This window comes from Triticum aestivum, chromosome 6B, assembly GCF_018294505.1.
Source record: "Triticum aestivum cultivar Chinese Spring chromosome 6B, IWGSC CS RefSeq v2.1, whole genome shotgun sequence".
In the NCBI taxonomy this organism is placed as follows: Eukaryota; Viridiplantae; Streptophyta; class Magnoliopsida; order Poales; family Poaceae; genus Triticum; species Triticum aestivum.
The window spans coordinates 550,708,886-550,780,974 of NC_057810.1; the positions used below are offsets into that span (position 1 = coordinate 550,708,886).

Here is a 72,089-nt window from a genome sequence, read left to right on the forward strand (position 1 = left end):
TGGCGGGAGTATGCTAGAACATTATTGGTACATATTTTTTCTCAACTTCTTTGAAGAAAGAATAAACGAGTGTCTAAATAGCTCCTTGATTACACTGATCCCCAAAAGGATTGAATCTAAGGCACTTTCATTCAATCTCACTTCTTAATTGTTATCTTAAAGTTTGAATCAAGGTCTCTTTGATTCAGAGGATTTCGTAGGAATTTGATGGATTGGAATCCTTAGAATTCGTTCTTATGTCGGTTGTTTGATTCGTAGGATTGAATCCAATAGGAATTCCTATGGATTTCTTTGTGCTATATTCCATAGACACTTTAGCATCCACTTGAACCTCTTGGAAAGAATTACCTAGTTTTCTTGTGATGCCACTGTTGGCAAACATAGTAGAAAACAAAAAAATTGACCTACGAATCTAGTTCCGATGATCACTATGAAGATTATGCATACAAGGTTAGATATGAACTCAGCAACAAACAAGTTGCACCGAAAAAAGAGTTGATGAAGATCATGTTCTTGATGTCCCTCGGATCTTCCCACGACTAGTTCCCTCGAACAAGAATCAAACATACAATTCCTCTGTCGAATTGCACACATACGAATCCTTTGATCCAGCAGGGGTACGCCGTCCAGAGCTATGTTGTGCCAGAGTAGAAGTAGAGAGTAGCCCTATGGGGAGGGTGATGGTGGAGAACTACACAGAGAGGGAGAGTGCAACCACGAGCACGAAGAACTTGTATGTTTGGGGCTACCCTCTCTCCCTCTATTTATAATAGGCCGGGGAGGGGCCAGCTTGTAGAAGAGGGCAGCAACCCCAAGGGGGTGCCCATCTAGGGCTCCAAGTGATGCCCCTCCCCAAACCCTAGGGCGCCACCAGGTGGCTTGCCCGCCAAGGCTAAGGGGGCGCCCCACTATTGGGCCCCTAGGGCCCATGCGGCTGCCCCCACCTTGGACCTTGCCATGGGACAAGCCCATGGCACCCCTATGACTGTTCTAGGGGGTTCTGATAAATCCCAGATCCTCCCATATCCTCTGGTGGACTTTCTACGATCTGAACTTTTCCGACTCACCAAAACTTCTCTGGTTTTCCTCTGAAAACCTATAGTTTTCCCGAACGATTCTGATTCTGCTTCGAAACAATTTTTTTTGTCCTTGAAACTTTTCTGGTGACATTCTCCAGTACTCCTAACTCAGTTACTACCCAACATATCACATTCATCTTAAGTGTTTGACCCTGCAGGTTTGGTGAAATGTAGAATGGACAAAACTTCCTTGAGTTCAGTGATCAACAGCGAAACTATGGACATTCGTGTTGATCCCTATACTCACAAAAAATGATATTCGAGTGAACCTATGGTTATCTTATGTTTCTGACACTGGTGCAGTGTAAAAATGCTCTTATATTATGGGACGGAGGGAGTACAATACTACTACCTCGGTATGAGTTTATTAGTCCTCATCGTATTTTAGGTCTAAGTTTGACCATATATTTGACCAGCAAAGTATTAATGCATGTCACCAAACATTATATTGTTGAATTCGTATTTGAATGCAGTTTCTAACAATATTATTTTTGCTACATGCCAGTAATACTTTATTAGTTAAAATTATGGTCAAAATATGACCCAAAATATGATGGGACTAGTAAATCCGGACGGAGTAACAGTGATCATTCATGTGCTTAATTTTTTTTGCGATGGCATTCATGTGCTTAATTAATTATAGTAACAATTTTTTAAAACTTAATAATAGTATCATTTGATGTGGTGCTAGTGTAAACGTCTAAACGGTACTAGTTGAAGATTGGTGCCCCTGCAATTCACCGTTTGCTATTCTATCTAGATCTAATGGTAGGTTAACTCGCCGCCATTATGCATACACACTTCAGTTTTTGCACTAATCATATTGGACACGCGCACACCGTACGTGCATGCAAGTGTTGCTTTCGAGAGTCGAAACTGTACAACGAAGCAGTCCAGTTGGTAGGATGCATCCTATTATTGTGATCGCAGCTTTGGGGAAGTTTATTCTTGAAAAATATAGCTGCCAATAAAATTATAAACCAAAGAACCTAACGCATGCATGGGACCTTTGATAAGTGATAAGTTGATTCCCATTCGTGAATCATGATTAATATTATTCTCTCTTCTTTATCTTTGTCATCATTATATTCATCCTCAAGAGCCAAAGTGCATCGCCTAAATGATTAATCTTTCACGACCCAAGTTATAACAATGACCAACGAGATCGATAAAAATATTACCAGATCGCCAAGCCATGCAGATATAAAAGGTTTTTAAATGATAATAAATAATTAACTTATTAAGGCTATGAGGGCATTGAGCTGTAGGTTGTTTGTTAGTTTTATACGAAAAATCATTATCTTCTAAAAGAATAATACAAGGCAAACCGGAGTATATTATTCACTTTTTTCTAAAAGAAGGTTGAAAGCCTCGGTCCCTGCATCATTGCGACGCACACAACCATTGTTATTCGTTATTAGGCAGAGTACAGGACCAAGGCAGCTACAACAAACCATTACAGGAAAAATGAACAAAACACCTATGACTAAGCCAACCTATTCTGCACCAGCGCCTTCAAGAAGGGTACACGTCCTTGCGCCGTCATCATCATGTCCGACATTGTCAAGACAAGGGTTTTCATCCTAGTTGCCGAGACCAATCACTAAAGGAGACACCGTCTTCAACAAAGTAACGACACAAGTTCATCATTGTTGAGCCTAACCAATAAAGGCCAGAACAACAGTTTTCACCAGGACGTGAAGCGGTGTTCCAACCATCATCTTAAGGACGGGTCATTTGATAGTCACCCCTACCAGTACTCCGCCGCATTACATAGTTGCGCTAGCGGATGGGTGAGATTTCTTCCCACCAAAATTGAAGGCCCCAGCTGTCAGGGGCCCGCCCATGTTGCGGCACTAATCTGACTATTGTCACTCCACACCATTGCGAGCCGACATGCAATAGCCACCACATTTTCAGGACCGTTGCCCCGGCTTCATCCGCATGCACGGAGGCAGATGCCGCCGAGCATGATGTTAGGCTGGTCATAGTGGAGAATAACTTAGACTAGTAACATGCATATGTTACTAGTCTATGTTACTACCTTCATAGTGGGTAGTATCATATATGTGGTAACATAGATGTCTTCATTTATTATTTTGTAGACTTATTTTGCATTGGGAAGCGCTATGTGATGGTAACATATTATGTTACTCTATTTGCCTCTCTCCTTATTAACTACTTGCCACCTCATCATTTTTGCTTATGTGGCATCTAAGTTACTATCTATGTTACTCCCACTATGACCAGCCTTAAGGCTGGTCATAGTGGGGAGTAACTTAGACTAGTGTCATATGCATGACACTAGTCTAAGTTACTACCTTCATAATGCAAAGTAACATAACAGTAGTATCATGAATGGTTTCATTTATTAACTTGTAGACTCATCTTGTCTCAGAAAGCGCTATGTTACAGTAACATATTATGTTACCACCTCTCATTAACTACTTGCCACGTAAGCAAAATTTTCTTGAAATGCGCTATGTTACTACCTAAGTTACTCCCACTATGACTAGTCTAATGGGGTAGCGTCGTTGCGCTCCGGCCCCATCAATAGACAAAAACCTTCCCAAGCGTTGACTGCTGCCTGCGCAGCAGACGACAAACGTCCGCCCTCGACAGCTGAACGTCCATCCCGAGGATGCTGACGCACCATCATTTAAAGGCCACCAACAATGGTATCGGACACCTCTCTACTCAACACCGACGAAGCATCCTTTGCCAATGTCATCGCGGCGTCGCATGCCGCCGGCACGGGCGCATATATGCGAGCTAGTAATCAACTTGAAGCTCTGCCGGACGCATCGCACCACCACCCTCCTTGCCGGGGCCATAGCCCCGGTGTCCCTGTTGTGTATCCCAGCCGTAATGCCACGCCCAGACGGCCGTCCGAGGAGCAAACATTAAAAATAACAATCCAAGCAGGGCTAAGAGCATCTCTAGCAGTCCCCTTAAAAACCAACCCTTAAAACACATTTAAAGAGACCTTTAAACCATTTTTAAGGTGCGAAACTAAAGCCTAAAGAAAAACAGATATCGTATTATGAATTGTATCCGTAACAATACAACAAGCAATCGTCCCGCTCCGGCCAAACCCATTCCACTCCGGCCGCGTCGCGCCTCAGCCATGCCCGCCCCGGTCGCCACCCGTCCCCCGCCCGTCCAGCCTGGGCCATGCACGCCCTGGCCCAACCATACCCGCCCCCACCGCGCTTCGCCAGGGCCATGCCCGCCGTTGTCCTGGCCGCGCCTCTCTCGCCCTTCTCCGCCCCGTCCCGCCTTGATTCGGGTCGCCGGCGGCCTGCTCCACCTCGCGGCCTCGCCTTGGTGATGAAGGTCGAGCCGACCACAATTTGGACCGACAACGACAAATTCCGACGTGTAGCGACCTTTTCCGATGTGTGGTGACGGATTTCGACGAGTTTCGGGTTGATTCCAGCCAGTTTCGCGGCGTCACATCTGCTCCGACGAGGTTTGACCGTTTACGGGCTGAACTATATACTGCCTTCCAACCTGTACACATGAGGTTCTCGCGGATGGATTCTCGGTGGCCCTTAAATATTTTAAGGATCGATCGGACTTTATGGGATTTGCTGGGGGCCGTTTTATCGACTAAAAGTGTAAAAGCCTTATTTTTTACGGGTTTGGCCACTTTTAAGGGGTTTGCTGGAGATGCTTTAAAGCATTCTTTTGAGCTTTTTTATCGAGGCATCCATGAATATAGAATATTCACAATTCACTTTTTAATATAGAATATTCGCTCCAAAAGCTGGAACAAGGACCTCAACATTTTCATATTCGCAACTGATAAACCCACTTAGCTCGTCATCATTAGACATTTTTTTAGATGATCATCATTAGACATTTAGGGGTGAAGAGTGGACCATGGACTTTTTTTTAGGAGCGAGTGGATCATGGATCTTTTTTTTTTGAGAAGACGAGTGGACCATGGATCTTTTCCGTTCTTCTTTATGCGTGGACCAGGTGGGCCACACTAGGTGAATAGAGCGGGCCATGTACAGCTAGGTGCGCGCATGGCATTTGGATGGTCCAATTTGTCTCAAAAAAATTGTATGGTCCAATGAGGGCGATGAGGTTGTTTGTTGGGCCATAGGATCGTAAAGTTGCTGCAACCTTAAGCCCAGACTGGCCAGGCGCCAACTAACAGGGCCGAGATGTTCGCTCGCCCGATTGCATCATTGCCGCGCTTAAAGCTGTGTCGCCGGCTTGTTGGCTGTCTGGGTTGACAGAACGTCGTGATACTTCAGGACTAGAGAGGGACAGATACTGTCGTGGCCGACCACTCTAGTGATAATCAACAGTGTTATGAGAGGAGTGGGCGTCGCGTCGAGGCTTAGCCTACTCACAAGTCACAACTCGTCCAGGACAATGTGCTGAGTGTAAGCTAGTGGAAGAAGGCTTTTCGTAAGATAAAAATTATATCGCGCCGTCTAATCTTGGCCTCGAGATTTCACGTCAAAAATATGAAAACACTTATCTATAGTGTGATCCGAGGAAGGGATTAGCTGCTTTGTGATTTATGAATACCATGTGTCATCCATCAGATCGGGTCTCACCTACTAATCGTGAGACCTGGTCTCATATAATTTTTTTTCCATGTCAGACTACTCGACTGGCGTTGATCCGATTAGAATCTCAGGTCCTTGCTTCACGAAAAAGGGGCCGCGTCCACCAAGGTGCTAATCTCCTGCACCACCCACCGTAATTCCCTCCCTAATCACTCGCTCGTATCCTATCTCTCGGTGCTTCGCCGTGTTACCCATCGGATGGCTGCCGGAGTTGGACCTAACGCTCGGAGACATGCAACGGCTTCTGGCACTCCCGACTTCTCATTGGCATTTATGTTCTTTGTCTGCATGCTAGTATTCTCTCCATACGAAAATACTTGTCATTAAAATGGATAAAAAGAGATATATCTAGAACTAAAATACATCTAGATACATCTTCTTTTATTTGTTTTGATGACAAGTATTTCGGAGGGACTACTGTCTTGGTCATGTATTAGGGGTTATGAATCATCAAACAATTTTGTAGCTGGACGATTTACATAATTCAATCACCCTTATATATGTAGGCAGGCAATCATGTTTATTCCCTAGTTTCAAACATTAGTGCTTCAAATTAAGATGTGAATTGTTGACAAAACAATCTTTTATTGCTGCATGCATATAGAGTTTTCACAAATATGATCCGCCGTTGGCTGTAGATTCTTCTTGTAAAATTGCATGCTTCCAACTAACAATTATAATGCACCCACTGTACTTTTTTCCTGCTTCTTACCTGGGTGCTTATACATTGTAATTATTTTGTTTTGGCAGAGTAGAAAAATGCTTCCATGTATCAATAGCAACTCGATTCTGTTTTGAAAGTTAGCGACACAGAATATGCATCCTTATCTTGCTACTAGGCTAAGGTTTTTATCCATTCTCAATTTCCTATGTTTCATACCAACATTGACATGTTAATTTTCCATGTTTTCATGCTTCCTCTAATTTTATCAGAAACAACCCGTCCCATTTGGCGACACTTTTTGGTATCATTTCATTTTTAAATTTGCATGTTTCCAAGTAATGCGCCCTATGAACCCAGTGCAAGTTTTCATGTTTCTCACCGGGGTGCTTCTACTTAGTAAACATATGATTTTGTTCATCTACGAAATTGCATCCATCCATCAAGTGATAATCGTTCAATTTGTACGTTACCGACACAACAGATGCATCATCATGAGGGTGCCGATCTCACTTTCTTATCTACTAACATTGATATATTCGGCATACAAGTTTCCTAATGTTGAGTTCCCATATTTTCATACTTACTACATTCTTGTTGTATTTTGTTCATACTTACTACATTCTTATTGTATACTCAGTTCATACTTACTAAATTGTGTGCTTCCTTCTTTCTCATCAAATGCTTTAGTTGTACAGATTCCCAATAATGAGCAATGTGTTGAGTACTAGACCAACCGGGTTCTAAGTTTTCGGTTCTACGACGAGCGACGCAGAGCTCATGGCACACGCGGATCTTGTCATGGTCAGATTAGCTTGCCGCTATGTTGACTACGACGCGATGAAAATAGTGTTGTAATAGTATTTTATTTTGGTTGTAAAGTGAATTTGTAAATTTGTGTTACATCATATTAGTTTGTATCAATGCATCATCATACATGTCTTGCTTCAACGTGATTTCTTTGTGAAGCAAAAATAATAATTCTTTTCACGAATAAGATTGTTTCGTTTGCAATTTTATTACTACTTCGGTTGGAAGCAATTTTGTAGTTGATGGAAGCAAGAGGTTGATGCTTTTGAAACTAGTGTAATTATTTTTCTATTTGATGGAGACAACTCACTGTTTGGTTGGACAAATTCTCTACCCAATGGAACAATGCTTCTGACACAAAATATTTGTTACTGGGAGATAGTTTCAGATGGAAGCAAATATTACAAACGAAGCTGGAAAGAAATATTGGTGTGTGGAAGATACTCAATGTCATACATAATGTTCCTTGAGAGAGGCAAATCCGGTATATGCACTAGCAGCAAATTTTCCAAGTATCTAGAAAAAAGTTGAATAAGTTTCCAATATAAGTAAGTATACAAAGCATTATAAAACTATGTATGAAGAAACTAAATTTATAGTAATTAAATAAAAAATGCCCACAAAACATAGTTTTTGCTAGGTACTACCTCCGTCCGGGTTTTTAGGTCCGGCCGACTGAAACACCAGGACCAAGGCAACTGCATGCATGTGTTTAAGGCAGTAATTAAGTGCGCCGATTTATGTGACTGCATGAACGTGTTTAACTGTAATTGGCCGGACACCCTGTCGGCCATAACTGCCTCGCGCATGCACGGGCTGGCCTCAGGCGCGCATGCAGGCATCCTTCCCCGTGCATGGATTGCGGCTGCCTGGCCAATGGGATAGATGAATGCGCCATTGATTGTGCATGGGAAATTCAAGCGGCCTTCAGTTAACGGACGTGCTTTCGTTGCTCAGGGGACTAAAAATCCTGGACGGAGGTGTAGTAAACAATTGTTTGGATTGAATCAAATTTCTATCACAAAGAAGCAAATTATTCTTTACATGGAAGCATAATTTTTGGGGGATCCACGGGGAACGTGCATGATGCATGGAACATACTTTGTTGTGCTGTAAGCAAAATAACGATGTAGGAAGCATGGACATAGCTAGATGACGGGGAATGCAATATATCAACGTGATTGATTTTTTGCTGTTGAGGATTTATCTCTCAGTGTAACAGTTACAAGGATTACAGTAGGACTATATGTGGCCCCCTCATATGAGTGCACCAACCAAAGGTGGCGACCCTGATCAAGCAAAAGGACATGTCTAGCTAGTTTATGCTACTCAACATTAGATAACCTAGACTCATGAACGCAAAAATTGAAAATAGTTTTCAGGACCTAATTTCTTTCACCACTCCTCCATAGTTTCCTCCCGACGCCTCCTTGATATGGGAGCGACTACAATAGAAAAACAGCCTAGGATAGAAAAATAGAAAAAATGAATCTGTACCATCAGAAGGAAGATTGATGGCCCAGATTCATGTGGAGCGAACTGGGCGCACAATTTACAAAAAGCTCCATCGCTGCTGGTTCATTTGTTACCGATCTCCTTTTCTCGCCTAAACAGAGTACCCATATGCAGTAGCAGGCTAGCAGACCTAAATCCTCCCCACAGCGGCGGCAGCGGCGGCGGCGACAGGCCAGATCCGTCAACTAAGTTGGGCGAGTATGCACAGATGAGGTGATATTCTATCTCTCCGACGGCTCCTGCCCGATGTGTCGCCGGCAACCCAGTTTGAAGCCGACCAGATCGGAGCTCGCGGAGTACTAAGATCGGCGCCGCTGTGTGCTTGTTGCAGCCTCCCATGTCAGGCTCCGGCAACGTCTGGTTCGTCGCCTCCTCTCTATCTCAGGAGATCGGAGCTCGCGTTCTCCTCCACCTCGTCGGCTGTAAGCCCGTGGTCGACTCCTCGGCTCCTTCACGACCGGACCGTGTGGCGTGGTGCGAACCTACAAGGCGTCACCACCTCAGGTAGTTAATTTACCCGGTAAATACTACTTTTCTTGTACTTGTTCATGTTAATTCTGCTCATGCGTGAATGATGCATTTTTTTAACTTCGATTTGATGATGTGTTGCTACTGTTCTTGGTGCCTTAGCAGTCTATTTTCGACATTTTGTTTCACTGTTACTTAATCCAGAGAATCAGGTTGGTTGATGGGTAGATTCTTCGATTTAAAATTTAGCACAATTCACTGAAAATATTAGTATCCACGGTTGTTCTGTTTATCGTCTTAATATGCATTCATTGAGTGAAAAGTTGATGGGACAGTGAGCTCTATCTAACTGTGAAGATTACAACTACCAATTCATATAATAAATGTATTGTACTGCTACAATTTACCAGTTCTAGACACACTATTCTGTGCTCTGGCCATTAGTTTTGACACATGGATGGATCATGGACGGAGCTCATGTGTTTTTGTCCTGGTCATTGATAGGTCAATGATGGACCAGCATCCAGGAGGAGAAAACGACTGCAGGGACTGGATTCATGCAAAAAACTCATATGCCTTGACAAGAGATGTGGTGGGCTATTCAAGGTATATAATTGTAAATGTGCTGTCAGAAAAGAATGGTACTCCCTCCGTTTGTTTTTATAAGACGTTCAGACAACTTTGTGCTGTTTTTTAGCAGTGTCTGAAAGTCTAAAACGTCTTATAAAAATAAACAGAGGTAGTACATTCGATGATATCATACTTACATTCCTATTATTTTTGTGTGCCAGACAAAGCCTATGAACTCTACCTGGAGAACGTAAGGAAGTTTGGCATCCAATGGTGAAAGGCCCTCGTGGTGAAAGCCCTGAAAAAGGTAGAAACATGATTCATATGTGTGGTTGCATTGACAGATCATGCTGGTGTGGTGCCTTCGACTGCACATACTGATGTTGCCGGTGGTGCCGATTTGCCTATGGCTGTTGTGCCTATATGCGAGCAGGACACACACATCCCAGAAATGGTCAGGCAGAGGTACAAGGGTAAAGCTGTGGCAGATGATAGCTCGGACACATCAAGCAGCGACAGCGACGGTGACTTTGCTGACCGGCATGAGATGCTCGCTTGCCGGCGTCAGATTGCCGAGTTACGAGGTACATTGCAGCCACTGGTTGGCAAATATGCATTCTTTTCATATATGGCAGACAGTGATGGTTTCTGAATCTTATGTAGTGAAAACCCTAGATGGAAATCAGGTCAATGACGTTGGAAGACAAGTGCCAGTCAGAATTGGAGATGGCGTTGAGAATGGGAACAATGCTGGTTTGTGGATTGATACATTCATGGTTTTCAGTTACCTGTAGTTTATAACAAAACGTATTCAAATGATGTTTGCCCCGTGGATCCTAGTTGCTGCAAGATTAGACGTTTTAGATTTGTGAAACTCTGCCTGGAAGGTATTCCAAGATTCATCTGAGCCGCGGCGGACTGCAAACATGGCCCTTGTATATATGTTGCTTGCATGCCGCTCAATCGCTAGGTTTGTTCTCTGCCAAGACATATGCTGTTCTGTCAGCATCAATTACATATGGGGTTCTCAGACGATTGGTCAAATGATTCTGCATTTGCATGTTAGCTCAAGTTTATTTGAACTTTATGTATGTAAGTATTTATATTGCCTAATTTTGCCGGTGGTTGCCAATCTCACTATATGACTAGAATGCACTAGTGTCTTTTCACAAGATAAATAATGTTTTATAATCTGTTTCAGTATGAGTAAGTTAGGATGATCCACAAAATAGCTGGCTTCTCTGCTAGTTCTAGCATAGAAGCATACTTTAGGTTGTGTTTTGGGATCAATTCGATTCATCTATATTTTTCCTTGCATGTGGTATGTGCAGCACACTGTGAGATGGCATTGTTGATGCATATTCATTCGATTAGATCATGGGTAATATGATTAAGTATTAATGTATGACACTTGTACTGACCTGTGCTAACTTAATCTTATTTTTCATTAGGTACGATCTCTTCTGCCACAAGAAGCTCGATGAGCAATAAGCACTGGGATCCCATAAGCACTAGTAACGGAGGCAAAGGCTATAACTTTTGTGTTGTATACCATCAAGTAGCAAAAGTTGATGCTGTTTGGCAATGCTTGTTGAACAATGATTATTTTAGTCCATATTTAGCCTGGCATCTGATGTACCAAAAATGATCCTCTCAAGCTATGTAGCACTTGATATGTACATGTATGTTCTGCTGCGTTCGGTCTGGGATCGTGCAGTTTGAAATGTACGTATGTTCGGTTATGATTTGAAGTGGATGGATTAATGTTTCGTGTACTGTAATATCTTTGATGATGTTCACATACTTTTGGTGACCAACATGTTCAGACTTCTTGGATGAATCGTGATGCAGCAGATGCTACAAATGAAATCAAGTATACATGAAATTTCGCACAGTACATATGCATGTGCAGTTTTTGTAAACATAAGGGGAGATGGGCATACATACAGGTCTGAAAATTTGTCTTATTTATGGACATAATGATGATACATAGTCATTTGAGGTGGTTACTGCAAAAGTTTTGTTCTATATGTAACTAGTAGTAGGGGGTTTTCGAGAAATGTACACTGAGAGCCCTCCACCTAAATCTGTGCCACTCAACTTCCATCCAATGACCCAGGATTGTTTTTCTATTGTAGTCGCTCCCCCTTGATATGCTTCACCACGGTCGACCAGTCGGATGCACTAACTAAATCCTGGAGTCCGAAGTTTTCCGTAAGAGATAAAGCTTCGCGACAAGTGATCACCTCCAAGCTCGCCGGATCAGTTAGTCCCCTGATAACAAATGTCGAAGAGCCAATATATTCGTCATTGTGGTTCCTGCACACAACTATTGCAGTGCCCCGGCCACGTGATACCGCCGCATCAACATTTATTTTGTATTGTCCCGCTGGCGGAGCTATCCACTTCTTCACGTGTTGGATCCGTTGTTGGGGTGGCGCTCCTCCTCCCCGAACTTTGCCATTGCTTTGAATCTCATCCAACTCTGAAATAAATTGAGAGATGAACAAATGTGTGGAAAGCGGGTTCGATTGATACCTTCATGAATTAGTTTCCTCCCTGTTGTCCAAATAGCCCACATCGTGACTGATACTTTAACGAACTTTTCATGCGACAGTCTCTCAATCATTGCAAATAGCCAAATCTTAGGGTAATTGATGGAAGCAGAGATCCATGCATCATGAATACTGCCAGGCCCATGTTACCTTAAACCCATGTACTAAGTACGATGGACACGGGGACAGTTATGACGGAGCACTCAATTAATTAACAAAACAAATTAGCAAAACTAATAGGCCTAACTACTACTTACATCGGACGTTGATACGTTCATTTTGTATCATATTTTCCTACTGTTATTTTTACTATTTTGAAGTTATATTCCACTTTATGATGTAATTCTAATGCCTTTTCTCTCTTAATATGCAAGATACACCAAAAGAAGGAGATTACTAGTACCTAAATTTCTGACCTAAAAAAGTTACAGCGGAGATAGCTATTCTCCGCAGCTCCAGATGAACCAAAAATTTACGGAGAATTAATTTGGAATACATCAAAAAATATTGAAAGAAATAAGTACCAGATAAGACCCTCGGTGGGGCCACAAGTCAGGGGGCGCGCCCTACCCCCAGGACATGTTTCTCGCATACGGAGAAAGTGAAGATGTCGATGTAAAGAGTTACGTCCACACAAGACCCGTTGTAAGTAGTTACATCGATGAAATCTTCATCGGTGCTCCAAGCAATTTTTGATTTCAATTAAAGGATATGTGTAATACATTAAATTGGCGGCGCGGTAAGTTGGAATTGGTCCAAGAAGGTTACTGTGGCGAATTCTATGATGAAAGCTAAGTATGTTGTCGCTTTAGAAGCAACAATGGAGGGTGATGAATCAAATAGTTCATTTATGAACTTGGTATGATTCCATAGCTCAGACTAAGGAATCAAAGATCCTACGAGTGATTCAAGACATACAAAGCTAGGTCCATGCTAATTATGATTTTTTGTGGAAGCGTGAAGGTTCATGGGAATGCAAAGATACACTCGGATATGAGCTTGTCATATTTGAGAAGATGAAGGCTATAACACAAGCAAAATATGAACTAACACCAAATTGCATGCCATTGGTGTAAAAAGAAGATGTGCTAACTAGATTATTGACTCTAGTGTAAGTGGGAGTCTGTTAAAAATAGGACCTAGAGACAATAATGTTGTATTATTTATTTCCACGTTTATAATTAAGAGTTTGTATTATATGCTATAATTGTTATGATCTTGGAATAAGCGATTCAGTGGAAAACTCATAAGCATGTGTGGAATGATAAACGGTAAAAATTAGATTCCTAGTCTTGCCTCAAGGACTAGCTCAAGTGTTGTTTATGATCATGTTTTTCGGATCTTGGGATATCGTTAAGTGTAACGATAGTCCCAAAACAAATTTGAGAGTATGACGTTAGAAAAACGATCATATTGAATTGACCCAACTTGTCGGTTATACTCTAAGATACTATCATCACAAGTCAATCATTATAACACAGAGAGTTAACGTATGCTTTAGTTCCTTAGACCATGAGAGTGTCTCAGCCACTTCTCACCGTACGATGGACTTTGGGGTTGCTCAAATGTCATATGTAACATGGTGATCATAACAACAACTTACAAATTCATCAAAAAGTTTGACAAGGGGCTGGATAGCTCAAGAGTGGGATTTGCTCCTCCGACGATGGAGAGATATTCTTAGGGCCCTCTCGTTGTGATGACATCCATCATCGTCTCGCCAGACACAGGTGCAAGAAGAACAAAGCCGGTAACGAGGAGACCGGTATAGTGACCATGAGAATGACTCAAGAGGATACCGATACATCTCACCTCGGATTTTGTAACGTATCACGAAACAAATGGAATGGCACATGATAACCAAAGGTTCACTCAAATATCCTTCGTGTATTCATAGGGATCAATATGGATGTCCATGGTTCCCTAATTGGTCATTGAACGAAAGGAGTTTTGTTAATGTCTATGTTTTACCGAACCTATAGGGTCACAAGATTAAGGGGATCATGATCTGTTGAGTGTTAGTGGGGTGAGATTTATGAGAAAATATTCTCAAAATAATTTTGAGAATATAAGAAATAGTTTCGAGAGAAACCAGAAGCATTTCGGGGTTATCGAAATTGTTTCGGGGAATACCAGGTAATGTGAAAAATGTTATATAGGCAGAAATAGTTTCCGGGGACTTAATATAAATAATAGAGGGCTCTAATATAGATTGAGAGGCTCCTAGGATTTATTTAGAGCGAATGGGATAAGGAAAATATCAATTGGCCTATTAGTGTAGAGCTAATGAGCCTTGAAGGCCCATGTGAGGATGGCGGCCCCTTTTAGCTTATTGGAGAAGCTAAGGGGGTGTAGGGGAGTTGAAGGAGGACTCCTCCACCTTGGTCAAGACCCAAGGAAGGGTTTTCCCTCCTCCAAGTCGTCCTAGCCCCTCCCTCCACCTATATACATGTGAGGGGCCGCCCCATTTGAGATACACAAGTTCTCCCTTACCTCAGTTGTGCCCTCTCTCTCTCTAGTTCTAATTTTTTTATCTAGACTTGATCTATATTATAGCTAGTTCTAGTTCTCGCTAATCCTCATAATAGGGAAGCCCCGTGAGGTTCTCTTCTCCCTCCTCTAATTCTTCGACAACGATTAGCTCTGGACGACGAAGTGCTACCGGATCATGAAGTCAGTACGCTTGCAATCTGTAGAGAGATCGTGCTTTTGGTCTTCTGTTCGGGGGATAACTCGTGAATGGTTCAAGGGACTTCATCAACGATCTACATTGCAACTTGAAGTTGGTAACGATCCGATCCAAACTTCTATTTGCATCACTATAGTGTTATTGGACCGTGATCGTAGGACAATTTTTTTTGTTTTCTACTAGGTTTCCAACAGGTGCGTCTCGCTGGGTGCCGCTGCTCGAGGTCAAGATTGCGACACGGGCACCTCCCATTGAAGTCAAGATCGGGAAGGGGCGCTGCCGCTTGAGTTCGCATCCGGCCATTGGCAGTTTCAGGAGGACTAGTTCGGCGGAACGAGAGGTCAGGGAGGGGACAATGCACTATGAGAGTATGGGCTGCTAGGCATAACACTGAGAACATGCTGGAGTTGTCTATGCACCATAGGTTGGGCCTCTGTGCACCTTGGAGATACATGGGGTCTTTCGGCCCAATCAACCATATGGCTCGAATTTTTCTACCAGAGTAGCAGTTCATCAGACAGCTCAGTTTGACACATACATAATTACACATATAATGGACGGCCAGAAATGCCTAAGCCCAACACATCCGATCGAACGACCAAAAGTGTTAATTACGTGAGAGGGATGGAAATTAGTTTGTTTTTACTGTTCTAAATTGAACGATGAGTTATATGTTTTGTATATCTCAAGCTCCCATACTTTATCGTTGACCCCCCTCTGAAACCGACCAAACACATTGCTATCGACCGAGCATTTGATCTTTTTCCTGCATTACTCGACCATTTGATCATTTGCCTCACACTACATTGGCTTTGATAATCTGACACATATTATTTTGACTTATTAACGATATTTCATTCTCACTGCTGGAGCCCAAAGGCGCTTTCACACTCTTCCTTGGACACATCGGGTCATTCCCCAACTTGTTTTGCCCTTCTTCCTCGCGTGGATTGTGTCGTCCTGTGTTCTTTCCAAGATCTGTCAAGCACAATCCCACAAGAAAGCACGAAGGGTGGTGACACACGCCTTTGACTGCACCTTCTTGCCCATGTATTGTATGGTGCCCTCAACATTGCAAACTCAATAGAAAATTAATCAATGCAGACGCAAAATCAAGGAAATTGACGAATAATATTATGTCTCCAAGTTTAACTGTACACCCGCGTATTCATTTGATCCATCAATTTATATAAAAAATCAAAGCTAAAATTAGATTTGGGGTAAAGAACTTGAAGCCATGGAAGCTTCACTGCGACCGGCCAGCATTTACCATTGTGTGCTGAGCTGCAGGGTCATGCCACAAGGCTGAGCCTCATTGGCCAAGTCCACCCTCGTTGCTCATGCGACCAAAATGTGACCCCTCGCCGAGTTCCTCCTTGCTCAACGCGGTCATCCTCATCGTCAAAGTGCCTCCTGGAGCCCCACCCCATGGCCTTTACGTCACCCATCCTGAAAGCAACATCATGTTGTAGGGTGGAACCCTAAGTGTAGATCTTTCATGAATTGGAGGGGGAATCCCCAAGAACAAGATGAACACAAGAGAGAAAACAAGAGGAACACTCAAGAACAAGTCCAAATCACACATCCACTAGACTAACAATCACACAAGATCTACAAGGTACATGAACAATCAAAGGGAAATAAGATACATGGTAGAGTTCATCCCAAATCCTATGAAGGAGATGAGGGCTTGATGATCCTATGATGGGGATCCTTCCCCAAGGAGGAGGTCTTGATGTTTGGTCACTCCAAGAGGAGGTCTTGATCTCCTAGTGGAGTGGATCCATGGAGCAGAGCTCACAAATGTCTATCAAATACTTTTCTATCCTCTAAATGAGCTAGGAGATGCCCTTATATAGTTTAGGGACGAAATAAGAGAGGAGGGGGGATACAAGGGCAAAAAGCCCAAAAGGCACGCAGGCCTCGGAGTGGTGCGGGCACCCGGGGGACTCAGGCCCGGGCACCCGGGGTCGGTGCAGGGGGCTGGGCGGCTTCGGCCGGGCACCCGGGGGCGTGCTGGGCCAGCGCGGGAGGTGGCCCGGGCACCCGGAGTGGGCTGGGCTAGCTCGGGGGAGGGGCCGAGCACCCGGGGTTGGTGGCCCGGGCACCCGGGCAGGCTAGGCTGCTCCCAGCAGTGGGGCCGAGCACCCGGGGCCATTTGGCTGGGCACCCGGGCGGCCACCGCCAGTGCCAGCAAGGGGCCGGGCACCCGGGGCCTTCCTGGCCGGGCACTCGGGAGGCTCAGGGCTTCTCCCTCTTCACCCTTCTTCTTCGTAGCTTCGCGCTTCCCTCGCTCTTCTCCCTCCTTCTTCTCTTCATGCGCTTGTGCCTCCGTCCTCGCCTCTTCACGGTCTTGTTCTTGGTACCTACGAGTGCATAGAGTTTCCATATGAGGTAGAATCCGACTCTCCAGTGAATCCGAATGAAACTCGAAGCGGAATGAGTTAACCTCGGGTTTGACGGTGCGTGCACGTGCTCTTGTCATCGGTTCTCGAGGTGCTTGACGAGTTGTAGTAGAGTCCATGGGGATGAGCGAGGGATGCTCCGCATCATCTCCCCCCCCCTTGGGAGAGATCCGCCCACGGATTGTGATCTTCATCACCATGGGAAAGAAATGGCGTCTCCGTGTAAAAGTGGACAACCACCAAGCACGTATCATGTTGAAGCTCGAAATGGTCACTCTCCAATGCCGCACCGTCTTGTAATTCCTTCAAAAGGAGCAAAGATAACAAGCACATGGAAAAACAAATGTGGTTGGCATTAAAGCAAAACCAAGCATTCAATAGGTGATTCACCCAACAAGTGTTGTCATCAAGCATAGCATATGGTTTGACAAAGAAGTGTGGCATGGAATGTAAGCATCTAAATTGAGCACATGGAAAAGCATCATGGAAACAATCACGCAAAGGTGAGGAGAAGGTGCTAATAGGTTGGACATGAGAATAAGCATCTAACTCAATGTCATAGCAAGCATGCATAAGACTCTCAATGGACGGTCTATGGTAGACATAAGAGTCATTCACAACACCCAAGAAGATGATATGACTAAACACATGCAAGTGCAAGACAATCCAAGCATAATGTGCATAGGGTGTAGTGAAAAACGAGTGGCACTCAACACAATAGAAAGAGCAATTGTTCATCATGTGTGAGGCAATCAAGGCAAGCATGTAGCAATCAATGGGACATGACATATGTGAAGGAATGACATTGTTGCAACCAAACATGTGATAGGAGCAAGTAATCCAAGAAGTGGATGCAACATGAGAAAGCATAGAAATCAAGTCGTGCAAACTAGTGGAGAGAAGATGCAACACACTAGAGGAAATCATGGCAATCATGTCATGTGTGCAAGTAGTAGGCATAGGCAATGCACATGACATATCGCAAGCACGATTGCAAAGCAAGATATCATCATAGGAATGGAGCACATAGCAAACATGGCAATAACAAGCAATATCTCCACCAAGCTTGCAAATACACATGCACGTAGTAGAATCAATCATCATGTGTAATTCAAAGCATGGGTCACAAATGCATGGCAAAGGCATAGGAATGAGCATATCATGCAAAGTGAACATGGCAATATGGGCATAAAGTGAGAAGTGGTAAATAACCCATAACCAAGTGAGAGCCATGTAGAAGAAATGCACGAAGTCCTTGCGCAAAGAGAGCGGTGGGAAAGACAATCCAAGGGACCCCAAGTCGTCATTGCTCTCTAGAGCTCGTTTTGTCAACTCATGGGATTGCGAGGTTGACAAGTATTCATGGGTGCCTACACAAAAGAAACACAAACCAAAGAAATTGTGTGCGTGATAAATGTACACATCATCCATCATGATGTGTATGTGCACATGTGAGTTAGCACAAGAATAGCATCGCTCAAAGAAATTGGATGCATGGTATAAGAACATGTCATCCATCATGAAAGAATAGTTGTTATGTATGACACAATGGGGATGCAAATTTAGCATAGAAGTATATGGCACATCAATAGCATGTTTATTCATGGGAAGCATATTGTGCAAACAAGTAGTGGGATCATGCAATGTATAGGATGAATCAAAATCTCCTAAAATGTCTTAGGAAACTATGGGGGTCTCCTCATGAGCAATAGTGTAAACATCATATGGAGAAAATGGAGAACATCCAAAACAATGCATATCCGAAGCTAGGTGGTCATGGCATGGCATATGAGATAAATGATGCAAAGGGAGCATATCAATATCATCACAAGAAAAACAAATGTCAATAACCATGGGCTTGTCATCTATGCCATATGTGCACATTGGGTTAATTTTAACGGCATATGCATAGTCACTACGATGAGATTGCAAATATGACATATTGTTGATCTCATGCATAGCATATGACAAGTCAAGCGGATTGGCAAACATGATGTGACCTAGAGAATTGTCACAAGAAATCCTATGTAACATGGCATCACAACTAATAGACTCCACATGAGAATCATCATACTCATCATAAATGGGCAAATCATCGCATGGGGTAATCGCACTAGCATGAAGCATGGAAATAGGTGGATCAACATCATGCAAGCAATCAATGTCAAGAATGTCCACTAGTGGGACTAGAGCATCACCTTCACCTATATTACCTTTTTCATTCCACTAAGTGGTGTAGTTGAGGTGGCAAAGACCAAATGGTGGTCATCATCTTCATCTTGATGGAACCATGTGGGGGGTGCATCATATTCCACCATGGACATCGTCTTGTCCATAGGAAGGACGAAGTCGTCGCAGATCGGCGCATCATCATATATGGGACCTAGCACCAAATGAGAAGACACAATAGAGGTAGAGGTTAAGTTGTTAAAAATCAAAATGGCCTCACATGCTGTATCAACTACCTCACTCTCTCTATGTGGTGGTGGCTCACTCCCTCCCTCAAGGTAGGTGCACTCAATGTCACATATGGTGGAGTCACTCAAATCACTCAAGTGGTGGTGTTGGTGGCTCTCCTCACATGGTAATCGTGGCAACTCGTCATATATGGGGCTAGTGGTGAAGTCACTCTCACTCTCAATATGGTGGCACAAGTCACTCAAGTCATAATACCTCGCCGTGGTCAAAGGGAAAATCCCATGCTCAACCATCTCGTCGTCGTCGCCGTGGATGAAGGCCAAAGATGGCACATCATCGCTCTCCTCCATGACCGAAGGAAAATCCCATTCTCGATCATCTCGTCATCATCGCCGTGGAGGAAGGCCAAAGTAGGCATACTCGTCGGAGGTAGGCGAAGATGCCATACGTCCAAAGGCGAAGATGCCTTGATGACACTTGACAAAGATGCCGAAGTGGTCGTAGTAGTCATAGCTCCGTCTTGGTGGTGCTTGTCTCGCGGTATTCTCTTGTGCTCATGAAGTTTGGCCGTAGCTTGATGTAGAGCTTTTTGGGACTTGTAGGTGTACGCATCGCGAGCATCTTCATCTTGATGGTGTTGTAGTGCTTGAGCTCGATGATGTTCCGAAGATTGGCCACTTGAGTATCGCCGCCTTGAAGATGACGAAGGGGAAGAAGACTTGTAGTTGGCCATCATGTCTCGTACTTGATCCCTTTGTTCGGCCAACTTGGTATCGAGGTAGTCTCTTGTCCGTGCTTCAAGTTGATGAATGTTGGCGATGAGTCGCTCAATGCCTCGCGTTGCTCGTTGTAGTCCGGAGATGGGTATTTTGGTGATGTAGTTGTTCATGCCGTCGTTGTCGTGGAAGACCGGAGATGAAATGCCTTGCCTATCCATCACAAGACTCGAGTAGAGGTGAGTAGGAAATGAGATAAACAATACCAAGTTACCTTTTCCCAAAGTTGAGGATGTATCCCGTTTCACTCAATGTGAGATGAAAGAATAGTGGAATTGGTACCGGACTTGTTCACTCACACCTATCAAGTAAAGCTTATAGTGGAGCTCGGTGAGGATAGTGGCACAAAAATTTGATGCAAAATGTTAGCAAGAGTCAATAATGTTGGAAAAGATTCACAAATTCGCAAGTGAAACAAGTAGACCAATAGCAATATGTGGCACACGGAAACACACACACGGATAGATAAATGGGGTCGTGCAACCAAGGAATGAGCACAAAATGTGGAATCCACAGAAAACACTCATGTTGCACAACTCAAGAGAGACGCTAGCATGATTGCTCAATAGGCGGATACGACACTTGTGCACAACCTATAAGATGCAAATGTATGAGCTTTCGATCCCAAGTATGTTATGTGTATGATGTTCCCGAGGCTCTTCTCAAGATGATCCAAGATGATAGGATATGACAATCTTATGTGCAATGTAGTATGATGCTATGGCTCTTGCTCACAAGCTCTTTGCTCTCTTTTTTTTGCTTAAAAGCTTTTTCTTTTTTTTTTCTTTTTTTTGATATGGCCACTTATGCGAAATGCACAAGCCAAAATAGCAATTGTTTATATGCGGGAACGATCTTGTGACACAAGGGATGATATGATGATACCAAGATGACACTAATATGATATGGTAGGTATGCAATAGAAGGTACGGATCACTAATGTGCACAAGTAACGTTGCCGACAATACTCAAATGGCTAGTCTCGATAGGAAAGTGACGCAAAAAGGGCTATGGGTTAACAATGTAATGGCAAGAATGTACAATGAAGGGATACCATGATACCAAGGTGATAAGGAGGTTACCGTTCTTGCTTACGGTTAGGTTGTCAAAATGGTGAACTGGTCGATGTTGATGACGACCTCGTGGCGATGATGAGTGGCGGTGTTCTTGATGTAGATACCAAGATGATGTAGACCCGTCCCTAAGTAGCCTAAACACCTTAGGAAACGGTAAAAAACCGCAAACTCAAAATCTCAAGGAAAATGTCAAATGGTGGTAGCGGAATGCGATGGTGGTTCCGGAGTTAGCGATGTGGAAGTGGTGGTGGTGGTTGATGACTAAGCGACTGTCCCTAAGTAGCCTAAACACCTTAGGAGACTCAAGTCACCACTCAAGCAACCACAAATGCTATATGGATAAAAACGGGTTAGGTTGCGGAAAGCGATGGTGGGTTTGCATATGATATGGTGGATGGCCTATGCAAAGATGCAAAAATGCTAATTTTTTGATGGAGTCAAATGGTGATGGAACCTATCTAGATGGATGGGGGATGTCAATAGATACTCAACAAGTTAAAGAACGCGAAAAGACTCTGGGAGTGAAAGTTATGGCCGAAACAGGAAAGTGCACGCGACTGATTCTGGGGGGGTGCGGGTGCCCGGGGTGGGAAGGGGCAAACAGCCCGGGAGTGCGGGCACCCGGGGTGGTCAGCGGGGGGGGGGGGGGGGGGGGTGCACGGTGGTCCGGGTGCCCGGGGGTGTCGGGTTTGGGCGGAAATTCGTGGCAAAATGGAAGAAATTGGTGGATTTTGTAGGGGGGAAAGGTGGAGATGGATGGGGGAATGCTAGATCCACTTGAAACCAAGCAAATCCATGGATCAAATCCAACAAAATCTCAACAAACCAACAAATCACAAAAAAAATTGGGGCTATTTTTGGTGGGGAATTTTCGAAATTGGGGAAGAACACACACAATTAGGCTAGAAAACAAGATGGGGGGCTCCAATTTCGTGAGAAACCATGGCTCATGATACCAAGATGTTGTAGGGTGGAACCCTAAGTGAAGATCTTTCACGAATTGGAGGGGGAATCCCCAAGAACAAGATGAACACAAGAGAGAAAGCAAGAGGAACACTCAAGAACAAGTCCAAATCACACATCCACTAGACTAACAATCACACAAGATCCACAAGGTACATGAACAATCAAAGGGAAATAAGATACATGGTAGAGTTCATCCCAAATCCTATGAAGGAGATGAGGGCTTGATGATCCTATGATGGGGATCCTCCCCAAGGAGGAGGTCTTGATGTTTGGTCACTCTAAGAGGAGGTCTTGATCTCCTAGTGGAGTGGATCCATGGAGCAAAGCTCACAAATGTCTATCAAATACTTTGCTATCCTCTAAATGAGCTAGGAGATGCCCTTATATAGTTTAGGGACGAAATAAGAGAGGAGGGGGGATACAAGGGCAAAAAGCCCAAAAGGCACGCAGGCCTCGGAGTGGTGCAGGCACCCGGGGGAGTTAGGCCCGGGCACCAGGGGTCGGTGCAGGGGGCTGGGCGGCTTCGGTCGGGCACCCGGGGCCTCAAAGCCCGGGCACCCGGGGGCGTGCTGGGCCGGCGCGGGAGGTGGCCCGGGACCCGGAGTGGGCTGGGCTGGCGCGGGGGAGGGGCCGGGCACCCGGGGTTGGTGGCCCGGGCACCCGAGCAGGCTGGGCTGCTCCCAGCAGCAGGGCCGGGCACCCGGGGCCATTTGGCCGGGCACCCTGGCGGCCACCGCCAGCGCCAGCAAGGGGCCGGGCACCCGGGGCCTTCCTGGCCTGGCACCCGGGAGGCTCAAGGCTTCTCCCTCTTCACCCTTCTTCTTCGTAGCTTCGCGCTTCCCTCGCTCTTCTCCCTCCTTCTTCTCTTCATGTGCTTGTGCCTCCGTCCTCGCCTCTTCACGGTCTTGTTCTTGGTACCTACGAGTGCATAGAGTTTCCATATGAGGTAGAATCCGGCTCTTGAGTGAATCCGAATGAAACTCGAAGCGGAATGAGTTAACCTCGGGTTTGACGGTGCGTGCACGTGCTCTTGTCATCGGTCCTCGAGGTGCTTGACGAGTTGTAGTAGAGTCCATGGGGATGAGCGAGGGATGCTCCGCATCACATCACTTGGTGGTATTTGGAGTAGAGGGAGCAACCGCGACGCCCTTGTTTGGTTGAGTGTGAGGGGAAATGATGAAATGACAAAGTAATGCGGGGGAAATGATAAAATGACGGAGTAATGCATTAATGCCTTGGTATTGCACACCTCACCCATCATAACAAATCGGAAAACCCATATACCGATAAAAAATGAATCCATCCTGAATTTACAGTTACTAGCAAAAGAGCCCGTGCGTTCAACGGGATAACAAAATCGTGGTGTTCAAAGCAAGTTTCAAATATTCACACTTCATGTATATACACGTATTTGAATATTTGTGCACCACCGGCACGCATGCGAACATAAAACACGTGCATTCTAACATGCTCAAAATGGATTCATGTTGAACTTGATCTTTGAGGTGTGTGTTTTTAGTACGTCCTTGATGCGTGTTTAAGAAGGAAAAGAAAAGGTCAATCTCATGATATATGAAAAACCAGAGGGCCCTATGACATACGAATAATTCGGAGGAACACTCGCTTGTTCACGGGGTGGGTAATTTACTTCAACTTTAGGGGGGCAGTTTCGATGAGAGACGAAGAATTTAAAGAAACAATTAACAAAGTTTTTTTTATTTATGGATGGTGGGGTGGGTAATTTATTTATTTATGACAAGTAAAAGACTTTATTTCTCATAGAATGGTCATATCATTTACTAGGAGAAGAGAAATAAAATCTTGGGTAGAATTCTCCCACAGTCCAGACAATCGGCTATCAAATGAATATCTAACTAAACTATCAGCAACTTGATTCACTTCCCGGAAACAATGTTTATAACAATTTTTTGTGAAATCCATAGCCTAGAACCACAGCCACATCATCTCCAAGATAGTCATCCATTGATTGCATTGCTTCCATCGTGAGCATGCAATCAGACTCAATTCCAACACTATTGCAACCAATGTTTGCTATGAGATATAGTCCATTCCTGATGGCCTGAACCTCTGCTGATTCAACATCACGAATGTGTGTTAGAAACCAGTTTGCCACTGCAACAAAGTCACCATGGTCCTCGCGCACAACAACGCCATATGCGCCTGATACAATATTTTCATTGAAAGTTGAATCGACATTTATCTTGACCAAACCGTGACTAAGTTTTGCCCACATATGATCACGCTTCCAAACCGGTACCTGAGAAGTCATTGACTATGAAATTTATAGCTAGAACTCGAATAGATACTGTTGTTTTCTCCATTGTTGGACTCAAACTCCCTTAACCATCTGCCGATGTTGCCACCAGATGTACCACACCGCTACAAGGGTCAGTTCCGCCGCTGGGAGATCATTCGAAACATCAACAGTTTTGGAGAGAATTTAAGTGTTATCGATCCCGGTCGATCATCCAATATAGCTCTATTAATAACTTCTAGCAGACCAAGTGCATCACATATTTCTTTGCGCTGATTGCACTGAAACAAACAATGTTTAATATCTTCAGCTCCAATTGCACAAGTAGGACACTGGGTAATTTACTTCAACTTCGGAGGCAGTTACAATGATAGATGAAAAATTAGAGAAACAATTAACGAAGATTTTTTTTTCACTTACGGGTGGCACGGTGGGTAATTTATTTCAACTTTAGGGACAATTTCAATGACATGCGAAAAAATCAGAGAAATATTAACGAAGAGTTTTTTTCACTTAGGGGTGGCATGGTGGGTAATTTACTTCAACTTTATGGGCAGCTTAGGGTAGGTGGACGGACCAAAAATCGGAGAAATGTGTCGTCCTTTATTATTATGAATAATTTAGGGGAATGCTCGTTTTTTTCATTTTTACAGATGGTGGGGTGGGTAATTTACTTCAACTCTAGGGGCAGTTTCAATGAGAGACAAAAAAATTTAAATAAACAATTGAAAAAGAGTTTTTTTTTTCACTTTTGGGTGACAGAGTGGGTAATTTACTTCAACTTTAGGAGCGGTATCAATGACAGATAAAAAAAGAAATAATTAATGAAGAGTTTTCTTTCACTTATGAGTGTCATGATGGGTAATTTAATTCAATTTTAGCGGCAGCTTTAATGATCAGGAAAAAAATTCAGAGAAACAATTAATGAAGAGTTTTTTTCACTTATGGGTAGTATGGTGGTTTATAGGGTAGGTGGAAAAATCGTGGAAAATACTTTTTTAGGTATAAAAAGATAGATATATTTTTTTAGCAGAAAGATAGATAGATATAGAATAGGATTTGCGTTTCGCTTTTCAGCATACAAACGATTATTTTTTGGCAAAGCCGAAACAACCGATTTAAGGCCCAGCCCACTTACAGCCCAGCCGACCAGGCACTCCGCGTCCACACTCCACACCCCATTCTCCAAAAAAAAAAAACTCCACGCCCACGGAGTCGCGCAGGCGCGCACAGGCACAGCCACCGCAGCGCTGGCGAGCGAGACGCGCATGCCCAACCCTAGCGAAGCGAGTTGCGAGCACATCCCTGTATCGCCACGCCTCCGGGCTCCGGACCCGCTCCGCCGTCAGACGCCTGACCTACTCGCCTAGTCCTCGTCTGATCTCCGCCGCCTCCGGCACCGCCTGCCGCCCACCGGCCCTCGCGTCCAGGGCTCCCGGCGTTCTCCATCCCCGGCTCCCCCCACAGCCTAAAAAACTGCAGGTAAAATCCTCGATTGATGTTGGCTGTTATGTGCGGTGTTGCTAGTCTGCTAGTGCTGGATTAACACAATTGGAGGAACTTGCGGCTCTAAATCTAGCTCTGTATCTTTCATGTTCCTTTTTTGTGTTCTTCAGAAGTTCAGGTCATCAGATGGCTGAGACTGTAAGCTGCTTGGGTTGTGCTAAACTTGTAATGCACCTTCCCCAATTAGTACTAAACTGTAATCTTGTAAACTATTGTCGTAAACTGGTAATGCTCCTGCCCCATGGGCCATGGCCATGGGGGATTGTGAGGTTGTGTTCTTCTGCTCTGTTATTATTAACTTACTCCCTCCGTCCCAAAATTCTTGTCTTAGATTTGTCTAAATACGGATGTATCAAGTCACGTTTTAGTATTAGGTACATCCGTATCTAGACAAATTTAAGACAATAATTTTGGGACGGAGGGAGTATTATTTTTAGCCAAGCTACCACTAGCTTAGCTAATAGTTATACTTGGCGTTTTGCTAGCTTCGTTTTTGTGTTGTGTATAACAGCCCTGCCCCGTGCACTGTTGTATAGCATGTTCACTTCTCAGCTTTTCACACATCATGTGGTCTGCTTGCTCCCAACCCCTCACTAGTTTGTGAAGTTTTCACAAAATGTTGTTCTCTTGTTTTTCCTAAATTCGTGTCAACTTTGGTTAATTTGTGTAAACCGAAACCATGCCCAAGCCCAATGCATAGAGTTACTCCTCCTTGAAAAAGCTGTCTATGTTCCTCTCTTATGCTCAGATCCACACTATCCCTTCTTGAAATTAATCATGGTTGTGGACAGGATGGAGTCAGCATCCAAGGAGAAGGTGACAGCGTCGAGGTGCTCCACACACAAGGAGGAGGGAACACACATCTTTGAGATCGCCGGGTACAGCCTCAAGAAGGATATGGGTGTCGAGAAGTTCGTCCGGTCGGTCACCTTCACTGTCGGTGGGTACGACTGGTCCATCAGATTTTATCCCGAAGGTACCACCGAGTCGCCCGAAGGGTGTATGGGGATCTGTCTTGAGCTCATGAGCAGCAATGCCGAAGTGCGGACATTCTTTCGGCTTGGATTGGTAAAGCATGAGACAGGGTTGATTGGCTCAATGTTTACGCCAAACAATAAGGTGTTCAGCTCCAAGACCAGGAACAGTCGTGAGTATCATCTGTTCATACTAAGAAGCAGTCTTGAGGCGAAACCAGTAAAGTACCTTCAGGATGATTTTCTCATAATCAAATGTAATATTACGGTAATCAAAGAATCTGAGGTTTATGAAACCTTGGGGCACTCTGAAATTGAGGTGCCACCGTCAGACATCATGGAGCATCTCGCAAACCTGTTGGACACTAAGGAGGAAGCAGATGTCACTTTCAGTGTTGGAGGCGAGACCTTTCAGGCGCACAAGATTTTGCTTGCCATGCGATCACCTGTCTTCAAAGCAGAACTCTTTGGGCCGATGAAGGAGAAGAGGATGCAGTGTTTGACCATCAAAGACATGCAGCCCGCTGTTTTCAAGGCTCTGCTGCATTTCATTTATACAGATTCATTGCCTGACTTGGATGATCTTGAAGGCGATGATAAGTGTGAAATGATCCGGCATTTGCTGGTAGCTGCAGATAAGTATGCCATGGACAGGCTGAAGGTTATGTGTGAAAACATCCTTGGCAAGAGTCTTGATGTGGAGAACGTGGCAACTACATTGGCTTTAGCTGATCAGTATAGCTGTGACAAGCTTAAAGATGTTTGCATTGAATTTATTGCCTCTTCAGATAAGATGGATGATGTCGTGGCAACCAAAGGTTATGCAAATCTCAAAAGATCTTGCCCGTCTGTCTTGATAGATGCTTTAGAGAAGAGAAGCAGGCCTCGCATATAAAGCAGCTCATGCGTACTAAAATCAGTTACATGCGGTTGTTGAGGTTTCTTATGTTATCTGCACCTTTCCTGAAACTTTTCGACGCTCAAATAGTGTAATAGCATGTGTGAACTGTTATCATCTCAAAATGAATGAATGTTAGTATGTTACATAACAGTATCTTGTTGCTTTGGGAACATAACCACATTACATCATAAATAACAACTACATTATACAACCGTGCTGTTAACTGTCTTCCTTTGGGAACTGGAAGATGTCACATCATATACAATCTGGTGCATATGAAAAGAAAAAAACTCGGCGTATAATTATTCAAGGCCCAGAAGCTGTGAATACATTCACGTGGTATTCATATTTTCGGAAACTTATATGATTGGTTGTATATATAACATTGTGAGGAATGAATGTTCCTGATTTTTTATTGATCCACTGCAACCCTTAGATGTACTTATATTTGTCTGGGATACTACTGAACTGAGCCTGGAGGGTAAAGTTTACTCAATTTATTCGGTCACTTGATAAACTGTTTAATTTCAATTAACCATCTTACTCCAAAGGCCAAACCAGGTTTTACTATCCCAGATCAGGACTAATGCACATCAAACTGGAAAGGTAGGTACACTTGTTTTACTGATGTAGTCTGTGTTAATCTGTACATTATCAGTTGTAAAGACTAAAGAGTAAGTAAGAATGGTAGAAGCTCAGCATTAAGCATCTTGAAGCTTTGCTTGTGTTTATAATTATGAAGCTTTGCATAAGCCCGAACAAAATCATACATGAATCTCTTGTGTTCTGAGCTAAGCAATGCCAAGAAAATAGTTTTGAGGTTAACTTTACGGAACAGCTTAACACACGGAACCTTTTGAGATTATTATTCATTTACATAAACATTCAGTTTACAACAGCCCGGATGCAACAGGAACACAATGCCGGTAGATCGTGAAAGCAGCGGGCTCACCCGATCTATGACAACATATGGGTCACCTTCTTATGAGCATTACAGAACACCACCTAATACTGTATTTGGCATATCTTGACTAACACGCACGACGTACACTGTTAATTCTGGAGCTTCGTGGCTGATTCTCATCCTTGGAACGTACAGTAGTATAAGGGCATCTCCAACGACTGCTCCTTAAATCAGATCCCGCATCCGTCCGTGGACCAGTGGAGAACAGCCCGAGGAAACTGATATGGGAGCCGGCCATTCAGAGCTAGCCGCAAATGTCTTGTTACATTTAAAATGAAATTTAACAAAAGTGAACAAATTTGATGGAAATTTAAACAAGCCGGATGATTTTCAAGCTTGAATAATTTTTACACAAAACTGGATTTCATCCGATGAGCTAAAAGTCATTAAAAAAAATAAACTATCAGATACTTAATGGTGACCTCATACGCCATGCCTGGTTGGCCGGCGGCACCTCCGTCGCCGTCACCAATTGTCGGAGTCGTCGTCGTGGGGCTTCGGGCGGCGCTAGAGCACGTGATCACCACATGGGCTACTACCTCCTAAAAGTCTCGTCTTGGTCTACCATACTAGTGCTTCGCAAGAGAAATTTAGTAGCAAAAACGGTGTGACTAGGTATGGCGGGTAAAGTACATAAACCTCTACAGAGTGTATAAATCAATTATGATTAGCTGAGTCCTCGGCTACGGACAAATTTGTCAAAAACTGTGAGTTTGATCTCATCACCTCTTGTTAATTAAGGGAAACACTTCACATCATACTGATAGAAGCTAATCATCAAACCGATGGACAACCGTTGATTCTGGTTCCATCCCACGGCCACGACCATGCACCCAATCCCACGTAACATCCCATAATTCGATACCTACCTCCCCTGATTTCTTGGTTAGGATCCTATCTCTCTCAAATCATCTCTTTCCAACTCACGTTCAGCTCAGCATCCAAATCCAACGTGCCGCCCAAGGATCACTAAGATGCCGGAGGGGCAAGAAGTCCATGAACAATGGCCGCACGCAGCAAATGGTGGAGCGGGGCAATGGCGAGGATGAAGAGGAGCGGTGAAAGGGGGTCGCCCTGTCGGAGGCCACGACGGTGCCAGAAAGATTGGCCGAGGCATCCATTGAGCAGGACCGCAGAGGAGGCCGTGGAGAGGATTGAAGTAATCCAATCACGCCAACGAGGGTTGAATCCCATTTCCTGAAGAAACTCTAACAAATATTCCCAGGACAGGGAGTCGAAAGCTTTTGCAATATCCAGTTTGAAGAGCACAGCAGATTTACTGGCCCGATGTAAGGCAGCCCTGAACGTACATGAAGCTGTCATGTACTCCCTCCGTCCGAAAATACTTGTCGGAGAAATGAATGTATCTAGACATAATTTAGTTCTAGATACATTCATTTTCATCCATTTCCGCGACAAGTAATTCCGGACGGAGGGAATATACATTTACCCTTATGAGTAGATGGATGCGGCGATTCGGTGCCCGAGCTCTGATGCTTCCGAAATCGCCGCGGTCCAGTATAGTCTCGGGATGTGGAAAATTCGGTCTGACAGGGACGCGAATAAATCTCGTAATGTGGCGTACAGGTCGAATACGGTACAAAACAGTGGTCTAGGAATGGGCCCAATTCGCGAGTAACGTGGCCTTTCTGATCCGTGGATCAGAACGTTAGCTTTTCGGCTGAGCCAAGCACAGGTAGGCCAAGACCCGAAAGGAACTGCAGGCAGAGGGGCGATTCCTGAGCGACCCCGCCGGCTTTCCCGCGTTCCGCCGGTGGATCGGCGGCCTCGCCGTCGCTCGAGTGTGGGTAGGGCCTGATCTACCGGCTCGACTTGTGTATAGCCGTAGTTAGGTCGTAGCTAGGGTTCCGGCGTCCAGCCGTTCGTCCTTGGGGCGCGGCGGCGGCGGCTGATTGGTTTGTCTGCCACTGATCCATCTCCAGGGGGTTGAATAAGGCTTCCTCCAGCATCTACTACGCCTCTGGTGGCACGTCCAGCGCCAGATCCGTTGTTGATTCCGGGTGGATTGGGTCTACCGGAGTTCCTTCTTCCTCGCCAACTGCATCGGCCATCTACTGACAGGGTTAACCCTGAAGCACCTGGGGGGAAGAAAAGGTCAGTTGACATAACTCGGTTTGCTATGCTATAGCATGAACATAATACCTGCTTTTTAGCCTGGGAGTTACTGATTTTTTTGGTTCAGGACGCACCTAGAAACTGGTAAACAAAGAGTAGCTGAAATCCAGACGCTTGTTTATGTGTGATTCATTGGCATATTTCCATGAGCATGGATATTAAACCCCATGTTTAGCTTGTGAGTTAGTTTAAAAAAAAATTCTTGACGCACCTATATAACTAAAAAATCGAGATGAATTGCTGATGCTTGTTTATATGTGATTCATTGGCATATCAACGCTACGGTCAGGAAGACGAAAGTTTAAAAAAATGTGTTTGCTACAGTTGCAATTTTTTTGTGATAAGCAGTAATGTGTTCAGGTTACGCCAGCTCACCTCCAGACAGGACGCCGTGTCCTTCTCGCATGACGAACTGTTATATAATTGTTTCAGAGTGTTGAATTTTTTGGTGGACTGTGCATGCAGGGGAAGCCAGAAGCTGAGAACAGAAGATCTTGCAGGTGCCCTGCATTGGTGTGGATGTCGCGGGCAGCGGACAACTGCTGGTGCATCACAGAGCACCGCGAGGGGCACAACCACTCCATGTCTCTTATGATGGGTGAAAAGGTGCACTGGCCGTCACAACAGCCACATCGATGTGTACACTAAAGATTTGATTACACAGCTCAGGGGGAATAATGTAAACCTTGGAAAAGTGTACATCATCATAGGCAGTTTTTTCGGGTCTGTTCAGAAGGTGCCATTGACAAAAAGGACACTGAGGAACATCTGTCTTAAGAAAAGCCACGAACAGATTGATGATGATGTGAGGAAGACCTTGGAGGTTTTTGCGGACATATTAGCTGGTGATCCCAGCTTCACTTACCGGGTTTTGGCGAACAACGATAGCAGAGTGAAGAACCTGATGTGAACAAATGGTAGCACCCGGATGCAATACCAGTTCTCCGCCGGAGCAGGAGAAGAGTTTCAGGTACGCCCCAGCATCCATAAGTACTAGCACTATTGCTGGATTATATTCTGAATCGGTGCCTGACTCTGTGAAGTGTGCATCTGACAGATGGTTCAAGTTTTGGATCAGCGACAAGCGCGTGGAGCACCAACTTGCTGGCAGTTGATGATACCCAGGATGACGAGGAGGTGAGCTCAAGTGTGTCATATGCATTGTAAATGATTCTGACTCTCCGGGATCTGTCTGAAATTACCCAATCTGGGTGCCATTATTTTGACAGGGTGAAGTAATACATCAGGAGCCCAACCAGGAGAAGCTGCTGAATGTGGAGATGGAAGACAAGGGCATGGATTCTGGTCTGGAGGAAGGTTTCGGCGACCATGATCCTGCTGCTGTTGCCGCCTCGGTGAATCTGACGAGGACCATGGGTCGGGAGTGATCTGTGTAGCAGGGTGATGCTGAATCTGACGGAGAAGGTGAAGTAGACAGTAAGGCAGCGAAACGGCTGAGGACGCAAGATTAGTCTAATTAAACCTAGCGTGCCAGTCTATCAGCATGAAAAAAGTGTAGTTTGAAAGGAAGCGGAGTTTCTACACCCAGGAGCAAATGCTCCTGGTGTGAACAGTGAAATAAAAAAAAATCAAAAAAAAGTTAAAAAATTCTGAATTTTTTTGTGGCATACTTATACAAATGTTTGTTGTGCACGTAAAATTTCATCGCGAAATCACATTGATGAAAGGTGTGGTAAAAAAAACAAAATCGATGCTCTGAAAATGTTACTTACAAAAGCATTTTGGAGCTTTGATTTTGTTTTTTTCGGCACGACTTCCACGAATGTGATTTCGTGATGAATTTTTTCATGCACAAGAAACACTTGCGAAAGTATGTCATAAAAAAATTTCAGATTTTTTTGAATTTTTTTTCTATTTTTTTGATTTTACTGTTCACACCAGGAGCATTTGCTCCTGGGTGTAGAATGGTACTTTCGAGTTTGAAAGAGAAACTTAAACGGTTTGTTGAAGTACCTCTGCGTTCCTACTCAGTGGGTTGGATCTCTGATTTTATCAATTCAAACTCTAGTTTGTGCCAAGTTTATCTTGCTAGCTGGATTTATGTGCGGTGAACTGTGCGACTAATTGTTGATTTATTTTGGTGTTAACGATCATTGGTTAGCTAATTATTGCATGCAAATTATTCGGAGAAAAATGTTTTGCATTCTTTTTCCTGTTGTTTGAATTTTTCCCCAGTGGTTAGTATTTGGAAAATCTGACAGTGAAAATATGGCTGGCCACTTCAATAGATTGGATTACTGTGATACAAAGAGCCGACGGCGATGGGTCGGACTAGCTCAGAAAATCACCTGAGCCGTTCCCGCAGATTCTGCTCCGCCTTACCCAAACGGCTGGAACGAGATCCTCTAACGTAGCTCAGACTACTGCAGAGGGACGTACTACGTGTATCGACCGTTCATGCATCAGCCCCAAGTGCAAAAGTAGCTAAAGCGCCCAGCGATGCCTAAAGCAGCCTGGCCCATAAACAGAAGCCCAATCGCGTAAGGCAAATAAAAATATACAGTCGCCGTCGCGGTTCATTCGTCTTCACCGTTTGGTCGTGCTCGACGCCGGCGGTGAACCGAGCTCCACCGAGGGGGGAGGAAAGGTGACTGCTGCTTTCATTTTTGCACCTCCTTGGGAGATCGACTGCTCGCACTCACGCCGGCGCCAAGCTGGAAAGGCGTCTGCTGCCATGCCTGCACCACGCCGTCAAGGTCGCACCAGGCACCACCCACGGAAGCGCCAAGCAAGTGCGAATTTGCTGAGGTTGAACCACCGCAAGAGAGGGAGGACAGACTCTACTACCATGGCTGCACCTAGCAGCCTTTAAGTTTGTTCAACTCTTCATATGTACAGATAGCAACTGGAAGATTGTTTCTCGACGACGTGCTGCAGACAACCACGGCTGTGAGCTGGTTGTGCCGGTCGCCCATGTGGGCGTGCTGCGGCCGTGGCGCTGGTAGCAGCCGGCCTCCCTCGCCGAGAGCGAAGGAATGTCGACGACAAGTAAAGATAAATTTCCAACGATTTTACTTCAAGTGATTTGGGCTGCTCATGGGCCACACAGTTGGCGTCGCTGATTTTCCTTTGCACTTGATGCCGTCGGATGGTGCATGAACGGGTGATATGCATAGTACGTCCCTCGACGCAAGGGAAAAGCACGGCTAGCCCACACCGTCAGGTGAAAAAAATCAAGTTTTTCTTCCCCGACTCGCCTCCCACCCCCCGCGCTCTCGGCCACCACTAGCTGTATCCCGGCGCCGCCCGCCGCCCTTCACCGCTAGATAGTCAATCCCCGCCGGAAAAAGAGCAAAGGTTCGCCGAGGCAGCCCCTCCACCAGCAGCTGGGCGTTTTTGCCGCCGGCTCCGGCCGTGGAGGAGTAGTTTAGCGGCGGGTACACGCCCACCGGGCGCAAGATGTTCGGCGATTTGCCTGCCTCGGCGATGGACTCGGACGACGAGGAAGCGCTCGCCGCGCTGTTGGAGGAGGAAGCCGAGGCCGACGTCCAGGAAGAAGAGCATCTCATGGTGCTCGCCGCCCCTCGCCCAGCTGCTGGCGAGCAATGAAAAGCCGCGGCGAGGTGGCTCGGCGCCGGGGCGGGTGAAAGCAAAGAACCGGCATCGTCTCGAAGGCTACTGCATGCTCTACTCCGACTACTTCGCCGATGCTCCACTTCACGGCGACAAAACATTTCGGCGCCATTATCGGATGAGTCGAAAGCTCTTCCTTAGGATTGTGAATTCCATTCAGGAGTTCGACAGCTACTTCAAGTGCAAGATGGATTGCACTGGCAAACTTGGATTCACCTCGATCCAGAAGTGCACGACGGCGATGAGGACGCTTGCATACGGAGCTCCCCGTGATTCACTCGACGACTATGGGCGCATGGCCGAGTCCACCACCATTGAGTGTTTGTACAAGTTCTGTCGGGCAGTGGTGGCAGTGTTTGGACCGCAATACTTGAGGACACCTGACGGTGTCCTGGACTAGGGGGTACTCACCACGTCGTCTCCCGATCAGTTAGATTGGGCCGAGGACCCCCATGGCCGTATACTCATGGGCCAGTTCGGACAACCCCTACTGCATACAAGGAAGACTCCACAAGACTTGGCACCCAAGACAAGGACTCTCCTAAACCCTAGGCCTCCGGTGTCTTATATAAACCGAGGCCAGGCTAGTCAATAGACAATCTCATATTCATTACTATCATCTCATGGTAGATACATGTATCTGTACTACACCCCATATGAATACAATCAAAAGCAGGACGTAGGGTTTTACCTCCATCAAGAGGGCCCGAACCTGGGTAAAATCCCGTGTCCATATTACCATCGCTCCAAGACGCCTAGCTTAGGACCCCTACTACGAGATACGTCGGATATTGAACCGACATTGGTGCTTTCATTGAGAGCCTGTTAGGCGATCGTCGCGGATCGATGGGGATCAGGTGATATTTTTCTAGTTAAATCTGTTCCACATGAATTAATTTCTTTGAGAGTTGTTCTCGGATCACTATTTTATTCCACATGTTTCTCCGATGTCTTTTTCGATCTCAAACTAAATCAGGAGAATTTATGCACCAGCCACCACCGATCATCAAAACGTCTGCGTGGCCGAAGACCGTGTGGAGGCAACATCCAAACTAGAGCAAGACGAGCTGTCCTCGGGCCATGTTCAATCCCCTGTCTCGAACAACCATAAAGCACGAGCTGCCTTGTTCGGGCAGCGAGCGTGCAGGGATAGTCCTCTGCCTTATCTTTTTTTATTCAAGTAGCGGTGCTGCCCGCTGGCCGGTTGTTACCTTGTGCAGAGGAGAATATTACTTATAAGTGAATGCTAGTCTGCAGCAATGTTCAATTAGTCCAAGGCCGCTACCTTCAATCTGGGCTAGCACGTGAAGCACTAAAACGCTTCGGAGAGCTGAAGATACATGGACACTGCTACTAGTGCTCCTACAATTCCACAAGGAAATACACGCGGAGGACTCCATCCAAAAATACAAATTGATTATCACGTCTTTCATAGACTGATTGGTCTTCGTACAAGGCGACACTGGTTCTGGCTTTTTACCTCGGATTTTAACGCCTCATCGTTCGAGCAAAAAACATCATGTTTTATTTTTCTAATTTCCTGTACTGTATATGTTAAATACACACAAGATATTTTTCTCCTAGTTTGCATGAGTTTTTTTGTGTAGATTTCTCTATCAGTTACAATTCGGTCCGTCGAGCGCATCAACATAGTGGTCCTTCCTACAAACTGGCTTCCTCCATAGTTCGGCGGACACCATGTCTGTAGCCCAGCTTGCCAGATGAACAACAGCAACAAATACTTCTTTGTTCTTATGATTATCCGGGTTCAGGTGCAATTTTTCCATTTATTTGTTTGTACAATTTATACATCAAGAAATCCTTTACTTCGGATTTGCACTGTTTGTGTGCGCAGGCCGACATCGTTGCCGCAGGGACCCCGACGTTTTTAGGCCACCATCAAGCCGCGTCGACACGTTCCCGGAACAAATACGGATTGTGTTGTGCTGGCGTAATCTCCCCGCATATTGGGACATGCGTTGGCACCTACGTGATGTTACTTCGCCGAGCCAACCTCGGCATCCAGGCTATTTTTTCTTTAATTCTATATCTCCTTAAATTAATTAAGTAGAGGAGATTTATCATTATTATTATTCATCATTACTTTTATTTGCATTATTTTACGTGTGTAAGTATTCGAATTCGACGGCGTCACACATTCACCTTGGCGTGTCGACGCCGTCGTTCTGCCTTCGTCAACCAAATTGTGTTACCACTTTGGCGCAGGACAACACACCTTTTTGTCGGCATCACCGCACCATCACTTCCCAACCTACTCCGGGGACTTCGGCATTACCCCGCCGACCTGCTCCATCACATCGGCTAGACTGGGGGCTCCACCTCTTCGGATTGCCGAGCTCTTCGCTCGGCCACCTTGGGACCGGCTTGGGGGCTGGAACCTCGTCCTGTCGTAAGCTCGGGCCACATCATCTATGCCGAACACATTAACTAGCTAAGTTGCTTTTTTGCTCAGTTTTTTCAATTTTTTACTCTTGTTCGCTTCGACCAAGCATTATACTTTTGTGGCAAAAAGTTGCTTGTGAAAAACGTTCCTTGTCATAACTTTGTTTGTGACACACAAATTCAAATACCCCGTTTACTTGGGGGATTCCTTTATGAAGCCTTTCTTCTTGCAAATGATTATACTTATACGGCTTCGTTCCTTGTTTGTGTATTACGCCACAATATGCACCATGTTGACTTAAGCGATTTGCAAGCTGGGTTGCCTTGCTCCTGTGTTTACCCCTACGTCCCGATTGTTCGGCTAGGGAGTAAAGGAAGCACCTCTGCGATTGTCATGATCGGTTCATCCGAGCCGGACCTCAGAGTGGGTGAAGCCGAAAGCTAGCGCTCTTACTGTTTTCAATAATGGTCAGCACACAACGGAACTCATGAGTACAAAAAATCTATTGCACAAGTCTCACAATAATAATGAGCAACCGAAGAAAGGTATCGGTGGGGGTACTATGTTCTTCGAAGATGCTTCTTACACTTCGTCGGTAATATAGCATAAGTTCCCTGAGCGCGCTTTGTCTGTTACAGCCTTATGGCCTGATTGCCTGGTTATCGGAAACAACATCGATATTCTCGACAGGTGGAGTACATAACACTTTTCGGTCCTTGATCGAAGAGGGAGAAGCTGACGGTCAGTTAAGACGCGTATAAAGTTCGGGTGAACACAGATATGATACAAGTACTTCGGTACATAATATCATTATACATAAAATTCTTTTACCCAAGTCACTCGGGGGCTCTTAAATTTATGTGAGCTGTTTTATAATAAGTGTTCTTCTTCTTAGTCGTTGCAAAGTCTTTTTTCTATCACTCCTTTTTTCGACACGAGTGTGTGGTCAATAGCCAGGGAGCCTAATTTCTCTCTCAAAGCCGCTAAAGTTTGCTAAACTGGCCTAACGAGAAGTACTCCGCCTTCAGGATAGGAGATTGAAGCCGTAGGCTGACCCGCTTGAAGTCTTGAGATAGGGTGTGTCATGTTAAAGCACGACAGAAGCACTTTTTTTTTCTTAGACCAATTTTCTGATTGGTACCGAACAATTGATCTAGTTCGGACGTCGAGTTTTTACTGATGTTTTTTGGTTTTCCAATCCTATGGCCCTTTTCAACTATTTGTGTGTTTTCCGCATAAGTCTCGCAGTGCAACGCTGGACACCTTTAGAGATTCGGCAAAAAATCTTGGATATTGCTATATATGCATCAGTTTCGAATTGTGTCTTCGGTCAATAGTTGGGTTGCCCGGCTCATGTGCTTGCCTCCTACGTTCCGCTTTGTTCGGCTAGGTGTGCAAAGGGAGAACCACTGCGATTGTGCTTCCGGCTCGCATGGTTAAGCACCTCAGTGGAGAAAGCCGAAAACTGACTGTCACAATAAGCGTAAACTGGTCAGCGGTCCAATGACTATATTAAATGATGAGCCGTTAATAACATTGGCCGAAGTGTTTACGGCTTGACCTTGGCTGTCGCCGAACACTAACCGATGGGCTACTTGCTGGCCTCCCAACTTTAAGCTCCTATGACTAAGTGAAAGTTATAAAGCCCACATATCTAATTGCCTCGTTTCCGCTAACACAACCACCTTCGGGCACCGAGACGTCAGCTAAGGGTTGTTTTGTTATTAAGGAAACACCCTGCGTAGCATCTACAAGGGGGTAGAAGCCGACGATGGGCCACTTTCAGATGATAAACGGTCGCAACAGGAAGTGAAAATTTGGATTCATTTAGACCACAGAGTTTGGAAGCTTTCCCCAAACTAAATCCTCAGTATTTTCCTCCCACATTGATCGGAGCTGAGGTTTCATGATCATGCTTAGCATGACAACCCAAAGAAAGGAACCGATAGCGGGACTATTTTCTTTGGACGATGTTTCTTATGTTAAACAATAATATAACATGTCTCTCTGCGTACCTTTGTTTATAAAACCGTATGTACGGATTGCCTTGTTTGTCGTAAATCTTTGCCCTCATAAAGGCTTTATAAAGTAGGAGAAACACCCCTCGGCTGCTGGCCGAGGAGGTTGAAGCCGATGGTCGGTCAACAAAGTTTTGTACAATGTAGATCGAAGCATTAATGACGTAAAGTACTTGGATACATAGAGTCATTACATATAATTTGTGATTTTACTATGGATATCGATCCTTAATTCGGCCTCCCGTGCACGCATTAAGGCTTGGGGGCTACTGGGCTTCGGGCTTATTATTTGCAAATATTAAAAGGGCACATCGATCCCCTGATCTGGTGTTGCCACCCGACCAGTGTCTCGGGGGCTACTGCATTGACAATCCAATGCAGAAAATTTAAAGTGCAATATAGTTTTCGAGGAGATTATTATCCTCAGGTTGGTCGGCCGCACCCAACCTGAGTCTCGAGGACTTTGCACACCGCGTTTCTATTCCTAAGTATGTTGTCGAGCTTGGAATTGATCCTCGGGCTGATTTTATGAATCGACCCGAGTCTCAGGGGCTACTAGGGTCAGCGGTTTGATTTTTTTCTTCAGGTGCATCCCGGATATTAGGCTAACACACACCTTGAGGGCTAATGGCTATACATCTCGCCAGAGATTACATTACACAATTCGGAATTAAATTCATAAAAATCATCCCATGGCCAAGGTGGTGCACCACCTCGGAAGTAGTCCGACATAAAGCACGGGTGCCAGTGGATGGCTCCATAGAGGGCATTTCTGGCATTAAGCTCGGCTAAACTCCTGCAACTTTTTTGAACCAAGGTGATCTATGACACCTAGGATATAGTCCGGCGTTGGAGCTCGGACATAGTCCGGCGTTGGAGCTTGACATAGTTCGGCGTTTGAGCTAGGATACAGTACGGCGTTGGAGCTCAGAAGCGGTCCGGCGTTGGTGCTCGGCTGCAAAAGGTATCTCAAATGCACTCCGGTGTTGGAGCTCGGATGCAAGAGGATACCGCCCCATGGGAACAACTTCAAACTCAAGGTGTGGCATGAAAAATAACAAGGCATTGATAAAGGCCGATAACTTAAAGGGGCTCCTTAGATACCCGACGTATAAACTCTTCAGATCCACTTCGGAAATCCTCAAGATCAAAGATGAGAAGATTTATTGAACCAGTTTTCAAGACCGACGACCGAAGATATGAAGAACAGTCTGGAAGAATCAAGGAGCGTCCCCAACTTGAAGACCGGTTCAGGGGGCTACTGGCGGTGTCCTGGACTAGGGGGTACTCACCACATCGTCTCCCGATCAGTTAGATTGGGCCGAGGACCCCCATGGCCGTATACTCATGGGCCAGTTCGGACAACCCCTGCCGCATACAAGGAAGACTCCACAAGACTTGGCGCCCAAGACAAGGACTCTCCTAAACCTAGGCCTCCGTTGTCTTATATAAACCGAGGCCAGGCTAGTCAATAGACAATCTCATATTCATTACTATCATCTCGTGGTAGATACAAGTATCTGTACTACACCGCATATGAATACAATCAAAAGCAGGACGTAGGGTTTTACCTCCATCAAGAGGGCCCGAACCTGGGTAAAATCCCGTGTCCATGTTACCATCGCTCGAAGACGCCTAGCTTAGGACCCCTACTACGATATACGCCGGATATTGAACCAACAACACTCAATGCGGAAGACACTGCTCGGATCCTAGCACAGAATGCAACAAGAGGATTTCCTGGGATGCTTGGAAGCATTGATTGCATGCATTGGAAATGGAAGAACAATCCATTTTCTTGGCAGGGGATGTACAAAGGCGCCAAAGGCGGCTGCAGTGTGGTACTTGAGGCGGTGGCCACACAGGACCTCTGGATTTGGCACTCCTTCTTTGGTATGCCAGGAACTCACAATGACATCAACGTGCTGCAGTGCTCCCCTGTCTTTGCCAAGCTTGTTGAAGGTCATTCTCCTCTAGTGAACTTCGAGGTCAACGGGTGGCACTACAACAAGGGGTACTACCTAGCTGATGGCATCTATCCGAGATGGTCTACATTTGTGAAGACTATCTCAAATGCTGTGCCAGGAGGCAAGAATTCCCACTTTTCCAAGGTGCAGGAGGCTTGCTAGAAGGATGTTGAGCGGGCATTTGGTGTGCTCCATTCTCGATTTGCTGTTGTCCAGTACCCTGCTTAGACCTAGTCGAAAGATCAAATGTGGGAGATCATGACTTGCTGTGTCATCTTGCACAACATGATCATCGAGAGCGAGCAAGAAGAGCCAGTGTCTGACACTGAACCATATTACAGGCAGGGTCCTCTAGCCGAAGTTGATCACCAGCTACCGGCAACCTGGACTGCCTACCTCAGTATGCGTCAGGAGATCTGAGACCCACAGGTGCATCATCAACTGCAACATGATCTGGTGGAGCACCTATGGAGGCTCAAGGGCGACGCCGGGCGCGACGTGTGATGAAATATGAGTTTTTATTTGTTGAACTATATAATTTGTATTGAACTATTTATTGTTGCACTATTTGATTTTCTGTGATGAACTATGTGATAAAAATATATTTATGTTGGTAATTAACGCCGAGCCACGACGAACCACGCCGAATATGGGCCTATTCTCGCCCATATGGGCCCTTTATGAAAGTGGGCCAAAAACTGGGCCAATATCGGCGCCTGGGGGCGAGCTGGAGGCGACGGCTGGATGCCCAATCGCCCCCAGCGTCGATTGTATCGTCGGCTCACCCCTAGAGGGCGATTTTTATGCCTCCTGGGGGGGGGGGGGGCAACGACTGCAGATGCTCTAAGACCACAAAATAATCTTCTAGTTTGGTATTTTTGTATGTACAAACATGCAATCCTTTGTTAGTGTAATAATATTAGTTAATGTTAATTCTTGGTGACTCTCAAATTTGTACGCTTCCAGTTATGAGGAATTGTGCTGAGTAGTACAACTTTCATGCTTTGGAGTTTCGGCCGATGCTTCCATATTAAATTACATATGCTTTATTGGTTAGAAAAGTTTGCTTCCATAGTCCCCTTACTTTTTGGTGACTTTGGCAGGCGACATGAGCATGCATCCCCATATTGGTGGCACTGTTAGTTGATTTCAATTTTAGATGCACGCCGTCTAGGGAGCAAACGTGTGCTCCCTAAAATTCCCTAGCACACACCCGTTTTAGGAAAGTTTTTGTCCCCTCTCACGAAAAAGGTAAGCCCACGTGACTAGCCCTCCGTACGGTGCCCAACAACACCGATCCCACCTTATCCTTGTCCCTTTCCCTCCCCCACAAAAACAAAAGCCCCTCACACCCCCACGCTGCCTGCTAGAGCCTATCTTGTTTCTTCTTCATCTTCTTCCTTCCAGATCTAGTTCCATAGCTCCAACGCCATTGCCATTGGCGCACAAAAGAAAAGAGCTGCAAAAAAACATAAACTCTCATCAAACTCTTACTTACAGGTACCCTGCGCACTACTAGTAAAGAGCAATTGTGTACAAGTTTCAGACAAAAAATTGTGGCCCTATTTTCTGTATTCTGTGGAACATCAAACATCAAGTTATGATGCCCGGGGCAAATGCATTTGTGGTTGCGGGCAAGTTGTTCTCTGATCTAAGCAATTTGCATAACTCCATGTTTTTTCTTTTTTAAAATAGAGATTGAAAAAGGTAGCAACTTGTACCAGGTTTGTAGGCAATTTCCATATATTGTACAACCAACTCATTGTCTTGCTTGCCGAAGAAAAAGAAAGTGGAAGATAGGAGCAACTGCTACTTGGTTTGTAGGCAATTCGCCTACAAGTTTCAGGCAAAAAATGTGAGCATATATTGTGTGGGCATCTCGATGAAGAAACAACCTGCATGGTTTGTGAGTTTATAAAACACCCTAGCCCTAGGAGGGCAGTTAACTGGCTTGTAACCCAAGGAAAAAAGATCGAGAAGGGGTTGGGGCAGGGGGGCATACCAAATCCCATCTAAATCTAGGCAAAAAACAAAGGGGGGCAGAAAAATAAAAAGCTCCCAGGGACTGTGTGAAGTTTACCTTGTGGTGGCTGTTGAAACTTTTCTTGCTTGAGATCGAATACATTGATTCAAAAACCATAAAGTCCTGCCAAGAAATGTAGAACAAAAATTGCATACAAGTTTCAGCCTGAAACTCCAAATTTTGGCTGGAATAAACCAATTAGTTGGGAGGCTCTTTGGGAACTGAGATATGTTTACCTGAGAAAATTGTCTGTATGAAAGCAAATTGGGCACCCATGTTTTACCAGTGCCGGATCTCAGGACCGTTTTCCAACCACCAACATGAACGAAATCGAATTTCATTGCGTGAAATTAGGATTTCATGAGGGAGGAAAAGGGGGTGGAGACTTGTACAATGCATTGGTGGGATGAAGGTGCTAGCTTGGCTGAGATAGGAAGTTTCGATGTGTATGTAGATTGAATAGGGGGACTATTTTCCCATAAACCTGTTGGATTTGAAGATCAAAAAACAAGAACTAGTGTTATGAGGGTTAGTGCAGACAAAACACAAAAAGTTGCTTGGCTCTTTATAGCTATGTGATATTCCTACATGAAAAAAAGTCTAATGGATCTTGCTTGGGGATGGCATCCTTTGTAAAAGTTAGTCAACAAAAAAAATCAACTACTATGGATTTTTTGGGCTAAAATCAGTGCAGTCGGTGGGAAAAAAGAACACAACTATGTTGCATCCGCCCACGTGTATAGAAAAAAAAGTAGGTAATACGGTAAAGAAATCAAAATGCAAGTCATGTTCAGGAAATGTAAGCAAGATCCTAATTAACATGTTCAGGGAAAAGGCAGGCAACTCCCTACTTGTTGTAGGCCACTCTAATTTTGATTGTAGGCAAGTCTATAACCAAAATACTGTAGACTTGAGCTATTAGTCATTTATAGGATCAAGAAGATGTAGACTTGATATATTAGATTTTTTGATTGTAGGCAACATAGTTAGTAGTAATATCATTTTACAATTTATTGATCTCGGCATTGACGAGTTTAATGTGTATACAACCATTATTAAAGCAAAAAAAACTGAACCATGTCAGGCAACTATGTAACAAAAACATTAGAGAAAACTTTAGGATTGTTCATTATCCAAGTTATTTCGAGGCAAAAACCTACAATTTGTCAGGCAAGTTTTGGCAAAGTAAAAACCATTAACCAAAATCTAAACTATGTCAGGCAATTAAGTAAACAAAAAAATTACACAAAAGTTTAGGATTGTTCATTATCTGAAGTATTTCACCCCAGACACAAAAGAGCTCAAATCTTACATAGCAAGCGTTAGGCAAGTTTGGTGAAGGGGAAAACACTCAAAGGACAAAAGGATCTGGCAAAATCATGCCATAAAAAGGCAACCCATAGCCTGGCCAAATCCACCTCCCACCCTCCAAACTTGCCTGGAGATCAGGCAGCTCATAAGATCAGGCAGCTCATGAGATCGGGCAACTCATGGCCTCTTTCCTGGCAACTCCCAACCCCCACACTCATACACCGCGTATTCAGGCAAATCTGGTACCACAGATCAGGCAACTCACTGGCACTCACTTGGAAACTTCCAACCCCAACAACATACCGTCGATCTCTGGCAAACTGGTAACGCATATCAGGCAACTCGTGGCCTCTCTCATAGTGACTTCCAACACCAACCCTCTAGGTACTGTCTACTGCGAGTAGAATCTTATCACCAAAAAATCAAAGACATCAACTCACACACACCATATTTCACCCCTCGCAGATTCACACATGTATCCACCCCATCCCCTTCCCCTAAAAATGTCACCGATGACAAAATGGAAAAAATGATCGACCCTTGCGACCAAAATCCGCCTGCCGGTGGCCGTGGTGTATCACACAAGAAAAATCAACCCACCCCCACATGAAATCGACACTCCCCTATCAGAGAACCTTCCCAGGGGTGCCCGTAGAGAAGCGCATGAAAAGAAAATGAGGTAGAAGACGCTCACCACTGATTTTGATCGGAGATCCCCCTTCCCGCTTGCCGGAATAAGTGCACCATCAACTACGACCGTCACCCTCCTCCGCCCTGCTTCAAACGAGATAGGGGAAGAGAGGCTCTATAGCCGTGCACGCGGTGTGCCTCTACGCCTCACTCTAATCCCTTCTAGGGATCCACCATGTGCCTCCCAAACTCTGGCGGTTCGGCCATGGTGGCGATGGATTTGGGCGACGGTGGAACCGTAGAGCGCCAAACACTCGCCCTCTGGATCCCAACTACATGCGGGTGGACACATGGCGATCAGGATTTCCAATTAGATCAGATTCAAAAACAGGCAAAGTCACATAGTTTGCCTAAAAAACAATAGGCAAGTCACATAATTAATACTAGCAACTCAATTCAAATGTCAAGCAAGTCTACTAAAATTTCAAACAAACCATGTGGGTGTTTGAAAAAGGGAAAATAAAAAGAGCTTTCCTGCAACTAGTGTTGACTATGTTACTTGCTTGGCATTTGAATGTGACTTGCATGTTCTACATGTGTGATTTGCCTGACACACAATGCCCTCCCTACCCCACTGACCAGTTGCCCCTTGACATAAAACCATTGTGCAAGTCGAAAAACAAAACCAAGCAACTACTTATCAATTTTTGTGCGAAGTGTTGTGAAGAGGGGGGGGACCACACTAGTGTAAAGCTCAAAAAACCGCAGATCTGGCAACTCGTACCACACATCTGGCAACTCATGCCCGCAGATCTCGCAACTCGTAGCCTCTTCCTGGCAATTCCCGCCCCTCACCCCTCTCAAACATCGCCAAAAAAGGTACTATGATATTTAACCCTTTCTACTGTCTAGTATATATCCATTTTAAAAATGCAAAATTTTATAACTACTGCAACACCAATCAAATCAACAACCTAGGAAGCACATCATACACATTGGTTACATATGCTAGCACCTATGATCCTTATTCCGGGCCCAAATGTGCTCCTAAAACACCAAGAATAAAAACACAACAATCTAGCCTCCTCAATGTATGCAGATGCAATCCTATGCTGGATCTTGGATAGTGCATAGAAGTGTCCAACCTTGGACAAAAAAGGTGCACTATCTATGGTTTAATCATTGTATCAACTCAAAAAATCATTCCAGTGTGTTGTAACATGTGCACACATTCAAGAAAAACAGCCCACATCGATAATACAACCTCCTTATTTTGAGGAACTGTTACACGACCATCTGCAAGTTCGTACTAGTATTTTAGGCTCCTCTTCTATCCCACTGCATGCAAGTTCTCCCAGCTCATTGACCAACAATGCACAACAGTAGACAAGGAGTGCTAAAAGCTAGCAATTCCCAATTCCTAACACTATCAGTCACTGATAAAAATGGCATCTCAAATAAAAAACTAAAGACACCATGAGCAGAAATCAGGGGCATTTGGTCAGTCAACTCAAGTAGGAAAAAAGCACTTGCCAGATTTGAAGGGGATTCCTGAAGTGGTGATTTTCCACTGTGAGCAACTCATGCACTGCTTCCTACGCGTCGACATCCTCTATCTCGAGTACTTGAGGTACACAACCTTCTTCATCCGCAACGGCGCCTGTAGGAGGGCTGCCTGGAACAAGTGCTTCCATATGGATGCTTGAAGGAGTTGACGCCCCGTTTGTATACACGGAATGAGTCCTCGAATCCCTTGTGCTGCTCGAGGAAGGACGCTGATGACCCACAAGTATAGGGGATCTATCGTAGTCCTTCCGATAAGTAAGAGTGTCGAACCCAACGAGGAGCAGAAGGAAATGATAAGCGGTTTTCAACAAGGTATTCTCTGCAAGTATTGAAATAAGTGGTAACAGATAGTTTTGTGATAAGATAAATTGTAACGAGCAACAAGTAACAAAAGTAAATAAAGTGCAGCAAGGTGGCCCAACCCTTTTTGTAGCAAAGGACAAGCCTGGACAAACTCTTATAATAGGAAAAGCACTCCCGAGGACACATGGGAATATCATCAAGCTAGTTTTCATCACGCTCATATGATTCGCGTTCGGTACTTTGATAGTTTGATATGTGGGTGGACCGGTGCTTGGATACTTCCCTTACTTGGACAAGCATCCCACTTATGATTAACCTCTATTGCAAGCATCCGCAACTACAACAAAAGTATTAAGGTAAACCTAACCATAGCATGAAACATATGGATCCAAATCAGCCCCTTACGAAGCAACGCATAAACTAGGGTTTAAGCTTCTGTCACTCTAGCAACCCATCATCTACTTATTACTTCCCAATGCCTTCCTCTAGGCCCAAATAATGGTGAATTGTTATGTAGTCGACATTCACATAACACCACTAGAGGTTAGACAACATACATCTTATCAAAATATCGAACGAATACCAAATTCACATGACTACTAATAGCAAGACTTCTCCCTTGTCCTCAGAAACAAACGTAACTACTCACAAAGCATATTCATGTTCATAATCAGAGGGGTAATATTGTGCATAAAGGATCTGAACATATGATCTTCCACCAAATAAACCAACTAGCATCAACTACAAGGAGTAACCGACACTACTAGCAACCTACTAGCACCAATCCCGGACTTGGAGACAAGAATTGGATACAAGAGATGAACTAGGGTTTGGAGATGAGATGGTGCTGGTGAAGATGTTGATGGAGATTGCCCTCTCCCGATGAGAGGAACGTTGGTGATGACGATGGTGATGATTTCCCCCTCCCTGAGGGAAGTGTCCCCGGCAGAACAGCTCTGCCGGAGCCCTAGATTGGTTCCGCCAAGGTTCCGCCTCGTGGCGGTGGAGTCTCGTCGCGAAAGGTTCTCCTCTATTTTTTTTCTCATCGAAAGACTTCATATGGGAGAAGATGGGCGTCGGAGAGCCACCAGGGGGCCCACGAGGTAGGGGAGCACACCCAAGGGGGGGGGGGGCACCCTCGTGAGCAGGGTGTGGGCCCCCTGGCCTTCATCTTTGACGATGATTTTTCTTTATTTATTTTAAAGTGTTCCGTGGAGTTTCAGGACTTTTGGAGTTGCGCAGAATAGTCCTTCAATATTTGCTCCTTTTTCAACCCAGAATTCCAGCTGTCGACATTCTCCCTCTTCATGTAAACCTTGTAAAATAAAAGAGAATAGCCATAAGTATTGTGACATAATGTGAAATAAAAGCCCATAATGCAATAAATATTGACATAAAAGCATGATGCAAAATGGATGTATCAACTCCCCCAAGCTTAGACCTCGCTTGTCCTCAAGCGAAAAGTCTATAACAATAAATATGTCCTCATGTTTAGAGGTAGAGGCGTCGATTAAAATAAAATACGGACATGAAGGCATCATGATTGTTGCATAACAGCAACATATATAAATTTTGTCATATGATTACTCATGTTCAAGTGATGATCTTTTCACAAAGCCGAAGTATGAATCAGAAACCTTATTGGGCACCAACAGTTATAATCTCAGTCATTGAAGCAATTGCAATTTATCATAACATCGGAAAGAGTCTATGTCAGAGCTTAAAAGCAAGTCCACATACTCAACTAGCACTTAGTCCTTCATAATTGCTAACACTCACGCGATACTTGTGGTTACAAAGTTTTAATCGGACACAGAGAAAGATAGGGGCTTATAGTTTTTGCCCCACAACCTTTTACTTCAAGGGTAATGTCAACAATAATAATTCACGCTCCCCCACATCCAATTACACACACACACACACACACACACACACACACACACACACACACATATATATATATATATATATATATATATATCATGTTCTTTCCAACATGCTGAGCTTGCCAAAGGATAAAATGAAAAAGGAAGGGTGAAGATCACCGTGACTCTTGTATAGGGTAGAGGATAATAATAAAAGATAGGCCCTTCACAGAGGGAAGCAGAGGTTGTCATGCACGTTTAGGGTTGATGCACAAAATCTTAATGCAAAAGAACGTCACTTTACATTGCCCCTTGCATGTGAACCTTTATTATGTAGTCCGTCGCTTTTATTGCGTCCACAACAAGTTCGTGCAAAGTTTATTTTCTCCGCACTAATAAGTCATGCATATTTAGAGAGCAATTTTTATTGCTTGCACCGATGACAACTTACTTGAAGGATCTTACTCAATCCATAGGTAGATATGGTGGACTCTCATGGCAAAACTGGTTTAAGGGTATTTGGAAGCACAAGTAGTATTTCCACTTAGTGCTGAGAATTTGGCTAGCATGAGGGGGAAAGGCAAGCTCAACACGGTAGAGGAACCATGACAACATACTTTATCTCAGATGTAAGAGAACATAACTCATTATGCTGTCTTCCTTGTCCAACATCAACTCTTTAGCATGTCATATTTTAATGAGTGCTCCCAATCATAAAAGATGTCAATGATAATATATCTATATGTGAAACCTCTCTTTTCTTATTACTTCCTATTAATTGCAATGATGACCAAAGCTATATTTCCCAACTCCCAACAACTTTAAATCATCATACTCTTTCTATGTGAAGTCATTACTTTCAATAAGATCAATATGAACTCTTGATTCTTTTTATTCTTTTTCTTCTAATCACCCAAGATCATGGCAAAATACTCAAGCCCTTGACTCAACACTAATCTTTATTATATAGCTCACGGAGCTGATTACAAAGAAGGATCATAAAGCAAAACTCAAAACTAGATCATGCCATGACTTTATTCTACTAAATCAAGATAACACTAATAGGATCGAACTAAGAAAAATGGTAAAGATAGGAGTTATGATGATGATACGATACCAGGGCACCTCCCCCAAGCTTGGCAGTTGCCAAGGGGAGTGCCCATACCCAGATGATTATGTCTCCTTCCTTGTTGTTGGCGGTGGAGGTGTTGATGATGATGCAAGCTTGTCATCCACATTCCATGGCATAGGCTCACCATCATAGAAGGATGATCGAGTCTCCGGAATCCTCAAATCTGCAGCCAAACTCATCCTTTTGAATCTATATTCATACTCACAGTTTTGGTTTTGCAGATCATAGATTTGGGCTTGGAGGTGCTCGATCTTCTCATGTAGCTTATAGATGGCTTCCTCGATCTTCTTGGCATTCGGCTCATAGTTGTTGGTGAATTCCGCGAGCATCTTGTGGGTAGCGTTGATTCCATGCTCCACCATCCCCTGGCACTTGAAAACTTGTTGCTCCATTGCTTCGAGCCTCAAGTCCACACTTCCGGTTCCCTTTGGTCCCTCAACATCGCAGATGTGCAACAACCCATCATGCATCTCAATGGTTTGGGGGTGTTGCAGCACCTCTGCGAGGTAAGGGTTGATAACCTCCTCGAAGAACTTGTCCTTGGAAGCACTTGGGGTCGTCATGATGATCTAGACCTGTCAGAAAAATAGCTCGAAATAAGAACAGGGGAGATTTGCATGATACGAGAGTCAAAACCTTCGGGAGTATATATAATGAATTTTTATCAACCAAAATACGTATCGTGCAAGGAAACGGAGTCCGGAGGGCACACGAGGTGCTCACGAGGTAGGGGGCGCGCCCAGGGGGTAGGGCGCGCCCTCCACCCTCGTGGAGGCCTCATGTCCTCCCCGGACTGCTTCTTATTTTTCTATTTTTCTAAATATTCCAAAACGGAGAAATATTGCCTTAAAAATTGTTTTGGAGTCGGTTTACTTACCGTACCACATACCTATTCCTTTTCGGAGTCTGGAACATTCTGGAAAGTGTCCCTTATGTATTCCTCCGGGGTTACGATTTCAATAACATTAGTTTTGACATTTATAGGATTACCTGAGATATAGTGTTTGATTCTTTGACCGTTCACCACCTTCGGATTTGTGCCTGCGAAGTTGTTGATTTTTATGGCACCGGAACGATAGACCTCCTCGATAACGTAAGGACCTTCCCATTTGGAGAGAAGTTGTCCTGCAAAAAACCATAAACGAGAGTTGTATAGCAATACATAATCACCTACATTAAACTCACGCTTTTGTATCCTTTTGTCATGCCACCTTTTAACTTTTTCTTTAAACAGCTTGGCATTTTCATAAGCTTGGGTTCTCCATTCATCAAGTGAGCTAATATCAAATAACCTCTTCTCACCGGCAAGTTTGAAATCATAGTTGAGCTCCTTAATAGCCCAATATGCCTTATGTTCTAGTTCGAGAGGTAAATGACATGCTTTTCCATAAACCATCTTATACGAAGACATACCCATAGGATTTTTATATGCAGTTCTATAGGCCCATAATGCATCATCAAGTTTTTTGGACCAATTCTTTCTAGACCTATTGACAGTCTTTTGCAAAATTAATTTGAGCTCTCTATTGCTCAATTCTACCTGACCACTAGACTGCGGGTGATAGGGGGATGCAATTCTATGATTACGTCGTATTTAGCAAGCATCTTACAGAAAGCACCATGAATAAAGTGTGAACCACCATCAGTCATTAAGTATCTAGGGACTCCAAACCTCGGAAAAATTAACTTCCTTAAGCATTTTAATAGAAGTGTTATGATCAGCACTACTAGTTGGGATAGCTTCTACCCACTTAGTAACGTAATCAACAGCGACTAGAATATGAGTGTAACCATTAGAGGCAGGAAAAGGTCCCATATAATCAAAGCCCCAAACATCAAATGGCTCAATAACAAGTGAATAATTCATAGCCATTTCTTGACGTCTACTGATATTACCAATTCTTTGACATTCATCACAAGATAAAACAAACTTACGGGCATCCTTGAAGAGAGTAGGCCAATAAAAACCGGATTGCAATACCTTATGTGCAGTTCTATCTCCAGCGTGATGTCCTCCATAAGCTTCGGAGTGACACTTGCGTAGGTTCTGTTCCTGTTCATGCTCAGGTACACAACGTCTAATAACACCATCTACTCCTTCTTTATAAAGATGTGGGTCATCCCAAAAGTAATGCCGCAAGTCATAGAAAAACTTTTTCTTTTGTTGGTATGTGAAGCTAGGCGGTATAAATTTAGCAACAATAGAATTAGCATAATCAACATACCAAGGAGTGCTACGAGAAGTACTTATGACATTTAATTGCTCACCAGGAAAGCTATCATCAATAGGTAGTGGGTCATCAAGAACATTCTCTAGCCTAGACAAGTTATCTGCAACGGGGTTCTCAGCTCCTTTTCTATCAACAATATGTAAATCAAATTCTTGAAGCAAGAGAACCCATCTAATGAGTCTAGGTTTTGCATCTTTCTTTTCCATAAGATATTTAATAGCAGCATGATCTATATGAATAGTTACTCTAGAATCAACAATATAGGGTCTGAATTTATCACAAGCAAATACAACCGCTAAAAGTTCCTTTTCGGTAGTAGCATAATTTCTTTGAGCATTGTCTAGAGTCTTACTAGCATAATGGATAACATTCAATTTCTTATCAACTCTTTGCCCTAGAACAGCACCTACAGCATAATCACTAGCATCACACATAATTTCAAAGGGTAAATTCCAATCAGGTGGCTGAACAACAGGTGCAGAGACTAATGCTTTCTTAAGTATTTCAAATGCTTCTACACAATCATCATCAAAGACAAATGGTACATCTTTTTGTAATAAATTAGTCAGAGGCCGAGAGATTTTTGAGAAGTCCTTGATGAACCTCCTATAAAATCCGGCGTGACCAAGGAAACTTCTTATACCTTTGATGTCCTTGGGACATGGCATCTTTTCAATAGCATCAACCTTGGCTTTATCAACTTCAATACCTCTTTCAGAAACTTTGTGCCCCAAGACAATACCTTCATTAACCATAAAGTGGCACTTTTCCCAATTCAAGACAAGATTAGTTTCTTCACATCTCTGCAAAACTCGAGCAAGATTGCTCAAGCAATCATCAAAAGAGGAACCATAGACGGAAAAGTCGTCCATGAAAACCTCACAAATTTTCTCGCAAAAGTCAGAGAATATAGCCATCATGCATCTTTGAAAGGTAGCAGGTGCATTACATAAACCAAAAGGCATACGTCTATAAGCAAAAGTACCAAAAGGGCATGTAAAAGTAGTCTTTGATTGATCTTTAGCCGACACAGGTATTTGAGAAAAACCAGAGTAACCATCTAGAAAGCAATAATGTGTATGCTTGCATAGTCTTTCTAGCATTTGATCAATGAAAGGTAAGGGGTAATGATCTTTCTTAGTAGCCTTATTTAATTTGCGGAAATCAATTACCATCCTATAACCTGTGATAATTCTTTGCGGAATCAATTCATCTTTATCATTAGGGACAATAGTAATACCTCCCTTCTTAGGGACACAATGGACAGGACTTACCCACTGACTATCAGCAACGGGATAAATTATACCTGCCTCCAGAAGCTTGAGTATTTCTTTTCTTACCACTTCTTTCATTTTAGGATTCAAACGTCGTTGAGGATCACAAACTGGTTTGGCATCAGCTTCCAAATTTATTTTATGTTGACATAGAGTGGGACTGATGCCCTTAAGATCATCCAGAGTATATCCAATAGCGGCACGATGCTTCTTCAAAGTTTTCAATAATCTTTCTTCTTCATGCTCTGAAAGGTTAGCGCTAATAATAACAGGATATATTTTCTTTTCATCAAGATAAGCATATTTAAGATTATCAGGCAACGATTTAAGCTCAAACACGGGATCACCCTTGGGTCGAGGAGGATCCCCTAGGATTTCAACAAGCAAATTGTGTTGCAGAATAGGTTCCTGTTTAAAGAATACTTCATCTATTTCCCTTCTTTCATTCATGAACATATCGTTTCCATGGTCTAGCAAATAGTGTTCTAAAGGATCACTAGGAGGTACAACTATAGAAGCAAGACCAATAATTTCATCCTTACTAGGCAATTCTTCCTCACGATGTTGTTTACTAAATTTAGAAAAATTAAACTCATGAACCATATCATCCAAGCCAACAGTAACAACATTCTTTTTGCAATCTATCGTAGCATTAACGGCAGGCAAGAAGGGTCTACCAAATATAATGGGGCAAAAGCTATCTTGTGGAGAACCAAGAACAAGAAAATCAGCGGGATATTTGGTTTTCCCACACAAGACTTCAACATCTCTAACAATTCCCATTGGAGATATAGTATCTCTATTGGCAAGTTTAATTGTAACATCAATATCTGCTAACTCAGCAGGTGCAATCTCATGCATAATTTCTTTGTATAAGTCAATGGGTATAACACTAGCACTAGCACCCATATCACATAAGCCATGATAACAATGATCTCCTATTTTAACAGAAATAACATGCACGCCTACCACAAGTCTATGTTTATCTCTATCACAGGGTTTAGCAATTCTAGCAGTTTCACCAGTGAATTGAATAACATGCCCATCAATATTATCAGACAAGAGATCTTTAACAATAGCAATATTGGGTTCTACTTTGACTTGCTCAGGAGGTGTATAAGTCCTAGTATTGCTTTTACGAACAATAGTTGAAGCTTTAGCATGATCCTTCATTCTAACAGGGAAAGGAGGTTTCTCAACATAAGAAGTAGGAACAATAGGATCATTATAAGTGACAATCTTTTCTTCAACTTTAATAGGTGCAGCTACTTTTACTTCTATGGGAGGATGATATTTGAACCACTTCTCCTTGGGGAGATCAACATAAGTAGCAAAAGATTCACAGAAAGAAGCTACTATCTCAGAGTCAAGTCCATATTTAGTGCTAAACTTACGGAAAATATCGGTATCCATAAAAGATTTAACACAATCAAACTTAGGTGTCATACCTGACTCCTTACCTTCGTCGAGGTCCCAATCTTCAGAGTTGCGTTTAATTCTATCCAATAAATTCCATTCAAATTCAATAGTCTTCATCATAAAAGAGCCAGCACAAGAAGTATCGAGCATGGTGCGATTGTTATCAGAAAGCCGAGCATAAAAACTTCTGAGAATTACTTCTCTTGAGAGCTCATGATTGGGGCATGAATATAACATTGATTTAAGCCTCCCCAAGCTTGAGCGATGCTTTCTCCTTCGCGAGGCCAAAAATTATATATATAATTGCGATCACGATGAACAAGATGCATAGGGTAATACTTTTGATGAAATTTCAATTTCAATCTTTTATAGTTCCATGATCTCGTATCATCACATAGCCTATACCATGTCAATGCGTCTCCCTCCAAAGATAAAGGGAAAGCCTTCCTCTTAACGGCATCATCGGGTACACCTACAAGCTTAAATAGTCCACAAATATCATCCACAAAGTGTAGATGTTCGTCAGGCTGCTTTGTTCCATCTCCTGCAAAAGTGTTAGCTAGCAGTTTTTCCATCATACCCGAAGGAATCTGAAAAGAAGTTTCATTTTCAATAGGTTCAGTAGGTTCAGTAGGTTGAGGAGCAACTCTTGGCTCAACTGGACGAGCTGAAGATACCCCAAACAAGCCCCTCAAGCAATTACTTTCCATAGTAACAAGTGACAGAAAATTTCAGCACACTAAATAAATTTTTCCTTACCAAATTCCACCTACCAAAGGCGCTTCACTCCCCGGCAACGGCGCCAGAAAAGAGTCTTGATGACCCACAAGTATAGGGGATCTATCGTAGTCCTTTCGATAAGTAAGAGTGTCGAACCCAACGAGGAGCAGAAGGAAATGATAAGCGGTTTTCAGCAAGGTATTCTCTGCAAGTACTGAAATAAGTGGTAACAGATAGTTTTGTGATAAGATAAATTGTAACGAGCAACAAGTAACAAAAGTAAATAAAGTGCAGCAAGGTGGCCCAATCCTTTTTGTAGCAAAGGACAAGCCTGGACAAACTCTTATAATAGGAAAAGCGCTCCCGAGGACACATGGGAATATCGTCAAGCTAGTTTTCATCACGCTCATATGATTCGCGTTCGGTACTTTGATAATTTGATATGTGGGTGGACCGGTGCTTGGGTACTGCCCTTACTTGGACAAGCATCCCACTTATGATTAACCTCTATTGCAAGCATCCGCAACTACAACAAAAGTATTAAGGTAAACCTAACCATAGCATGAAACATATGGATCCAAATCAGCCCCTTACGAAGCAACGCATAAACTAGGGTTTAAGCTTCTGTCACTCTAGCAACCCATCATCTACTTATTACTTCCCAATGCCTTCCTCTAGGCCCAAATAATGGTGAAGTGTTATGTAGTCGACGTTCACATAACACCACTAGAGGTTAGACAACATACATCTTATCAAAATATCGAACGAATACCAAATTCACATGACTACTAATAGCAAGACTTCTCCCTTGTCCTCAGGAACAAACGTAACTACTCACAAAGCATATTCATGTTCATAATCAGAGGGGTAATATTGTGCATAAAGGATCTGAACATATGATCTTCCACCAAATAAACCAACTAGCATCAACTACAAGGAGTAATCAACACTACTAGCAACCTACTAGCACCAATCCCGGACTTGGAGACAAGAATTGGATACAAGAGATGAACTAGGGTTTGGAGATGAGATGGTGCTGGTGAAGATGTTGATGGAGATTGCCCTCTCCCGATGAGAGGAGCGTTGGTGATGACGATGGTGATGATTTCCCCCTCCCGGAGGGAAGTGTCCCCGGCAGAACAGCTCCACCGGAGCCCTAGATTGGTTCCGCCAAGGTTCCGCCTCGTGGCGGCGGTGTCTCGTCCCGAAATGTTCTCCTCTATTTTTTTCTCATCGAAAGACTTCATATGGGAGAAGATGGGCGTCGGAGAGCCACTAGGGGGCCCACGAGGTAGGGGGGTGCGCCCAGGATGTGGGCCACCCTCGTGAGCAGGGTGTGGGCCCCCTGGCCTTCATCTTTGGCAACGATTTTTCTTTATTTATTTTAAGGTGTTCCGTGGAGTTTCAGGTCTTTTGGAGTTGCATAGAATAGTCCTTCAATATTTGCTCCTTTTCCAGCCCAGAATTCCAGCTGCCGGCATTCTCCCTCTTCATGTAAACCTTGTAAAATAAGAGAGAATAGCCATAAGTATTGTGACATAACATGAAATAACAACCCATAATGCAATACATATTGACATAAAAGCATGATGCAAAATGGATGTATCAGACGCGTGCTCCAGCATCAGCGGCACCAGATGTGGAAGAGCGTGTCGGAACGCACGACCGCATCGCCACTGGAGAAGAACCACACGGGGGCTGGCTCCTCTCCCAGCGTGCGGCCGTGGGGTAGGAGGCGACGTGAGCACCTCTGTTGCACGGGCCAGGCGGCCCAGGCCGACCGCGCGGATGGGGAGCACTGCTGCGATGTTGCCAGAGATGCAAATCTCATACACCCACCCGAACAGCGGACCACGGGCCACAGATGCGGTACGGAGGGGCAGCTCAGTGGGGAATCCGAGGACATGGCCATCATCCGCGGCGACGAGCCAGCGATGCGCGTCGTGGATCTGGCCGTCCGCTCACCTGCTCAATCTTAAAGCCCCATAGGCGAAGGAGAGAGGTTGAGGGGAGTGAGGAAATGGTGGAAGCGGTGGAAGCGATGACTGAGCACGCAGACGTGGGTGGCGGCGGAGGTGCATCCAGAGAAGAAGAGCGAGAGAGGAAGAGCGGCTGCATCGGGAGAGTGTAACGGAGGGGTGGGTGGGTTGTTTCAGAAATCTGGGTATCCGACCATTGGACACCTGACACCCCGATCTGGATCCGACGGCTCCTGCGGGTGTGTGCTCGGAACAGCCAAAAAGTGTAGCTGCACTTTTTAGATTTTGGGTAGATTGTATATGCTTCCTATCAAGATGAGTTGTTGACACCACTTTTTCCATGCTTCCTATTTATAGAATTTCACATTATACTATATATGCTTCTTCGGTCTAGATAATTGCTTCCATCTCTCAACCAAGTTCTGTGAATTTTGAATTTAGATCATATAAACATGCATCCCCATTTTGGCTGCAGTCTTAGTTGATTTTCATTTCCAATTCTCCATGCTTCCAAATTAAATGAGCCATATTGGGATAGACATTTGTATGCTTCCTACTTGTTGAGGTTTAAAACCGTACTTCGTACTCTTGTTACTCTCTCCGTTCCTAAATATTTGTCTTTTTAGAGATTTCAAATGGACTACCACATACGGATGTATATAGACATATTTTAGAGTGTCGATTCACTTATTTTGCTCTGTATGTAGTCACTTGTTGAAATCTCTAGAAAGACAAATATTTAGGAGCAAAGGGAGTATTTCTCATGCATGATGCATACAGTCAATCCTATGTTTCTTGCCGGTCATGATTCTTCACAAATGCTGCTATAATATGATTTTGAACATGCTTACATACTTAGAGATGTTTGTATTCGATGATTGATTGGCACTTTTTAATTTCAGTTCATGGCTTTGTCATCATGAAGTAGGTTGATACAGATTGTGTCTGCAGGAGTTGCCATGCGGTGTTTTGTTTCAATGAGATTGTGAAAGGGCCCAAGCCACGATAGAGAGCCCTTGTTTCGAGATGTGGTTTTTGGAAGTTGAAAATATTTAGGCAAAGTCGCACTGTTGTATGGTTTTTGAAGCAAACAGGACTAATGCATGAATCTAAGAATTTGTGCGGTCAATCTGACCATTGTGTACAATGTGACATTTAAAATTCGGATTGATAATGATTTGTATTAACGTAATAAATTTAAATTATGAGCTCTTGCAGCATGATCATAGTGGTAGTAACCAAATGAGGGGGGAAGCACGCTTGTAGCATGTTCTAAACATTCCAAATAAAAATAGGAAGCATTGTAATAGTCGTGAGTACAAGGAAGCAAATATGCACGTCTTCGGAAACATATTTATGAAAATATGAAGCCATGTAATGTTGTTTATAACATATCAACATATGTTATCTAAAAGGCTACTACCAAAGTGAAAGTTGGTAGCAATTTTTGAGGTCATGCAAATCACATAGAAGAATGAGCGATGTGTTGTGATATTGGTGAATTAATAGGAAAAGCTAACTTAGTTTGAAAAATCAGGCGTGATTCTTGGTAGTAGTTATTCGAGACTAAATCATATGGAACCAAATTTGTAGATACATCTTTTATATGGAAACAAATCTCAACTACATGGGAAGCAAACTTCACTGTATCGGAAATAAAAATGTTGTGGCTATATTCTCCCCAAAATAAGAGGGAATGGATATGCAACACTGTGATTTTCGGGAGAGTACTTTCCTTTAGGAAGCAATTAATGGCCACATTAGCTGGAAACGACATGAGGTACACACTTTCCTGGGAGAAATCCAACAATCTAGACTCTCTATATCCAACGGTAGAATGCTAGTCTGATGGATGCTTAGGAATTAGTAGTCTGATTCCTAGCAGTGCCCTTACCTATTTCCACAATAGGCTCGTGTGTATAAGTCTTGCGACTAATTCTTGTGCGTCTCAGGATAATTCAACATGGTCCAACTATTAGTGCTATTCATTAGCACTGGTCACGTTTAGACCATATACAGATCAACTTTTAGCCATTTTTTGTTGAGTTTTAAAGTTCCAGAAATATGCGTATGTTGATACTTGACATATTCAATGTGTTTACCACATATAAAATTCTCTAATACATGTTTTCTGTGATTGAGATTAAGTTTTCTCGCACAACAATATAGATTTGCGATTGAGAATTATTATTTTCTCGCAAAACAATCTCATTGCGATTGAGATCAATTTTCTCTTGCAAATTATTAATCCAGCTCGCTAAATTATCTTGCAACTTGATACAAGATCATCTCATTTTAATTTGAGGTCTATACAATTCAAGTTTTTCACTTGAACATCAAGTTTGCAACATCATTATTATTCACTACATTAGTAGTATTTTTCTGTTGAATACCGAGATGTATTCCAGCTCTTAAGTTGATGTAATACATTTCCACGTTTATAACGTGTTGAGATTAATTACGTCAATTATTTGCAATTGAGATTTTTTATCTCTTGCAAAGATAAATTCAGTACCTCTACAGTACTGTTTCCATGTCGAGTACAATGTATTCCATATTATCAAGATGTATATTTTTTGATTTATACGTCTATTCGCAATTGAGATTTTCAATTTCTTGCAAATACGGATGCAAAATTCAAGGTGATTTCTTCAAATTGATGCTTCAGATCACAAGGTAGTCATATGGATCTACTGCCTACACAGGTTATCAATGACTACTTATAAAGCCTATATTTTGTTGTTTCGACATTATGATTGCTTTACAAAGTGCTCTCCCACACATTTTACCAAGTCATGACATAAGGCATCAGGAGTGAGTATCTACCGATTTCATCAGATTATACTCCCTATGCTACAGATCTACTCTATTTTGGAGATTATCTTTAAGGTGTCATACTTAGCAATTTGAGACTAATGGTTTCAAGCCAACTTCTTGAAATTTCCATTAATTTTGTAAAATTCATTACAACACTACCCATGATGGTCTTTAATTTACTGATCGTAAATTAATTATCTTTGTTAACCGATGATTAGAGAATTTAGGCATTCACCCTCAATGGCTACCACTGCCCTACCCGGGCCATGGACATCATGATCGCTCTTGTGTCTCATGGGATAATGTGTGCAATCCAAGACCCGTCCGATTCTCCTACGGTTGGAGTCACACCACTAACAGAATAAATATGTTGCTTTATGCATCATAAGCATTATATCGATCCAGATCTCAGCATCTGGTTATTCTGTATTAGGAATCCCTGTGATACAAAGGACCACAAGGAAAAAGGTTTGAAGCTCACTTCAACCTTCAACCCGACCTCACCAATGGTGACGGGACCCTATGGGCACGGAGAACGTGATGGTTGAATATGCCTCAACCAACATGTCTAGAGGATATGAATAGTCTCTCAATCTCCTAAGTGGTCAATATAATATATGCCCATTTTTTATGTTCCAATAAGAACATGAGTATTGTTGTCATCATATATTGTATAACACAATATATTGTATAAGCACTTTGGTACAAATACATTTGTATGTATTTTATATTTCAGACTTTGATTTTCACTTTGAGAATCTTCAAGCCTATATATAGATTTCTACGGGGGTCAGTCTGATGAAAGATGATTTGTGCCTTGTGGACATATGTACCACAAACTCTATACTCAGGGAAGTGAAATGTTTTCACTCTCGTTGAGAGAAAGAAGATATTTTAAAATCGCTAGACGCAATAGCTATTTGTTGGCTCAACTCAAGTCATATTTACTGTCCTTGTGGGTACTCGAGTAACGTCAGGATGCTTTATTGCTTCTGGGTTTAACTCTTACCTACTAAACTATAGAGGTATCCGCCAAAATAGTTTCCATAGTGAAAATTATGATGACAACAAAGAGGAATATCTTCCCTTTACCATATGCAACGGATATGGCAATCGCATTCTTTGTGTATCATCTGGATTCTACTACACATACGACACAACCCGTAGCACATGTTGTGTACGAGATTGTTTCCAGAGTGTCTTGTACATGACAAACTTGGCATACTCGCCTTGGTCATCAAGACATTGGGTTGAAACCAAAACTATCAGCAATTCCAATAGTTTATGATTATTACGATGCTAAATTCTAACAAAATTTGGATTTTATGTGCACTACAAGTGACACAGGGAAGCTAACTTTAAGACTCACACACCTTAAAGTCTACATCGAACCACTCAGACTCCTTGAATGCATCAAGTTGAGGTAAGTGGCTCTTCTCATCCATTGACTAGACTATTCAGGTATTCCATGGCTCTAAAATACATATAGACATGATGGTCTTAAGTGTGTGCTTTATTCACACGAAACCATTGGCTAATTATCCTGACATCGATTTCAATCAAATTGAATGGATAACATTGCAGAGTTCTCCTTGAGTGCCTTCTCTATGGGCCTTGGATTGAAGTTTAGCAATTTGTCCTAATGTCTAGAACCGAAATGGTTTGATAGAATCCTATCCAAAGAGTTAATCTCATTGCATTATCTTTACTTTGGAATTGCAACTTACCAACTTTACATTGGAGTCATGCAGTTTTACACACTCATGACAGAACTGCATAATATCATTCCCCTCTATCTTTGATATCTGGATATCTACAAAGTATTTCCTATCTGCAGTAATTCGGTTGCATACCGACTACTGATAAAGCCTATATTTTGTTGTTTCGACATTATGATTGCTTTACAAAGTGCTCTCCCACACATTTTACCAAGTCATGACATAAGGCATCAGGAGTGAGTATCTACTGATTTCATCAGATTATACTCCCTATGCTGCAGATCTACTCTATTTTGGAGATTATCTTTAAGGTGTCATACTTAGCAATTTGAGACTAATGGTTTCAAGCCAACTTCTTGAAATTTCCATTAATTTTGTAAAATTCATTACAACACTACCCATGATGGTCTTTAATTTACTGATCGTAAATTAATTATCTCTGTTAACCGATGATTAGAGAATTGAGGCATTCACCCTCAATGGCTACCACTGCCCTACCCGGGCCATGGACATCATAATCGCTCTTGTGTCTCATGGGATAATGTGTGCAATCCAAGACCCATCCGGTTCTCCTACAGTTGGAGTGACACCACCAACAGAATAAATATGTTGCTTTATGCATCATAAGCATTATATCGATCCAGATCTCAGCATCTGGTTATTCTGTATTAGGAATCCCTGTGATACAAAGGACCACAAGGAAAAAGGTTTGAAGCTCACTTCAACCTTCAACCCGGCCTCACCAATGGTGACGGGACCCTATGGGAACAGAGAACGTGATGGTTGAATATGCCTCAACCAACATGTCTAGAGGCTATGAATAGTCTCTCAATCTCCTAAGTGGTCAATATAATATATGTCCATTTTTTATGTTCCAATAAGAACATGAGTATTGTTTTCATCATATATTGTATATCAGAATATATTGTATAAGCACTTTGGTACAAATACATTTGTATGTATTTTATATTTCAGACTTTGATTTTGATTTTGAGAATCTTCAAGCCTATATATAGATTTCTATGGGGGTAAGTCTGATGAAAGATGATTTGTGCCTTGTGGACATATGTACCACAAACTCTATACTCAGGGAAGTGAAATGTTTCCACTCTCGTTGAGAGAAAGAAGATATTTTAAAATCTCTAGACGCAATAGCTATTTGTTGGCTCAACTCAAGTCATATTTACTGTCCTTGTGGGTACTCGAGTAACGTCAGGATGCTTTATTGCTTCCGGGTTTAACTCTTACCTACTAAACTATAGAGGTATCCGCCAAAATAGTTTCCATAGTGAAAATTATGATGACAACAAAGAGGAATATCTTCCCTTTACCATATGCAACGGATATGGCAATCACATTCTTTGTGTATTATCTGGATTCTACTACACATATGACACAACCCGTAGCACATGTTGTGTACGTGATTGTTTCCAGAGTGTCTTGTACATGAGAAACTTGGCATACTCGCCTTGGTCATCAAGATATTGGGTTGAAACCAAAACTATCAGCAATTCGAATAGTTTATGATTATTATGATGCTAAATTCTAACAAAATTTGGATTTTATGTGCACTACAAGTGACACAGGGAAGCTAATTTTAAGACTCACACACCTTAAAGTCTACATCAAACCACTCAGACTCCTTGAATGCATCAAGTTGAGGTAAGTGGCTCTTCTCATCCATTGACTAGACTATTCAGGTATTCCATGGCTCTAAAATACATATAGACATGATGGTCTTAAGTGTGTGCTTTATTCACACGAAACCATTGGCTCATTATCCTGACATCGATTTCAAGCAAATTGAATGGATAACATTGCAGAATTCTCCTTGAGTGCCTTCTCTATGGGCCTTGGATTGAAGTTTAGCAATTTGTCCTAATGTCTAGAATCAAAATGGTTTGGTAGAATCCTATGCAAAGAGTTAATCTCATTGCATTATCTTTACTTTGGAATTGCAACTTACCAACTTTACGTTGGAGTGATGCAGTTTTACACGCTCATGACAGAACTGCATAATATTATTCACCTCTATCTTTGATATCTGGATATCTACAAAGTATTTCCTATCTGCGGTAATTCGGTTGCATACCGATATCAGCACCCGGCATGCATCATTAGCCTCTCAACATATAGTTGGGATCTATGTGGGGAATAATTGTATTACCGTCAATACCTCAAGCCTCTAACATGGGGAGCTATTCAAGGCCAGTATGCTGATTCAGTGGGGAACATTTCTAGGCATTAGGGGGAGATTTCAAGTACCATAAAGAATGCCAGGAAATTAGTGGAATGTTCAACACATTTCTACCTCAAATCCACATACTCAAAGATCTGAACCATGCGTTCAGAAGATTTGCAACGCAATGCAAATAACCTGCCAGATTCATTTAGTGACTATAAAGGTGTCACACAATCCTACAATCCTGCAAAAATATGTCAGAAAGAGTGGAGGTACCAACTAAACCCACTCAACTCCCCATTCAAAGCAACAGGGGGAGAAGTACGACAATAGTACATAAGGATTCAACTTCTTGCAAGCAAGGATATCAAGGCCTCTGAATTAGTAAATGCAAGTCAACTTTACGTTGACAGAAACCTAATGGGTAGTATACACCTAGTGGATGGGAAACCTCCACCAACCCAGGTCATAGTGCTCACAATGACCGGGACATCGGAATACCCGACTCAATGCATTAGGAAATCACGAGCAGTCACTGATACGTCCATTTTGCATCATGCTTTTATATCAATATTTATTGCATTATGGGCTGTTATTACACATTATATCTCAATACTTATGGCTATTCTCTCTTATTTTACAAGGTTTACCATGAAGAGGGGGAATGCCGGCAGCTGGAATTCTGGCTCGAAAAGGAGCAAACGTTGGAAACCTATTCTGCACAGCTCCAAAAGTCCTGAAACTCCACGAAACAACTTTTTGGATTTAATAAGAATTTCTGAGCGAAAGAAATAGGCCAAGGGGCCCACACCCTGTCCAGGAGACAGGGGGCGCGCCCCTATCTCCTGGGCCCCCTGGTGGGCCTCCGGCGTCCATCTTCTACTATATCATCACTTTTACCCTGGAAAAAATCATGGGCAAGCTTACGGGACGAAACTCCGCCGCCACGAGGCGGAACCTTGGCGGAATCAATCTAGGGCTCTGGCGGAGCTGTTCTGCCGGGGACACTTCCCTTCGGGAGGGGAAAATCATCACCAACATCATCACCAACGATCCTCTCATTGGGAGGGGGTCAATCTCCATCAACATCTTCACCAGCACCATCTCCTCTCAAAACCCTAGTTCATCTCTTGTATCCAATCTTGTATCAAAACCACAAATTGGTAACTGTGGGTTGCTAGTAGTGTTGATTACTCCTTGTAGTTGATGCTAATTGGTTTACTTGGTGGAAGATCATATGTTCAGATCCTTTATGCATATTATTACTCCTCTGATTATGAACATGAATATGCTTTGTGAGTAGTTACGTTTGTTCTGGAGGACATGGGTGAAGTCTTTCTATTAGTAGTCATGTGAATTTGGTATTCGTTCGATATTTTGATGAGATGTATGTTGTCTTTTGCTTTAGTGGTGTTATGTGAACGTCGACTACATGACACTTCACCATTATTTGGGCCTAGAGGAAGGCATGGGGAACTAATAAGTAGATGATGGGTTGCTAGAGTGACAGAAGCTTAAACCCTAGTTTATGCGTTGCTTCGTTAGGGGCTGATATGGATCCATATGTTTAATGTTGTGGTTAGGTTTACCTTAATACTTCTTCTGTAGTTGCGGATGCTTGCAATAGGGGTTAATCATAAGTGGTATGCTTGTCCAAGTTAGGGCAGTACCCAAGTACCGGTCCACCCACATAACAAATTATCAAAGTACCGAACGCGAATCATATGAACGTGATGAAAACTAGCTTGACGATAATTCCCAATGTGTCCTTGGGAGCTCCTTCTTCATTATTAGAAATTGTCCAGGCTTATCCTTTGCTACATAAAGGATTGGGCCACCTTGCTGGACTTTATTTACCTTATTTACTTATTGCTCGTTACTATTTATCTTATCACAAAACTATCTATTACCTACAATTTCAGTGCTTGCAGAGAAAACCTTACTGAAAACCGCTTATCATTTCCTTCTTCTCCTCGTTGGGTTTGACACTCTTACTTATCGAAAGGACTACGATAGATCCCCTACACTTGTGGGTCATCAAGACTCTTTTCTGGCACCGTTGCCGGGGAGTGTAGCGCTTTTGGTGAGTGGAACTTGGTAAGGAAACATTTATATAGGGTGCTGAAATTTTCTGTTACTTGTCACTATGGAAACTAATCCTTTGTGAGGCTTGTTTGGGGTATCTTCACCCCAACCAGAAGAGCAAAGAGTTGCTCCTCAACCTACTGAATTTTATGAAAATATTTACTTTGAGATTCCTTCAGGTATGATAGAGAAACTGCTAGCTAATCCATTTGCAGGAGATGGAACATTGCATCCCGATTTACACCTTATCTTTGTGGATTATTTAAGCTTGCATGTATTCTCGATGATGTTGTCAAAAGGAAGGTCTTCCCTTTATCTTTGAAGGGAGATGCATTGACATGGTATAGGCTATGTGATGATATGAGATCTTGGAATTATAAGCGATTGAAGTTGGAATTTCACCAGAAGTTCTATCCTATGCATCTTATTCATCGTGATCGTAATTACATATATAATTTCTGGCCTCGCGAAGGAGAAAGCATCGCTCAAGCTTGGGAGAGGCTTAAGTCAATGTTATGTTCATGCCCCAATCATGAGCTCTCTCGGGAAATGATTATTCAGAATTTTTATGCTCGGCTTTCTCTTGATAATCGCAACCTGCTCGATACTTCCTGTGCTGGTTCTTATATGCTGAAGACTATTGATTTCAAATGGGACTTATTGGAAAGAATTAAATGCAACTCTGAAGATTGGGGTTCTGACTATGGTAAGGAGTCAGGTATGACACCTAAGTTCGATTGTGTTAAATCTTTTATGGATACCGATGCTTTTTGTGGATTTAGCGCTAAGTATGGACTTGACTCTGAGATAGTAGCTACTTCTTGTGAATCCTTTGCTACTCACGTTGATCTCCCTAAAGAGAAGTGGTTTAAATATAATCCTCCTGTTGAAGTGAAAGTAGTTGCACCTATTACAGTCAAAGAAAAGACTATTACCTATAGTGATCCTATTGTTCCTACTGCTTATGTTGAAAAACCTCCTTTTCCTGTTAGGATAAAGGATCATGTTAAAGCTTCGACTATTGTTCGTAAGAGTAATACTAGGACTTATACACCTCCTGAGAAAATTAATGTTGAACCTAGTATTGCTATGGTTAATGATCTCTTGGATGAGGACTTAGATGGGCATGTTATTTATTTCTTGGGTGAGACTGCTAATATTGCTAGACCTGATACTAAGACACGTAAACCTGTCGTAGGCATGCCTATTATTTCTGTTAAAATAGGAGATCACTGTTATCATGGCTTATGTGATATGGGTGCTAGTGCTAGTGCGATACCTTATGATCTTTATAAAGAAATTATGCACGACATTGCACCCGTTGAATTAGAAGACATTGATGTTACTATTAAGCTTGCCAATAGGGATACCATTAAACCTATTGGGATTGTTAGAGATGTTGAAGTTTTGTGTGGGAAGGTTAAATACCCTGTTGATTATCTTGTTCTTGGTTCCCCACAAGATGATTTTTCCGATTATTTTTGGTAGACCCTTCTTGAATACTGCTAGTGCTAAGATTAATTGTGAAAAGAATATTGTCACTATTGGCATAGATGGTATGTCTCATGAGTTTAATTTTGCTAAGTTTAGTAGACAACCTTGTGAAAGGGAACCACCTAGTAAGGATGAGATTATTGGTCTTGCTTCCATTGCTGTTCCTCCAACTGATCCGTTAGAACAATATTTGCTAGACCATGAAAACGATATGTTTATGAAGGAAAGGGAGGAAATAGATGAAGTGTTGCTTAAACAGGAACCTATGCTGAAACATAACCTTCCCGTTGAAATTCTTGGGGATCCCCCTCCACCCAAGGGTGATCCCGTGTTTGAACTCAAACCATTACCTGATAATATTAAGTATGCTTATCTTGATGAAAAAGAAATATATCCTGTTATTATTAGTGCTAACCTTTCAGAGAAAGAAGAAGAAAGATTATTGAAAACTCTGAAGAAGCACCGAGCAGCTATTGGATATACTCTGGATGATCTTAAGGGCATTAGTCCCACATTATGTCAACACAAAATTTCAGTGGAGAAAGATGCCAAACCAGTTAGAGATCCTCAAAGACGATTAAATCCCAAGATGAAGGAAGTGGTAAGAAAGGAGATACTAAAGCTCCTTGAGGCAGGTATTATTTATCCCGTTGCTGATAGTGAATGGGTAAGCCCTATCCATTGTGTCCCTAAAAAGGGAGGTATTACCGTTGTTCCTAATGATAAAGATGAATTGATCCTGCAAACAATTATTACAGGCTATAGGATGGTAATTGATTTCCGTAAGTTAAATAAAGCTACTAAGAAAGATCATTACCCTTTACCTTTTATTGATCAAATGCTAGAAAGACTATCCAAACACACACATTTTTTCTTTCTAGATGGTTATTCTGGTTTCTCTCAGATACCTGTTTCAGCGAAGGATCAATCTAAAACTACTTTTACTTGCCCTTTTGGTACTTTTGCTTATAGACGTATGCCTTTTGGTTTATGTAATGCACCTGCTACCTTTCAAAGATGCATGATGGCTATATTTTCTGATTTTTGTGAAAAGATTTGTGAGGTATTCATGGATGACTTCTCCGTCTATGGATCCTCTTTTGATGATTGTTTGAGCAACCTTGATCGAGTTTTGCAGAGATGCGAAGACACTACTCTCGTCTTGAATTGGAAAAAATGTCACTTTATGGTTAATGAAGGCATTGTCTTGGGGCACAAGATTTCCGAGAGAGGTATTGAAGTTGATAAAGCCAAAGTTGATGCTATTGAAAAGATGACATGTCCCAAGGACATAAAAGGTATAAGAAGTTTCCTTGGTCACGCCGGTTTTTATAGGAGGTTCATTAAGGACTTTCCTAAAATCTCTAGGCCTCTGACCAATTTATTGCAAAAAGATATTCCTTTTGTCTTTGATGATGATTGTGTAGAAGAGTTTGAAGTACTTAAGAAAGCTTTGATCACTGCACCTATTGTTCAGCCGCCTGATTGGAATTTACCTTTTGAAATTATGTGCGATGCTAGTGATTATGCTGTAGGTGTTGTTTTAGGGCAAAGAGTCGATAAGAAATTAAATGTTATCCAGTATGCTAGTAAGACTCTTGATACTGCCCAGAGAAATTATGCTACTACTGAAAAAGAGTTCTTAGCAGTTGTGTTTGCATGTGATAAGTTTAGACCTTATATTGTTGATTCCAAAGTTACTATTCACACTGATCATGCTGCTATTAAATATCTTATGGAAAAGAAAGATGCTAAGCCTAGACTCATTAGATGGGTTCTCTTGCTCCAAGAATTTGACTTGCATATTATTGATAGAAAGGGAGCTGAGAACCCCGTTGCAGATAACTTGTCTAGGTTAGAGAATGTTCTTGATGACCCACTGCCTATTAATGATAGCTTTCTTGATGAACAATTAGCGGTCGTCAATGCTTCTCGTACTGCTCCTTGGTATACTGATTATGCTAATTACATTGTTGCTAAATATATACCGCCTAGTTTCACATACCAGCAAAAGAAAAAGTTCTTTTATGATTTAAGACATTACTTCTGGGATGATCCACACCTTTATAAAGAAGGAGTAGATGGTGTTATTAGACGTTGTGTGCCCGAGCATGAACATGAACATATTCTACGTAAGTGTCACTCTGAATCTTATGGAGGACACCACGCTGGAGATAGAACTGCACACAAGGTACTACAATCTGGTTTCCATTGGCCTACTCTCTTCAAAGATGCTCGTAAGTTTGTCTTATCCTGTGATGAATGTCAAAGAATAGGTAACATTAGTAGACGTCAAGAAATGCCTATGAATTATTCTCTTGTTATTGAACCGTTTGATGTTTGGGGATTTGATTATATGGGACCTTTTCCTGCCTCTAATGGTTATACACATATTTTAGTTGCTGTTGATTACGTTACTAAGTGGGTAGAAGCTATTCCAACTAGTAGTGCTGATCATAACACTTCTATTAAAATGCTTAAAGAAGTTATTTTTCCGAGGTTTGGAGTCCCTAGATATCTTATGACTGATGGTGGTTCACATTTTTTTCATGGTGCTTTCCGTAAGATGCTTGCTAAGTATGATGTCAATCATAGAATAGCGTCTCCTTATCATCCACAGTCTAGTGGTCAAGTAGAGTTGAGCAATAGAGAGCTCAAATTAATTTTGCAAAAGACTGTGAATAGATCTAGAAAGAATTGGTCCAAAAAACTTGATGATGCATTATGGGCCTATAGAACTACATACAAAAATCCTATGGGTATGTCTCCATATAAGATGGTTTATTGGAAAGCGTGTCATTTACCTCTTGAACTTGAACATAAAGCATATTGGGCTATTAAAGCGCTCAATTATGACTTCAAACTTGTCGGTGAGAAGAGGTTGTTTGGTATTAGCTCACTTGATGAATGGAGAACCCAAGCCTATGATAATGCCAAGCTTTTCAAAGAAAAAGTCAAACGCTGGCATGATAAGAGGATACAAAAGCGTGAGTTTAACGTAGGAGATTATGTGTTATTATTCAACTCTCGTTTAAGATTTTTTGCAGGAAAACTTCTCTCAAAATGGGAAGGTCCCTACGTTATCGAGGAGGTCTATCGTTCTGGTGCTATAAAAATCAACAACTTCGAAGGCACAAATCCGAGGGTGGTAAACGGTCAAAGAATTAAACATTATATTTCAGGTAGTCCTATCAATACTGAAACTAATATTATTGACACCGTAACCCCTCAGGAATACATAAGGGACACTTTCCAGAACGTTCCAGACCCCGAAAAGGTATAGGTATGTGGTACGGTAAGTAAACCGACTCCAAAACAACTTTAATGGCAATTTTTATCAGTTTTGGAATATTTAAGAATTTTAGGAAGAAAGAATTAGTCCGAAAGGGACACGAGGCTCCCACGAGAGAGGAGGGCGCCCCCCTGTAGGGCGCGCCCCCCTATCTCATGGGCACCTCGTGTACCTCCCGGACTCCGTTTTCTTGCATGTTACGTATTTTGGTCGGTAAAAATTCATTATATATACTCCCGAAGGTTTTGACCACCGTATCACGCAAATATCCTCTGTTTCCGTTTTGAGCTGTTTCTGTTTCAGATCTAGGGCATCAAGGCGTCTCCAAGCGCTCCCAAGGACAAGTTTTTCGAGATAGTTATCAACCCCTATCACGCGGAGGTGCTGCAACATCCTCAAACCATTGATATGCGTGAGGGGGTGCTGCACATCCATGATGTGGAGGGACCGAGGCGTACCGGGAGCATGGAGACAAAGCTCGAAGCCGTGGAGAAGGAAGTTTTCAAGTGTCAAGGGATGGTGGAGCGTGGACTCGACGCCAACCAGATGATGATCACGGAGTTCACCAACAACCACAAGCTAGATGCTAAAGTCATTGGGGAGACCATCTTCAAGCTTCAAGAGAAAATCGAGCACCTCCAAGCCCAGATCTATGACCTGCAAAACCAGAACTGTGAGTATGAATATAGATTCAAGCGAATGAGTTTGGTTGCAGATTTAAGGATCCCGGAG

The 72,089-nt window shown here is 43.1% G+C and overlaps 1 protein-coding gene and 2 long non-coding RNA genes across 4 annotated transcripts; all 3 read left to right on the plus strand.

Annotated features, from left to right (window-relative positions):
• Positions 1-8,614: 8,614 nt before the first annotated feature.
• Positions 8,615-11,468, plus strand: LOC123137949 (uncharacterized). Of its 2 annotated transcripts, XR_006468603.1 has the most exons (7): positions 8,615-8,867; positions 8,986-9,158; positions 9,627-9,728; positions 9,914-9,999; positions 10,126-10,276; positions 10,356-10,662; positions 11,144-11,468. It is a non-coding gene; the product is annotated as an uncharacterized lncRNA (long non-coding RNA). The 2 variants fall into 2 exon arrangements; XR_006468602.1 differs by having other exon boundaries at positions 8,653-9,158.
• Positions 11,469-26,044: 14,576 nt separating this feature from the next.
• On the plus strand, positions 26,045-28,383 carry LOC123137950 (BTB/POZ and MATH domain-containing protein 1). Its single transcript, XM_044557846.1, has 2 exons — positions 26,045-26,334; positions 27,150-28,383. The coding sequence occupies exon 2, from the start codon at positions 27,151-27,153 to the stop codon at positions 28,225-28,227; it is 1,077 nt and encodes a 358-aa protein (XP_044413781.1). The 5' UTR covers positions 26,045-26,334; position 27,150; the 3' UTR covers positions 28,228-28,383.
• A 2,459-nt stretch (positions 28,384-30,842) lies between these two features.
• LOC123137951 (uncharacterized) lies at positions 30,843-32,944 on the plus strand. The gene is made up of 4 exons (XR_006468604.1): positions 30,843-31,312; positions 31,799-32,303; positions 32,391-32,470; positions 32,563-32,944. It is a non-coding gene; the product is annotated as an uncharacterized lncRNA (long non-coding RNA).
• Positions 32,945-72,089: the final 39,145 nt, after the last annotated feature.

Coding starts and splice junctions, on each gene's coding strand:
- LOC123137950 (XM_044557846.1), top strand. CDS start 27,151: ATGGAGTCAGCATCCAAGGAGAAGGTGACAGCGTCGAGGTGCTCCACA.